This window comes from Oncorhynchus tshawytscha, linkage group LG22 (genome assembly GCF_018296145.1).
Source record: "Oncorhynchus tshawytscha isolate Ot180627B linkage group LG22, Otsh_v2.0, whole genome shotgun sequence".
NCBI lineage: Eukaryota > Metazoa > Chordata > Actinopteri > Salmoniformes > Salmonidae > Oncorhynchus > Oncorhynchus tshawytscha.
This window is the reverse complement of record NC_056450.1, coordinates 32,964,654-33,036,486: the sequence shown is the minus strand read 5'-3', so window position 1 is coordinate 33,036,486 and position 71,833 is coordinate 32,964,654. Positions and strand designations below refer to the sequence as shown.

General features: G+C 44.5%; 2 protein-coding genes across 8 annotated transcripts in view; one reads left to right on the top strand and one right to left on the bottom strand.

The window, feature by feature from the left end:
* Positions 1-24,680, top strand: part of si:ch211-117c9.5 (sodium- and chloride-dependent creatine transporter 1) — a 45,789-nt gene extending 21,109 nt beyond the window's left edge. For 2 of the 3 annotated variants that reach the window (XM_042304096.1, XM_042304094.1), the window contains 9 exons: positions 8,591-8,725; positions 8,812-8,915; positions 14,757-14,902; positions 15,962-16,074; positions 16,633-16,773; positions 20,525-20,627; positions 22,373-22,473; positions 22,673-22,843; positions 23,454-24,680. In XM_042304096.1, coding sequence (XP_042160030.1) covers positions 8,591-8,725; positions 8,812-8,915; positions 14,757-14,902; positions 15,962-16,074; positions 16,633-16,773; positions 20,525-20,627; positions 22,373-22,473; positions 22,673-22,843; positions 23,454-23,585 — 1,146 coding nt within the window. In that variant the 3' untranslated portion in view covers positions 23,586-24,680. The remainder of the gene's footprint in view (positions 1-8,590; positions 8,726-8,811; positions 8,916-14,756; positions 14,903-15,961; positions 16,075-16,632; positions 16,774-20,524; positions 20,628-22,372; positions 22,474-22,672; positions 22,844-23,453) is intronic. The other variant, XM_042304095.1, reaches the window with a different exon arrangement.
* A 12,283-nt stretch (positions 24,681-36,963) lies between these two features.
* On the bottom strand, positions 36,964-57,577 carry LOC112221328 (solute carrier family 26 member 6-like). Of its 5 annotated transcripts, none has more exons than XM_042304089.1 (19): positions 57,312-57,577; positions 51,650-51,789; positions 51,105-51,215; positions 49,231-49,571; positions 48,929-49,081; positions 47,380-47,462; positions 43,250-43,397; positions 42,529-42,642; positions 41,201-41,278; positions 41,035-41,130; positions 40,508-40,614; positions 40,327-40,396; positions 40,120-40,212; positions 39,585-39,695; positions 38,711-38,842; positions 38,404-38,604; positions 37,624-37,678; positions 37,385-37,530; positions 36,964-37,253 (listed from the first exon to the last, which is right to left on the bottom strand). In XM_042304089.1, exons 1-19 carry the CDS (start codon positions 57,449-57,451, stop codon positions 37,227-37,229), a joined length of 2,346 nt encoding a protein of 781 aa, XP_042160023.1. In that variant the 5' UTR covers positions 57,452-57,577; the 3' UTR covers positions 36,964-37,226. The 5 variants fall into 5 exon arrangements, with proteins under 5 accessions (XP_042160023.1, XP_042160024.1, XP_042160025.1 ...); XM_042304090.1 differs by having other exon boundaries at positions 39,597-39,695; XM_042304091.1 differs by lacking the exon at positions 57,312-57,577 and adding an exon at positions 52,361-52,508.
* Between the last annotated feature and the right edge of the window lie 14,256 nt (positions 57,578-71,833).

Below are 71,833 nucleotides of genomic sequence, written 5' to 3'. Positions count from 1 at the left end.
ATTACCTCACACTCCCCTACTGTATTACCTCGCACTCCCCTACTGTATTACCTCACACTCCCCTACTGTATTACCTCACACTCCCCTACTGTATTACCTCACACTCCCCTACTGTATTACCTCACACTCCCCCTACTGTATTACCTCACACTCCCCGTACTGTATTACCTCACACTCCCCCTACTGTATTACCTCACACATACCCATTGACTTTTTCCCCATTTTGTTATGTTACAGCCTTTTTCCAGAATGGATTAAAAACTACACACAATATCCCATAATGACAAAGCAAACGTATTAAAAATGTAAAACAGAAATATCTCATTTACATCAGTATTCAGATGCTTTACTCAGTACATTGTTGAAGCACTTTTGGCAGTGATTACCGCCTCAAGTGACACTACAAGCTTGGCACACCTGTATTTGGGGAGTTTCTCCCATTTTTCTCTGCAGATCCTCTCAAGCTCTGTCAGGTTGAATAAGGAGCGTCGCACAGCTATTTTCAGGTCTCTCCAGAGATGTTCAATCGGGTTCAAGTCCGGACTTTGGCTGAGCCACTCAAGGAAATTCATAGACTTGTCCCGAAGCCACCCCTGCGTTGTCTTGGCTGTGTGCTTAGGGTCTTTGTCCTGTTGGACTGTGAACCTTCTTCCCCAGTCTGAGGTCCTGAGCGCTCTGAAGCATGATGCTGCCACCACCAGGCTTCACCTTAAGGATGGTGCCAGGTTTCCTCGAGACATGACGCTTGGCATTCAGGCTAAAGAGTTCAATCTTGGTTTCATCAGACCAGATAATCTTGTTTCTCATGGTCTGAGAGTCCTTTAGGTGCCTTTTGGCAAACTCCAAGCAGGCTGTCATGTGCCTTTTACTGAGGAGTGGCTTCCGCCTGGCCACTCTACCATAAAGGCCTGATTGGTGGAGTGCTGAAGAGATGGTTGTACTTCTGAAAGGTTCTCCCATCTCCACAGAGGAACTCTGGAGCTCTGTCAGAGTGACCATCGGGTTCTTGGTCACCTCCCTGACCAAGGGCCTTCTCCCCCCAATTTCTCAGTTTGGACGGGCGGCCAGCTTTAGGAAGAGTCTTGGTGATTAGAAACTTCTTCCATTAAAAAATGATGGAGGCCACTGTGTTCTTGGGGACCTTCAATGCTGCAGAATTTTTTGTACACTTCCCTAGATCGGTACCTCGACACAATCCTGTCTCGGAGCTCTACGGACAATTCCTTCGACCTCATGGCTTGGTTTTTGCCTCTGACATGCACTGTCAACTGCAAACACCTTATGTAGAAAGGTGTTTGCCTTTCTAAATCATGTTCAGTCAATTGAATATACCACAGGTGGACTCCAATCATGTTGTAGAAACATCTCAAGGATGATCAATGGAAACAGGATGCAGCTGGGCTCAATTTCGAGTCTCATAGCAAAGGGTCTGAATACTTATGTAAATAAGGTATTTCTGTTTTTTACTTTTAATACATTTGCAAGAATATCAAAAAATCTGTTTGCTTTGTCATTGTCACGCCCTGGTCTTAGTATTTGTGTTTTCTTTCTTTATTTGGCCAGGCCAGGGTCTGACATGGGTTTATTTTGTGTTGTGTTTATGTATGGGGGTTTTTCGTAGGTTTTGGGATTGTGGCTTAGTGGGGTTTTCTAGCATAGTCTATGGTTGCCTGAGGCGGTTCTCAATCAGAGGCAGGTGATTCTCGTTGTCTCTGATTGGGAACCATATTTAGGCAGCCATATTCTTTGAGTGTTTCGTGGGTGATTGTTCCTGTCTCTGTGTTTATTGTCACCAGATAGGCTGTATAGGTTTTCACGTCCCGTTTCTTGTTTTTGTATTATCGTGTTTCATCTTTATTAAAGATGTATCGTATTAACCATGCTGCATTTTGGTCCGACTCTCCTTCGACGGAAGAAAACCGTAACAGTCATTATGGGGTATTGATAAGTGAAGATTGATAAAGACAATGTTTTATTTAATCCATAACAAAATCAAAAATATGCGAAATGTGGAAAAAGTCAATGGGTCTGAATGCATTGTATACACAAAGCAAACATTTTAATTCCTAATTATCAACTATATGTGAATCGTAATAATCTAGCTATCCAGCTAGTTAAAAGGGCATAAATTACCTAAAACTAATGTTATTCAAGGTAGATATCAATTTTTGGTGGGTCGCTAGCTACCAATTATTTGTGGCTAGCTAGCTAGCTGGCGAGTTAGCCCTATATGACTTAATAAGGTATTTCTGTTTTTCCCATTCACTGAACCCTCTTCCAGCCAGGACAAGATGTACGTTCTTCGTGGATAGCTAGCTAGCTAACAATTCGTTATGGCTATCTATCTAGCTAACAGTAGTAGCAAGCCAGTTAGCCCTATTAACTTACTATGGGCTTGCGATCTACGCACACTACAGTGGGTATTGTAGGCAGGTAAATATGCCGAAATTACCACAGGCAACGTATCAGATGTAAATGGGCAACATTTCATTCCGACATTGGAGTTTATTTTCTCCCGATTCAGCTCAAATAGTAATAGCCGCCATTGATTTCAATAAATGTGCAAGTACTTTCTATAAATACTTTCCATTGAAGCTTGCATCAATGCATGCTTCAAAATATTGAAAAACACCAACAGTCTCAACTTGAAGCAGCTTTGAAACAAATATCTAGTAGGAGAGGCTGTGTTTGGGAATAATGTGCATGTGTGTAGGCGGGTTTGTTTCTGTTGTTTTATGTATCTTTACATATAATTGTGTGTCTATGTAGGTATGCAAACGTGCTTATGTGTTCCACAGAAATAGCCAAAGCTCACAGAGCAGGGTGCAAAAAAGGAGGGTAATTGAGCCGGCCACTTAAGCCGATTAGTAACTTTCCCCTCTGTGTGCATTTGAGGGGCGGGTAAGGGGGTACCTGCAGATCAAGGCAAATATGTTCCTTTTTTCCCCCAACTTTATTAAATACGGTTAGGAGGCTCTAACACAAGATTAGCAAAGGATACCGGGAAGTTGCTTTCTCAGCAAAATCCCAAATCTGCGTATGTGCTTCAGGGAAGAGAACAGAGCTGTGAAGTAGAACAGAGCCATGGATTTTTCGCCATATATCCTGGGAGGTATTATTTGACTGTGTGTACATGTTGGTGTTCATGTTGTGTTCCTAATGTTGTGTCAGATGAATCTGTGTGTGGTTTTGGATGCGTGTGTGTGTGTTCATGTGGTGTTGCTGTGGATTGACTCTGACCCTCAGATCTTCTTCTCCTATGCTATTGTTACCTATGTCGCCACCCCTGGAAAAACTGTGTTCTCTGTTTTGTTGGTTTTGTTGGAGTGTTTGGCGCCGACAGAGATGGACGCCTCGCTTCGCGTTCTTAGGAAATTATGCAGTAGTTTATTTTTTACGTATTATTTCTTACACTGTTACCCCAGGAAATCTTAAGTTTTATTACATACAGCTGGGAGGAACTCTTGGATATAAGAGCAACGTCAACTTACCAACATTACGACCAGGAATACGACTTTCCCAAAGCGGATCCTCTGTTTGGACCACCACCCAGGACAGTGGATCTGTTCCCAGTAGGCGACCCAAAATGACGGAGCGGTCTTCTGGTCAGGCTCCATAGACGGGCACACCGCCCACCGCTCCCAAGTATACTACTCGCCAATATCCAGTCTCTTAACAACAAGGTAGATGAAATTCGAGCAAGGGTTGCCTTCCAGAGAGACATCAGAGATTGTAACATTCTCTGTTTCACGGAAACATGGCTCACTCGGGATATGTTATCAGAGTCGGTACAGCCACCCGGTTTCTTCACACATCGCTCCGACAGAAACAAACACCTCTCTGGTAAGAAGAAGGGCGGGGGTGTATGCCTTATGATTAACGAGTCATGGTGTGATTATAACAACATACAGGAACTCAAGTCCTTTTGTTCACCTGACCTAGAATTCCTTACAATCAAATGCCGACCGCATTACCTACCAAGAGAATTCTCTTCGATTATAATCACAACCGTGTATATCCCCCCCCCCCCAAGCAGACACCTCGACGGCCCTGAAAGAACTTCATTGGACTCTATGTAAACTGGAAACCACATATATCCTTAGGCTGCATTTATTGTAGCTGGGTATTTTAACAAGGTTAATCTGAAAACAAGGCTCCCTAAATTTTATCAGCATATTGAATGTGCGACCCGGCTGGCAGCATTCTGTATCATTGCTACTCTAATTTCCACGACGCATACAAAGACCCCCCCCGCCCTCCTTTTGGCAAATCTGACCACAACTCCATTTTGTTGCTCCCAGCCTATAGACAGAAACTTAAACAGGAAACACCCGTGCTCAGGTCTGTTCAACGCTGGTCCGACCAATCTGATTCCACGCTTCAAGATTGCTTTGATCACGTGGACTAGGATATATTCCGCATAGCATCGGACAATAACATTGATGTATACGCTGATTCGGTGACGGAGTTTATTAACAAGTGCATCGGGGATGTGGTACCCACGGTGACTTACTAAATCCTTCCCCAACCATAAACCGTGGATTGATGGCAGCATTTGTGCAAAACTGAAAGCGCGAACCACTGCTTTTAATCATGGCAAGGCAACCGGAAACATGACCAAATACAAGCAGTATAGCTATTTCCTCCGCAAGGCAATCAAACAAGCTAAGCGTCAGTATAGAGACAAAGTAGAGTCGCAATTCAACGGCTCAGACACGAGACGTATGTGGCAGGGTCTACAGTCAATCACGGACTACAAAAAGAAAACCAGCCCGTCGCCCGTCGCCCGTCGCGGACACCAATGTCTTGCTCCCAGACAAACTAAACAACTTTTTTGCTCGCTTTGAGGACAATACAGTGCCACTGACACGGCCCGCTACCAAAACCTGCGGGCTCTCCTTCACCGCAGCCAACATGAGTAAAACATTTAAACATGTTAACCCTCGCAAGGCTGCTGGCCCAAACAGCATCCCTAGCCGCGTCCTCAGAGCATGCGCAGACCAGCTGGCTTTTATGTTTACGGACATATTCAATCAATCCCTATCCCAGTCTGCAGTTCCCACATGCTTCAAGAGGGCCACCATTGTTCCTATTCCCAAGAAAGCTAAGGTAACTGAGCTAAACGACTATCGCCCCGTAGCACTCACTTCCGTCATCATGAAGTGCTTCGGGAGACTAGTCAAGGACCATATCACCTCCACCCTACCTGACACCCTAGACCCACTCCAATTTGCTTACAGCCCCAATAGGTCCACAGACACAATCGCAACCACACTGCACACTGCCCTAACCCATCTGGACAAGAGGAATACCTATATAAGAATGCTGTTCATCAATTACAGCTCAGCATTTAACACCATAGTACCCTCCAAACCCATCATTAAGCTCAAGACCCTGGGTCTTGACCCCGCCCTGTGCAACTGGGTCCTCGACTTCCTGACGGGCCACCCCGCTGATCCTCAACACTGGGGCCCCACAAGGGTGTGTTCTCAGCCCTCTCCTGTACTCCCTGTTCACCCATGACTTTGTGGCCATGCACGCCTCCAACTCAATCATCAAGTTTGCAGACGACACTACAGTGGTAGGCTTGATTACCAACAACGACAAGACGACCTACATGGAGGAGGTGAGGCCCCTCAGAGTGTGGTGTCAGGAAAATAACCTCACATTCAACGCCAACAAAACAAAGGAGATGATCGTGGACTTCAGGAAACGGGACAGTAGTGGAGAAGGTGGAAAGTTTTAAGTTCCTCAGGGTACACATATCACGGACAAACTGAATTTTAAAATAAATAAATTATTTTACCTTTATTTAACTAGGCAAGTCAGTTAAGAACAAATTCTTATTTTCAATGACAGCCTAGGAACAGTGGGTTAACTGCCTGTTCAGGTGCAGAACGACAGATTTGTACCTTGTCAGCTCAGGGATTCGAACTTGGGTAACGTTTCGGGTACTAGTCCAACGCTCCACCCACACAGACAGCGTGGTGAAGAAGGCGCAACAGCGACTCTTCAACCTCAGGAGGCTGAAGAAATTTGGCTTGTCACCAAAAACACTCACAAACTTTTACAGATGCACATTCGAGAGCTTCCTGTCGGGCTGTATCACCGTCTGGTACGGCAACTGCTCCGCCCACAACCGTAAGGCTCTCCAGAGGGTAGTGAGGTCTGCACAACGCATCACCGGAGGCAAACTACCTGCCCTCCAGGACACCTACACCACCCGATGTCACAGGAAGGCCATAAAAATCATCAAGGACAACAACCACCCGAGCCACTGCCTGTTCACCCCGCAATCATCCAGAAGGCTAGGTCACTACAGGTGCACCAAAGCAGGGACCGAGAGACTGAAAAACAGCTTCTATCTCAAGGTCATCAGACTGTTAAGCAGCCATCACTAACATTGAGTGGCTTCCTCCAACATACAGACTCAATCTCTAGCCACTTTTATAAATCACATTTGGATGTAATAAATGTATCACTTGTCACTTAAACAATGCCACTTTATATAATGTTTACATATCCTACATTACTCATCTCATATGTATATACTGTACTCTATACCATCTACTGCATCTTGTCTATGCTGTTCGGCCATCGCTCATCCATATATTTATATGTACGTATTATTCATCATTCCTTTACACTTATGTGTGTATAAGGTAGTTGTGAAATTCTTAGATTATTTGTTAGATATTACTGCATGGTCGGAACTAGAAGCATAAGCATTTCGCTACACTCGCATTAACATCTGCTAACCATGTGAATGTGACCAATAAAACTTGATTTGATTTGATTTAAATGAAATTATGAAATAATGAATGGCTGTTGTGAATTCTTTAACAGTGCTTTCGGAAAGTATTCAGATTCCTTTTTACACAGTTCGTTACGTTACAGCCTTATTCTCAAATGGATTAAATACAAAAAAATCCTCATCAATCTACGCACAATACCCCATAGTGACAAAGTGAAAAAAACTGGGTTTTTTTTTAATTCTTGCAAGTCTATGAAAATAAACATATATCTTACTTACATAAGTATTCAGACCCTTTGCTATGGGACTCAAAATTGAGCTCAGGTGCATCCTGTTTCCATTGATCATCCTTGAGATTGTTCTACAACTAGATTGGAGTCCACCTGTGGTATATTCAATTGATTGCACATGATTTGGAAAGGCAGACATCTGTCTATATGGTCCCACAGTTGACAGTGCATGTCAGAGCAAAACCATGATGTCAAAGGAATTGTTCGTAGAGCTCCGAAACAAGATTGTGTCAAGGCACAGGTCTGGGGAAGGGTACCAAAACATTTCTGCAGCATTGAAGATCCCCAAGAACACAGTGGCCTCCATCATTCTGATATGGAAGAAGTTTGGAACCACCAAGAATCTGCTTAGAGCTGGCCGCCCAGCTCTAAGAAGAGAGTAGACTGGGGTGAAGACTGGGGTGGGGTGAAGACTGGGGTGAAGACTGGGGTGAAGGTTCACCTTCCAACAGGACAAGGACCCTAAGCACACAGCCAAGAAAACACAGGAGTGGCTTTGGGTCAAGTATTTGAATCTCATTGAGTGGCCCAGCCAGAGCCCGGACTTGAACTCGATCAAACATCTCTGGAGAGACCTGAAAATAGCTGTGCAGTGATGCTCCCCATCCAACTTGACAGAGCTTGAGAGGATCTGCAGAGAAGAATGGGAGAAACTCACCAAATACAGGTGTGCCAAGCTTGTAGCTTCTTACCCAAGAAGACTTGAGGCTGTAATCGCTGCCAAAGGTGCTTCAACAAAGTACTGAGTAAAGGGTCTGAATACTTATGTAAATGGGGTATTTTGTGTTGATTGATGAGAAAAAAAGTATAATTATATCAATTTTTTAATAAGGCTGTAACATAACAAAATGTGGAAAAAGTCAAGGGGTCTGAATTCTTTCCGAATGCACTATAGACGTTCACACACTTGTTTGAGGACGTTACGTCATGTCATCACACCCACCAGTGTGGAGACCCTACTCTAGCTCTTATTACCATCTTTTATGCCTAAGTTGGTTTTAGGTGGTTTGAAACAACCAATTGATATACTATAAGGTCTGTAAGTCAAGTAATAAACTAGTGTGGGAGGAAACACTATAGCTGTCAGTTCACATCTCTGTTCCCTTCCCTGTAGGTAGTGTACTTCACAGCTCTGTTCCCTTCCCTGTAGGTAGTGTACTTCACATCTCTGTTTCCTTCCCTGTAGGTAGTGTACTTCACATCTCTGTTTCCTTCCCTGTAGGTAGTGTACTTCACAGCTCTGTTTCCTTCCCTGTAGGTAGTGTACTTCACATCTCTGTTTCCTTCCCTGTAGGTAGTGTACTTCACATCTCTGTTTCCTTCCCTGTAGGTAGTGTACTTCACATCTCTGTTTCCTTCCCTGTAGGTAGTGTACTTCACAGCTCTGTTTCCTTCCCTGTAGGTAGTGTACTTCACATCTCTGTTTCCTTCCCTGTAGGTAGTGTACTTCACATCTCTGTTCCCTTCCCTGTAGGTAGTGTACTTCACATCTCTGTTTCCTTCCCTGTAGGTAGTGTACTTCACATCTCTGTTTCCTTCCCTGTAGGTAGTGTACTTCACAGCTCTGTTTCCTTACCTGGTCCTGGTGGTTCTGTTGGCCCATGGTGTAACCTTACCTGGAGCGCTGGATGGGATTGTGTACTATCTGAAACCAGACTGGTCCAAACTCTGGGAAGCCCAGGTATGGTGTGTACAGTACAGACAGCATGTGTTGCACAGGGATATGCAAGGATTGTTTTAACATAAATATTCATGTTATGTTCCTAGGTGTGGATCGATGCTGGCACTCAGATCTTCTTCTCCTATGCCATTGGTCTGGGTGCTTTAACTGCCCTTGGCAGCTACAACCGCTTCCACAACAACTGCTACCAGTAAGTATGACAAAAAAGCACAGTTAGACCATAAAACCCATCAACCACTGCTACCAAACATGACCACAAATTGGATCCCCCCCAAAAAAACTGCAGGGATAATTAGTTATTGGTTATGCATCTTTATTCTTAGTTGGATAAAATGTAAGAGAGAGAAAAAGCATTGTCTTGAACGTCCATTATTCTCCCAAGAGTGTCTGAGTATAACATCTAATAATCCGAGTGAGTCAGCTCCCTCACTAGTCCCACTGCTGCAGCAGCTCTGGGTTGACTGGCTGAGTGTTTAGCATAGACTGACTCAGAAATGTAAACAAACCCAACTTCCTAAAATGGCAGTTTTCTGGACGTTGCCAATAATATGGACGCTTTTTAATAGATACCAAGTCTCGATACTAATGTTAGGCCTTAGCGGGAATTTATGGAATGTCCATTTAGGAGTAGCCTTTCAATGACTTTTTTCTATTCTTTTTTGTTTACCTTAGTTAGAAATGTACATGCAGTGTACATGCAGTCTCAGTTATGACGGTATTCATATTAGCTAGTCATGGTCCTCTGATGTAGACTATATGATAACCATAAACTGTAAATGAGGGTAAACAGGGTATGAGAGGGTTTGAGTTTTGATTTGGTTTATAGGTCTAGTAGGTGACGGAGCTGATGAATGGAGCTGTTAAAACAATGCTTCATCGTCAGGGACCAATCAGAACATTCACTTCCTGTCCACAAATCAGCACGTCCACCTCCTGTCCTCACAGTTTTATAGGATCTCATTAACTTGTTTCTCAATGGTTGTCTTGAATTAACACTTCACGCTTCATCCATGTATCACTGTTGTGCTATCTGTCCACAAATCACTCTCAACGTACAGTAGCCATGAACTATTATCTGGACCTCTGATGATGATGATTCCAAATGCATCCTGATTAGGGATGTTACGGTGACCGTATTACCACTACACCGGCGGTCACGAAGGTCATGAAGGCAGTCAAAAACCATGTGACCGTTAAGTCACGGTAATTAGGCTTCTCCAAGCTCTGATGCAGGTCGTTAGTAGTCTACCAAACTTGCTAACTGCCTGGTACTCAGCACTCTATTGTCCCTCTAATCACTCTGACATCAATGTAAATGTATTTGAAAACCTAATCAAGCACTTCATGAGAGCCCATGAGCTCATGTTGCGCAACATTTCAATAGGCTATGCAATTCCGCAAGAAAACAGAGTGATGGCCTCTACTAAAAAGAGGAGGGTCCCATCAGCTTTCAATAGGCTAGTCCTACTATATTTATTTCTCAACTTTCCTAATATTAAGCACATTGCTTATATTTGCAACAGGAGTATAGCCTACCTAGCTGGCATGAAAATAAACCAGGGGGAAAAGCATCCTCCTTTCTTTTCTTCTTAATGTGTTTGAGCCAATCAGTTTTGTGCTGACAAGATAGGGTTGGTATACAGAAGATAGCCCTATGTGGTAAAAGACCAAGTCCATATTATGGCAAGAACAGCTCAAATAAGTAAAGAGAAACGACAGTCCATCATTACTTTAAGACATGAAGGTCAGTCAATCCAGAAAATGTCAAGAACTTAGAAATTTAAAAAAAAAAAAAAGTTTTTTAAAACATCAAGCGCTATGAAGAACATGGATCTCATGAGCCTCGCCACAGGAAAGAAAGACCCAGAGTTACCTCTTCTGCAGAGGATAAGTTCATTAGAGTTACCAGTCTCAGAAATTGCAGCCCAAATAAATGCTTCGCAGAGTTCAAGTAACACATCTCAACATCAACTGTTCAGAGAAGACTGTGTGAATCAGGCCTTCATGGTAAATTGCTGCAAAGAAACTACTACTAAAGGACACCAATAGGAAGAAGAGACTTGCTTGGGCCAAGAAACATGAGCAATGGACATTAGACCGATGGGAATTGGTCCTTTGGTCTGATGAGTCCAAATTTGAGATTTTTGGTTCCAACCGCCGTGTATTTGTGAGATGCAGAGGAGGTGAGCAGATGATCTTCGCATGTGTGATTCCCACCGTGAAGCATAGAGGAGGAGGTGTGATGGTGTGGGGGTGCTTTGCTGGTGACACTGTCAGTGATTTATTTAGAATTCAATGCACACCAGTATGGCTAAAGGGTAGCTACTTTGAAGAATCTAAAATATAAATACACTTTTTTTGGTTACTACATGATTCCATATGAGTTATTTCATAGTTTTGATGTCTTCACTATTATTCTACAATGTAGAAAAGAGTAAAAAATAAAGAAAAACCCTTGAATGAGTAGGTGTGTCCAAACCTTTGACTGGCACTGTATATTATTTAGTATATGTAAAGACAATATTAAATCAAGAATAGTCTGATGGGTGACAATATTAGCCTATCACTTGTGAATTATATATTATCACTTGTGAATAATGCCCAGAATAAGAAACAATGCCCTTTTTTGTGACTTTTTCTAGTCATAGTCACATACCGCATGTAGCCTAGCCCATGGGCCTATGTTTTAATAAGGTTTGTATCACAACTAATGTGGCCTAATAACGTCTTAATATTGAGAACAATAATCCGCTTTACAAGGGGTGTAGAGCATAACTGACATACATAAGCAGCATGTGAGTTTCAATTTTGGGGAAAATTATTTTCACCATAAAAATGCACCTTTTATAATAAAACCATTACATGCATAATTGCATTTATGGTCACTTTTGATTATGGTGTTTTCTGCTAATGGAACATTCACGCTTATAGCCTACTACGATGTGCGCATTGCTGCGCTTATAATGTGAAGAAATACCCTAATAGTTTATCAACATTTTAAGCTAAAAATTCTGATCTGTTGCGTCAACCACATTCCGTAAAAATGTTTTTGGGGATGCTAGTGGTTGTATTAATTTGGGATCTATCGCATCCCACAACTGTCCCAGACTGTGTTTGGAATATTTATTTCTCACTCAGAATAGAATAGGTCAACTTTTGTTCTATGGGAGATAGTAGATTGACATAGGCTAGTGCTTTTGCTGATCGTTAAGCCTACTCATCTTGTTGGCTGATGAAAAGTACAAGTGGACAGTTCTTCCAATATCTTCAATAAGCACCTCTGAATTGGATAAGGACACAAGCAGTTGCGTCACCGATGTGCCTGTCTTCACTTGTAGCCTGTGAGAAAGACCCGATCACGTGATAGAGTACGCAGCACTCAGGGAGGAGGGCACAACGGCCATTTTTTTAGGGTGCATTACGGACACACAAAGGGGATGCCGCTGTGAAATTCTAGGCATTATCTAGTGCTTGTCAAATTGTGAATGAGTGACTGATGTAGTGTGTACAGCCTGCACCAAAAAAAGCAAAGCAGAGCTCATGTCTTTCAAGGGACTTTTTTCAAATAATCATTAGAGTCTCATCATGCAGCCTTACAATGTATTAAAAATCAAAACATATAGCCCAACGTTTGTAGAACAACTAAACTAATAACTTTAAATTAATATAGAAATACCTATTTCTTTGTTAACCGCTCAACACAGAATAGCCGCATGTGCTCACTCCCTCGAATCGCTTGAAGAACATATCCTTTATGTTTTATTCACCTTTGTTCAATTGTATTCTTCATAATTTAAAATAATGCCACGGAATTCTAAGCAAATCTTGTCTGCTTAATGAACTAGTGTAGCCCACAGCCATTTGGCATAGCCAGATCAGGACCTGACATAAGGACAACTCCGAGTATGCTATTCTGTTCTTCTGTAATAGACTACATTTTCTTCATATCATGCTTCTTTAGACCTGTGTAAAATAAATAATGCATTTATTGTGAAGGTGTAGGCTATATTACATGGATTTATTAGACTTTTTAAAATGTAGATGTTCCAAAGGCCTGCATCAGTAGCTTGTAGGCTATGTGTGGAAGCCTGAAGATGCTAAATGTGTTTATGTTAATTAACGGTCAATTACCGTGAGACCGACAGTTATTTGCTTGACAATCACCGGCTGACAAATATTTGTTACCGCCACAGCCCTTATCCGGATGCTGACTGTTTGGACTGTTGTTGCATGAAGCAACAGCAATGCTACAAAGCTCAAGTATGCAGGTCATGTTGTTGTGTACACACTCCTCGTATAGCTGGCTCTTAATAAGGGCACAATGGGGCTTATTGGTGGGACAGAGTTGGCAGTATGACTCAGCGTTATCTACAGGGAGGCTAATCCATCTCAGGGAGGATGGGACAGGGAAGGTAGGGATTTTTCTACCCACGTTAAAAAATACAACAGTTTACTATGGAATACTATGGAGTACATACTATAGAATTCTGTAGTATACTGTAGAATACTATACTAGACGTGTATTACTTACTATAGAATGTTGTAGAATACTACAGTAAATAGTACTGTAATAAAATGTTTGCAAAAACAACACTTTTTTAACTATAGTAAATACTGCAGTTCCTCATTTGCATATACCCTGCTTATTCCCCTCCCCCATATCCCAATTTGTGCTATACATCAGTGAGAAACCTACATGCCAAGTATAGACCATAGTGTGTTCAGTACAGGTTATAGAAAAGAGCAGTAGCTCTGAACTATCTGTTCAGACCCCAGTCCTACCTGCAGGTTATGGAAAATCTGCTATTTTAGTATTTCTCCAATAGGTTTCCTCAAGGAGAAAGCCTCCACTTCTATGTCAAAGATAATTAAACTAAAATACTACAGTAATTTTTGTAAGAACACTACAGTAAATGCTACAGTATTTTACAGTCCGCAACAACACTATAGTAAATACTACGGTATACTACAAGCCGCAAAAACACTACATTAATTACTATAGTATATACCATAGTTTTCTTTCACTACAGTATTTATACTATAGATACCTGTAAATACTTCAGTATACTACAGTAAATACTACAGTAAAGTCTACAAAAACACGACAATGAATACTATAGTGTATAAATAAGTAGCAGTATTTTTTTACATGGGTTTTACAGAGTTGCCCCTCTATCCTCATTCACGGTCTAGCCTAATGTTTCACAGGATAGCAATATGGAGTAAATGGAAGTAGAAGTAGTTGGAAGTGTAGCTGTTATTGCCTACGCCTGTCCAATCCTGTCAGATCTGCGTCATAGCAGCGTCATTTGAATCAATAAGAACAGTGATAACAACGCATTGATCTGTACAGTATCACTTCTAACTGTCCTGGATGGATGTTGTTTCTATCACTCCCCTTTCAGCCCTCCAGCCATCCTAGTCTTTTAAAGTAGCTCATTTGCTCGCGTGGCTTTAGAGTCGATATCCAAATTACACCGACAACACAGCAGCTATGAGAGAAAAGCCTACTGATCCTCATGTCTATTTCTCTTTTTCTCTCCTTCGTCCTTCATTCTATTTTAGCCTCCAGCTTTCGTTCCATACTTCTCTTTTCTAGTCTCACTCGTCTTCTCACTATTACACATTCACTATTATTACATGTTTCACTTTCTCTTTATGTTGTTGCCTACTTAATCATATGTCTGTCTGTCTGTCTGTCTGTCTGTCTGTCTGTCTGTCTGTCTGTCTGTCTGTCTGTCTGTCTGTCTGTCTGTCTCTGTCTGTCTGTCTGTCTGTCTGTCTGTCTGTCTGTCTGTCTGTCTGTCTGTCTGTCTGTCTGTCTGTCTGTCTGTCTGTCTGTCTGTCTGTCTGTCTGTCTGTCTGTCTGTGTAGGCTATATTACATGGATGTATTCGACTTTTTAAAATGTAGATGTTCCAAAGGCCTGCATCAGTAGCTTGTCTGTGTGTGTGTGTGTGTGTGTGTGTGTGTGTGTGTGTGTGTGTGTGTATGTGTGTGTTTGCTTGATATCAATACCACGTCTTTAAAGTCTCTCTCTCTCTCTCTGCAGAGATGCGTTTGTTCTAGCCATGATCAACAGTGGGACCAGTTTCTTTGCAGGGTTTGTGGTGTTCTCAGTGCTGGGCTTCATGGCTGCAGAGCAGGGGGTCGACATCAGCAAGGTGGCTGAGAGTGGTAAGGATAGAGATCCCTAAAACACTACTACCCCTGTACCTCATCCAGGTGGCTGGTGGATGCCCACATTTTTCCAGACACAAAAACATTTAACAGACACATTTTTTTCAGATTTGTTTTTAATTATGAAGATAAATCACAGAAAACACATGCACACTCAAATATACACTACCATTCAAAAGTTTGGGGCCACTTAGAAATGCACTGTTCTGTGACAGTAGTAGTACACAGCGTTCTACAAGATCTTCAGTTTCTTGGCAATTTCTCGCATGGAATAGCCTTAATTTATCAGAACAAGAATAGACTGATGAGTTTCAGAAGAAAGTTATTTGTTTCTGGCCATTTTGAGCCTGTAATGGAACTCACAAATGCTGATGCTCCAGATACACAACTAGTCTAAAGAAGGCCAGTTTTATTGCTTCTTTAAACAGAACAACAGTTTTCAGCTGTGCTAACATAATTGCAAAATGGTTTTATAATGATCAATTAGCCTTTTAAAATGATAAACTTGTATTAGCTAACACAACATGCCATTGGAACACAGGAGTGATGGTTGCTGATAATAGGCCTCTGTACGCCTATGTAGATATTCCATTAAAAATCTGTAGCTGTTTCCAGCTACAATAGTCATTTACAACATTAACAATGTCTACACTGTATTTCTGTTCAATTTAATGTTATTTTAATGGACTTTTTATTTTATTTTTAAACAAGGACATTTCTAAGTGACCCCTAACTTTTGAATGGTAGTATATATATATATATATTTTACACGTTGGCTTTGAATTGAAAAGAAAAAGCTGTTCCCAAATACTCTGTGGCCACCCACCAATGTGACTTCAAAGAATAGACACTCTACCAGCCAATGGTGTTAATTCCCCACCGTGATTCATCCCTATATCTTCATCCTCACTTTGACCTCATCGCACTCACCCTGACCCCTTCCTTATCCCTTTCAGCTTGTGCCCTGATAAAACATCTTCCCTTCCCGTCTATCCACTCTTCCCCATCTGGTGTTGTGAAAGTGCTGACTAACTCTGCCTCTCTGTCTCTCTCCAGGTCCAGGCCTGGCCTTCATAGCCTATCCCAAGGCTGTTACTCTGATGCCTATGGCTCCAGTCTGGGCAGCGCTCTTCTTCTTCATGCTGTTGGTACTGGGCCTGGATAGCCAGGTATTGGACAATACACACACACACACACACACAGAGGGATTCTGACAGTTAATGTCTGCAGTTCTATGACACATACTGTGCGTTCACACACATAGCCACTTACCACTCACAGTGGGGACATTTGAACTTGTCGAGTTGTATATCAAAGTAGTCCATCTTTGTTAGTCCCAGGGCCTGCAGCCATTGTTCCACAAGCACAGAGGCAGTCAATGAGCCTCTGTCTGCCTCACAGAGAGCATCTGTCCACTCTCTGTTCATACACTGCTCCTCTCTCTATCTCTCTCTCTCTAACTCACCTCTCTGTTCATACACTGCTCCTCTCTATCTCTCTTTCTCCATCTCTCCTCTCTCTATCTATCTCTCTCCTCTCTTTCTCCATCTCTCCTCTCTCTATCTCTCCCCCCCATGACCATTCAAGGATGCAAACAGTGCTGCTATAGAAGTAACTGTTAGAGTATCAGAAAATAAAATATTATCCGATATATTATAATCATGATTATGACATGACAGCATATCAAAGTATGGTAGCAGAATATCAGAGTAATCTCTCTTTCTCAGTTTGTTGGGGTGGAGGGCTTTGTCACGGGGGTCATGGACATGCTACCGCCCAAATCTATGGCGGGCTCGCTGCGTCGTGAGGTTGTCGTGGCGATATGCTGCATCACCTGCTTTTTCATCGACCTCTCCATGGTAACAGAGGTAAGAGGGTCAGGAGAAGGGAAGGGAGGGAAAGGATAAATGAGAAAAAAGAGAACAGGGATGAAAAGAGGTCAGAAGGGACTTATTTAGTAGTTCATATTACATCACTGTTACAAGACAACATGAACTCACATTCTTTCCTTTTCTGTCTTTTCACCCCACTGTTCTCTCTCTCTCCCTTCCCCTCTATCTCTCTCTATCTCTCTCGCTCTCTCCCCCCTCCCCTGTGTCTCTCTCTGTTCTCTTTCTCCCCTCTCGCTCTCTCTTTCTCTGTACTCTCTCCCCTCCTGCTCTCTCTCTCTCTGTACTCTCTCTTCCCCCTCCTGTCTCTCTCTCTGTACTCTCTCTTCCCCCTCCTCTCTCTCTCTCTGTACTCTCTCTTCCCCCTCCTCTCTCTCTCTCTTCCCCCCTCCTCTCTCTCTGTACTCTCTCTTCCCCCTCCTCTCTCTCTCTCTTTCCCCTCCTCTCTCTCTCTCTTCCTCCTCTCTCTCTCTCTGTACTCTCTCTTTCCCATCCTCTCGCTATCTCCCCACTCCCTCTACGCTTTCTCCCCCTCTTGTCTCTCTTGCTCTCTCTTCCCCTCTCTATACGCTCTCTCTCTCCACCTATCTCTACCATCTCTCTACTACCTCTCTCCTCTCTCTCTCTCTCTCTTCCCTCTTCTCTCTCTCTCCCCCCCCCTATCTCTACTATCTCTCTACTACCTCTCTCTTTCTCATTCTCCTATCTCTCTCTCCCTCTCTCATTCTACTCTCCCCCTCCTCTCTCTCCCTACTCCTCTCTCTCTGTCTCTCTCTACCCCCACATTCTCCCTCTCTCTCTCCCCCCCTCTCTCTCCCCACTCCTCTCTCTCTCTGTCTCTCTCTCCCCCCCTCCTCTCTCTCTCTCTACCCCCACATTCTCCCTCTCTCTCTCCACCTCCTCTCTCTCCCTCCTCTCTCTGTCTCCCTCCTCTCTCTGTCTCTATCCTCCTCTCTCTCTCCCCACTCCTCTCTCTCTCACTCTCTCTACCCCCACATTCTCCCTATCTCTCTCTCTCCCTCCTCTCTCTCTCCCACCTCTCTCTGTCTCCCTCCTCTCTCTCTCTCGCTCTCTCTCTCCCCCTCCTCTCTCTGTCTCCCTCTCTCTCTCTCCCTCCTCCCTCTCTCTCCTCACTCCCCTCTCTCTCTCTCTCTACCCCCACATTCTCCCTTTCTCTCTCTCTCCCTCCCCTCTCTCTCTCCCTCCTCTCTCTGTCTCCCTCCTCTCTCTGTCTCTCTCTCCCCTCCTCTCTCTCTCCCCCCTCCTCTCTCTCTCTCCCTCTCTACCACCCTATTCTTCCTCTCTCTCCCCCTCCTCTCTCTCTCTCTCTCCTCCTCTCTCTCTCCCCCTCCTCTCTCTCTCTCCCTCCTCTCTCTCTCTCCCTCCTCTCTCTCTCCCCCTCCTCTCTCTCTCTCCCCACTCCTCTCTCTCTACCCCCACATTCTCCCTCTCTCTCTCCCCCTCCTCTCTCTCTCCCCCTCCTCTCTCTCTCTCCCCCTCTCCTCTCTCTCTCCCCACTCCTCTCTCTCTCTCTCTACCCCTCTCCTCTCTCTCTCTCTCTCTCCCCACTCCTCTCTCTCTCTCTCTCTCTACCCCTCCTCTCTCTCTCTCTCTCCCCCACTCCTCTCTCTCTCTCTCCCCACTCCTCTCTCTCTCTCTACCCCTCCTCTCTCTCTCCCCCCTCCTCTCTCTCTCTCCCTCCTCTCTCTCTCTCCCTCCTCCCTCTCTCTCCCTCACTCCCCTCTCTCTCTCTCTCTACCCCCACATTCTCCCTTTCTCTCTCTCTCCCTCCCCTCTCTCTCTCCCTCCTCTCTCTGTCTCCCTCCTCTCTCTGTCTCTCTCTCCCCCTCCTCTCTCTCTCCCCCACTCCTCTCTCTCTCTCCCTCTCTACCGCCCTATTCTTCCTCTCTCTCCCCCCTCCTCTCTCTCTCTCTCTCTCTCTCCTCCTCTCTCTCTCCCCCTCCTCTCTCTCTCCCTCCTCTCTCTCTCCCCCTCCTCTCTCTCTCTCCCCACTCCTCTCTCTCTACCCCCACATTCTCCCTCTCTCTCTCCCCCTCCCTCTCTCTCTCCCCCTCCTCTCTCTCTCCCCCTCCTCTCTCTCTCCCCCTCCTCTCTCTCTCTCTCTCTCTCTCTCTACCCCTCCTCTCTCTCTCTCTCTCTCTCCCCCACTCCTCTCTCTCTCTCTCTACCCCTCCTCTCTCTCTCTCTCTCCCCACTCCTCTCTCTCTCTCCCCACTCCTCTCTCTCTCTCTACCCCTCCTCTCTCTCTCCCCCTCCTCTCTCTCTCTCCCTCCTCTCTCTGTCTCCCTCCTCTCTCTGTCTCTCTCTCCCCCTCCTCTCTCTCTCTCCCCACTCCTCTCTCTCTCACTCTCTCTACCCCCACATTCTCCCTCTCTCTCTCCTCCTCCTCTCTCTCTCTCCCTCCTCTCTCTGTCTCCCTTCTCTCTCTCGCTCTCTCTCTCCCCCTCCTCTCTTTCTCTCTCCCTCCTCTCTCTGTCTCCCTCCTCTCTCTCTCTCTCCCCTCCTCCCTCTCTCTCCCAACTTCTCTCTCTCTCTACCCCCACATTCTCCCTTTCTCTCTCTCTCCCTTCTCTCTCTCTCTCTCCGTCCTCTCTCTGTCTCCCTGATCTCTCTGTCTCTCTCCCCCTCCTCTCTCTCTCCCCACTCCTCTCTCTCTCTCTCTCTACCACCACATTCTCCCTCTCTCTCTCTCCCCTCCTCTCTCTCTCTCTCTCCCTCCTCTCTCTCCTCTCTCTCTCTCTCTGTCTCCCTCCTCTCTCTCTCCCCCTCCTCTCTCTCTCTCCCCACTCCTCTCTCTCTCTACCCCCACATTCTCCCTCTCTTTCTCCCCCTCCTCTCTCTCTCCCCCCTCCTCTCTCTCTCCCCCCCTCCTCTCTCTCGCTCTACCCCTCCTCTCTCTCTCTCCCTCCTCTCTCTCTCTCCCTCCTCTCTCTCTCTCCCCACTCCTCTCTCTCTCCCCCCACTCCTCTCTCTCTCTCCCCACTCCTCTCTCTCTCTCCCTCCTCTCTCTCTCTCCCTCCTCTCTCTCCCCACTCCTCTCTCTCTCCCCCCCTCCTCCTCTCTCTCTCTCCCCACTCCTCTCTCTCTCTCTCTCTCCCCCTCCTCTCTCTCTCTCTCTCTCCCCCACTCCTCTCTCTCTCTCTACCCCTCCTCTCTCTCTCTCTCTCTCCCCCCACTCCTCTCTCTCTCTCTCCCCACTCCTCTCTCTCTCTCTCCCCCCTCCTCTCTCTCTCCCCTTCCTCTCTCTCCCCCTCCACTCTCTCTCTCCCCACTCCTGTCTCTCTCTCTCTCTCTCTCTCTCTACCCCTCCTCTCTCTCTCTCTCTCTCTCTCCCCACTCCTCTCTCTCTCTCTACCCCTCCTCTCTCTCTCCCCCTCCTCTCTCTCTCCCCACTCCTCTTTCTCTCTCTCTCTACCCCTCCTCTCTCTCTCTCTCCCCCCTCCTCTCTCTCTCTCTCTCTCTCTCTACCCCTCCTCTCTCTCTCCCCACTCTCTCTCTCTCTCTCTCTCTCTCTCTCTACCCCTCCTCTGTCTCTCCCCACTCCTCTCTCTCTCTCTCTCTCTCTCTCTACCCCTCCTCTCTCTCTTTCCCCACTCCTCTCTCTCTCTCTCTCTCTCCCCCTCCTCTCTCTCTCTCTCTCTCTCTCTCTCTACCCCTCCTCTCTCTCTCCCTCCTCTCTCTCTCTCCCTCCTCTCTCTGTCTCTCTCAGGGAGGGATGTATGTGTTCCAGCTGTTTGACTACTACTCTGCCAGTGGGATCACACTGCTCTGGCAGGCCTTCTGGGAGTGTGTGGTGGTGGCCTGGGTCTATGGTAAGGTGTGTGTGTGTGTTTGTTGTATGAGTGCCATCTCTGGGTTACTACTGGGATTGCATTGATTATTGGAGACATGGTAATTGTGGTGAGAGAGATGGATGTGCTGTACATTTTTGTGTGATTTATGTGTGTGTGTGTCTGTCTGTCTTGGCTACCACACAAATCTTATACAGAGAGACACAGTAGAGGAAATGAAATATGTGTCATGGGCTCTAAAGCCAACAAAAGCCCAGTGTTAAGAATATATTGTCAGTGAGATCTGGGAAGTCTAGCCTGTTTGTGTCTGCGTCAGTTATCTTGTCCATGTCTTGTCAGACATCATGCGGTGACACAGAACACACAGACTGTTTGGCAGGGAAGTGACATGCAGAAAACAATTTGGCACCTAATGAACTCTGAGACCTACTCACAACCATGTTATCTCTCCCCTCATGATTGGCCACTTCTATCTCTTCCTTCCTTATTTCTCTCTCTCTCTCTCTCTCTCTCTCTCTGTCTCTCTCCCTCTGTCTCTGTCTCTCTCTCTGTCTCTCTCTGTCTTTCTCTCTGTCTCCCTCCCTCTCTCACCCTGCCCTGTGTCTCTCTCTCTCTGTCTCTCTCTGTCTCTCTCTCTGTCTCTCTCCCTCTTTCTCTCTCTCTCTCTGTCTCTCTCCCTCTTTCTCTCTCTCTCCCTCTTTCTCTCTCTCTCTGTCTCTGTCTCTCTCTCTCTGTCTCTCTCTCTGTCTCTCTCGGTCTCTCTCTCTCTGTCTGTCTCTCTCTCTCTCTCTCTCTCTCTCTCTCTCTGTCTCTCTCTCTCTCTCTCTGTCTCTCTCTCTCTCTCTGTCTCTCTCTGTCTCTCTCTGTGTCTCTCTCTCTGTCTGTCTGTCTGTCTGTCTGTCTGTCTGTCTGTCTGTCTGTCTGTCTGTCTGTCTGTCTGTCTGTCTCTCTCTCTCTCTCTCTGTCTCTCTCTGTCTCTCTCTGTCTCTCTCTCTCTCTGTCTCTCTCTCTGTCTCTCTCCCTCTTTCTCTCTCTGTCTCTCTCTCTGTCTCTCTCTCTGTCTCTCTCTGTCTCTCTCTCTCTCTCTCTCTGTCTCTCTCTGTCTCTCTCTGTCTCTCTCTCTCTCTCTATTCCCGTGTCTCTCTGTCTCTGCCCCCGTCTCTCAATTCAACTCCAGGGCTTTATTGTCATGGGAAACATATGTTAACATTTCCAAAGCTAGTGAAGTAGATAAAAACAAATACACATGAACAACAATAAAACATGAACAGTAAACATTACACTCACAGAAGTTCCAAAAGAATAAAGACATTACAAATGTGATATTATGTCTATATACAGTGTTGTAACGATGTACAAAGGGGAAAATGAATCAACATAAATATGGGTTGTATTTACAATGGTGTTTGTTCTTCACTGGTTGACCTTTTCCTGTGGCAACAAGTCACACATTTTGCTACTGTGATGGCACACTGTGGTATTTCACCCAGTAGATATGGGAGTTTATCAAAATTGGGTTTGTTTTCGAATTCTTTGTGGGTCTGTGTAATCTGAGGGAAATATGTGTCTCTAATATGGTCATACATTTGGCAGGAGGTTAGGAACAGCTGCTCAGTTTCCACCTCATTTTGTGGGCAGTGAGCACATAGCCTGGTTTCTCTTGAGAGCCAGGTCTGCCTACAGTGACTTTTCTCAATTGCAAGTCTGTACATAGTCAAAGCTTTCCTTAAGTTTGGGTCAGTCACAGTGGTCTCTTTCTCTCTCAGGTGCAGATCGTTTCATGGATGATGTGGCTCGTATGATTGGCTACCGGCCGATGCCCTACATGAAGTGGTGCTGGTCCTACATCACGCCCCTTGTTTGTGTGGTGAGTTAGGCTGTTAAAGCACACACCTCCAGAGCTAGGAAACTGTGGCCTACAGTCATGTAGATTTAGCATAGTTCAGGGTATTTGGAATACCAGAGCATTTGTGCTGTGCTTCACTGATCAATGTAATTATGGCTTTGGGATTAAATCTTTTTAAATTGCCTGTGTTGTTAACTAGTGTGTGTGTGTGTGTGTGTAGGGAGTGTTCCTGTTCCACGTGGTGAACTACAAGCCCCTGACCTATAACTCAGTGTATACCTACCCCTTGTGGGGGGAGGCGCTGGGCTGGTGTCTGGCCCTCTCCTCAATGCTCTGCATCCCCATCACTGTCCTCTACAAACTACTGCGCTGCAAAGGATCCTTCACAGAGGTGTGTGTGTGTGTGTGTGTGTGTGTGTGTGTGTGTGTGTGTGTGTGTGTGTGTGTGTGTGTGTGTGTGTGTGTGTGTGTGTGTGTGTGTGTGTGTGTGTGTGTGTGTGAGAGACTGGCCTCACACTTCTATGCTGAGGGGTGAGCATACTGTTTGTGTGTCTGAGTAGGAACTGTGTTTCCCTGGTGACGGACCCCTACCTGCATTGCCTCTGTGTGTGTCTGAGTAGGAACTGTGTTTCCCTGGTGACGGACCCCCTACCTGCGTTGCCTCTGTGTGTGTCTGAGTAGGAACTGTGTTTCCCTGGTGACGGACCCCCTACCTGCGTTGACTCTGTGTGTGTCTGACTGAGCTGACTAAACTGTAACATGCTACTATGAATATCACTGTCTGGCTCATGGTGGTGAATGTGTCACATCATCAAGCAGACTGCTGAGTTGAAACTGTTTCCCACGTTAGCTCTACCCTGCCCTGTTAAAATGTCTCTGTGACTCTTGGTAGGCTATCACACTATCACTGTCTCCGTGCTAGACTCATTTCATTCAGTGATATTTACCCTTCTCTTTCTCTCTCACTCTGTCTCTCTCCCTCCCTGTCTCCCCCTCTGTAGCGTTGGCAGCACCTGACCACTCCGGTGTGGGGTCGACATCACATGGAGTACTTGGCTCCTGAGTCTGAGGCCAAACTGCTGCCCCCTAATGGCCAGACCAAAAACACTTTGCTGTTTGAGAGTGTCATCTGACCATCTGAGCCCCACAGAATCCACCCCCTCGTTTCACACTCAGAACCCTACGTCCCAAACACACACTCACACAAACACACATAGATACATACACACACCCTGCCTTGGCCCATCCATAAATGCACAGGAAGGCCACTCTGAAGCCGATCAAACACACACACTGAACAGCCCTGGACCAATGGACCAAAGAAAAGATGGGACAAGAGCTCAAATACACAATCAATACAGGCTGACATTCTTTCTGTTTTCCTCTACCTCTCTCTCTCTCTCAAGGGCTCTGAGTCTCTGTGCCTCAGTGCTGTCCTTTCCTGCCTCGTCCTGTGATTGTGTTGTGATGTCGAATGCAGCTGCGATATTTGCCCCCCCATCCCATCCCACCTCCACTGTGCCTCTCCCTTTCTCCTCTCTTGTCTGTGTGTGTCCCTCTCCTCCATGTGTAATGGATTCTGTGGGGCGGTTCAGTGCTGCTGACCCAGTCTGTAGTAACCCAACATACCCTGTTGATGGTGCTGAATGAGTATTACTGATCCCAAGCTGGCAAACACTTATCTGTCTACTGTAGATCTGACTGTGTGTGTGTGTGTGTGTGTGTGTGTGTGTGTGTGTGTGTGTGTGTGTGTGTGTGTGTGTGTGTGTGTGTGTGTGTGTGTGTGTGTGTGTGTGTGTGTGTGTGTGCGTGCGTGCGTGCGTGCGTGCGTGTGTGTGTGTGTGTGTGTGTGCGTGCGTGTGTGTGACTAAAGGAGAGAGGTACTGCGCTCTATGTTATCTGTGTCCGTCTTTGACTCTGAGCTCAACCTGTCACCTGACCACTATTTTCTATCCTCCCTCATCATTCAAACTGTTAAGAAACTTCCCTCTGTAAATTAGAAAAACAGCTAAGCATCACAACTTCCAGTGTAACTAACTAACTTACTAACTTAAGTGTCTTGAGTATTGTGTGAGTCTGTGAATCAGTGTTAATATTGGGGAGGGGATTGTAATCAGCATTTCCACCTTGTGAGAGAGAGAGAAGCATACTGATTTAGAAAGAGAGAGAGGGAGGGAGAGAGAGAGAAGCATACTGATTTAGAAAGAGGGAGAGGGAGGGAGGGAAAGAGAAGCCTACTGATTTAGAGAGAGGGAGGGGGAGAGAGAGAAGCCTACCAATGGAGAAAGAGGGAGGGGGAGGGAGAGAGAAGCCTACCAATGGAGAAAGAGGGAGAGGGAGGGAGAGAGAAGCCTACCAATGGAGAAAGAGAGCAAGGGAGGGGGAGGGAGAGAGAAGCCTACCAATGGAGAAAGAGAGGGAGGGAGAGAAGCCTACCAATGGAGAAAGAAAGGGAGGTAGAGAAGCCTACCAATGGAGAAAGAGAGGGAGGGAGAGAGAAGCCTACCAATGGAGAGGGAGGGAGAGAGAGAGACGCCTACCAATGGAGAAAGAGGGAGGGGGAGGGAGAGAGAAGCCTACCAATGGAGAAAGAGAGAGAGTGGGAGGGAGAGAGAAGTCTACCAATGGAGAAAGAGAGAGAGAGAGAGAGCAATGTGTCTTAATGCCAAGCCAAGAGAGAAGCAATAAAAGCCAAGATGGAAACTTTATTTTTTATTCTCTTTATTTGCATAGACACTACCAATATTATTCATACAAATACATGTATTAACAGATACTCTCAAAGCTCAATCACCTCTGACGGTTGCTATAGAGAGAGTGACACATTCATAGCCTGGTCTCAGATTTGTGCTTGAACCAACTACATATCATGTATAGTCAGGAGAGCTGTTTAAAGCACATAGAGATCAGATTTGGGACCAGGCTAACATTCATACTGTCCAACAGGTAACAGGGTTTTGCGTTATAGACAGTCAGTCTCACTCCTACAAAACAGGTATTGATTAGAAACATGCTTAATTGATGATAAAAACATTATCTTGGAGAGAATGAAGAGTGCTGCTGTGCTTTAGATGTGTACTCAATCATTCAAGTGCAAAACATGAAACAAATACATAACACATACACAATAGATCTGGTCACTTGTGAGCTGTGTATTCAGGAACAACAATTGTTTACTTTAAGATATTAGAGTGTGTAGTCTTATCAATGCTAGAAACTTGTCAAAATACATATTGTATTCAAAGTAGAATAACGTATCAGGTAATACACAATTTAGCTTAAAAATCTTTATGAAAAAGGTACGTAGTCAAATGTTCTAAATATCCATTAATATTGATTTTCTTTACATCCTCGTTAGAAAAATACAAAGAGATTGGCTCTGTAACAGTGTTCACAATAGATGAAAACTATGCTCTCCCTTTGGCATTGATTTGACCCTGAAATATGTGATTATTCATAGATCTGGGACAAGGCTACGTGATGCATGCATCATGCAGTCCCCATGATGTCTGAGGGCATAACAGAGTGAATAGATGTTTTTCACTCCCTTGAGTAGGCTATAGGAAAGTAGGCTGTCTTTAAATGTGTAGTCCTGCGGAACCCTACCACTTTTCTCAGTGCATTTCATATACAAGGTTATGTAGCGGAAGTCTCCCCCCGTCTCCCCCCGTAAGAAAATGGCTTGAATCTAGCCCTAAGGCTACCACTCTGAGAAAATGGCTCGAATCTAGCCCTAAGGCTACCACTCTGAGAAAATGGCTTGAATCTAGCCCTAAGGCTACCACTCTGAGAAAATGGCTTGAATCTAGCCCTAAGGCTACCACTCTGAGAAAATGGCTTGAATCTAGCCCTAAGGCTACCACTCTGAGAAAATGGCTTGAATCTAGCCCTAAGGCTACCACTCTGAGAAGCCTATATGCAAACATCTTGTGGCACAGAAAAAAAGGAAAATGGACAGCAGATGATCTATTGACTAAATTCCTCTTGCGACTACACTATATCTGACTTGGTAAATAACTTTATTTTGAGTTCATGTGGACCAAGTGACTCAGACTTGAGCACTTGGACCAGGACTCGAGCACTGGGACTCAGACTTCAGGCATAGGGTCTATTGACTCGACCATTGGGGCCTCAGACTCAAGCACAGGGGGGGACTCGATTCGGACTCAAGGTTTAGTGACTCACTACATCACTGGGCAAAACAGTGTCCTTGTAGCTCCTGTTCAGTCATTGGCCCCCGGCCCGTTCTACTTCTGGACATCAGTGTGACTGAGGCGTCTGGAATGTTGATAACAATGGAAATGAAGCGGCCGAGGGACGGAGGTACAACCCATAATAGTTTGCCAATACTTTGCAGCACCATCTGGTTATTGTGATACACTTTCTCACTCTCCTCTGAGATTGTGTCTGTTTTTTATCTATGTAATGTGCAATGTCTATGTAGGCTGAATTAGGAATTTACATGCCCTGATAATTCTTATAATATTATTCTTATATATGTTTGTCGTACTTCTGCGGTTGGGAAGAGAATATGATCTCATCCATAAAAAGGTTGTGTCTACACTTGACACTTACATGCGATTTCTATGATCGATACAATGATCGCATTGAAAAGACGGATCTAGACGCACACAAGGTCTGTGTTCAGATCTGGCTGATCTCTTCAGAGGTGGTCAGGGATGCATTGTGTGTGGATATCTTCTGTTTGGACGCAATCAGGCTACCGAAAGCGCATATAGTTGGCGACGTCATCAGCACTCCTCCCACAAGTCTTCAGAAAATATGTGTTTTGGTAACGAAATATGTTTCGGAAGAAAGATCAAATCAAATCATGATTTGATTTGATTTGAAGAAAGATGTTCCTAGCGTGTGAGGAACGTGTTTGCTGGCCTCATAAATGCTAGCCAGCAAGCCAATGTTTTGTTTGTCTGTAGAGTTAAGCAAAACCTTTAGCGTTGCTTGCTAGCTTGCTGGCTAGCTAGAGGTTAGCTGGTTAGGTAGCTACAGTAGTTAGCTACTGCCATCAGTTGTTGTGTTATCATATTTTGTCTATTCCACCATTTGTAGAATGCATACTGGCATTGAATATGGCGCGAGAAAAGGGAATCCGGACACATTGTAGACAAGGTAGACACATTTAATCAAGGTGAGGCTCTTCAGATGAGGAAGGGGAGGACCATCCTCCTCATTGAATTTCTTAAAATAAGGAATTGTAAAACATTAAAAAACTAGACTAAATATATTCACATCATCAAATAATTTATTAATACACACTGTTTTGCAATAAAGGTCTACAGTAGCCTCAACAGCACTCTGTAGGGTAGCACCATGGTGTAGCCGGAGGACAGATAGTTTCCGTCCTCCTCTTGGTACATTGACATCAATGCAAAACCTAGAACGCTCTTTGTTCTCACCCCTTCCATAGACTTACACAGTAATTATGTCAACTTCTGGAGGACGTCTTCCAACCTATCAGAGCTCTTGCAGCATGAACTGACATGTTGTCCACCCAATCAAAGGATCAGAGAATGAATTTAGTACTGAAAGCATAAGCTACATTTAGCTAGCACTACATTGCATAAAATGACTCAAAGAGAGAGAAAGACAAAAGTTGGAACAGTTTTCAACAAATTAATTTCTTAAAAAATGAAGGACAAGCGAGAGAGAGAGTGTCATTTTTTTCAATTTCACTTACTTAGTTAGCAAATGCAGCTCACTAGTTTAGTTACTCAAACACCTGGCTCAAACAGAGGGATGCTATGTTAGCTAGCTGGCTATGACAATCCAACATTGGAACTCTTCCAAGTCAAGGTAAGCTTTTGGTTTTATTAAATAATTGCCACCGGGGCCCGGCGGTCTAACTGCTTACTGACTATACACTGTAACGTTACTGATTGTAGCAGGTTTACTAACGCGTTAGTTCTATTAGCTATGTTGACAATAGCTTTATTTTAGCTGATATGGGAACAACGATGTAGGCTGTGTGTAGAGGTTATGACATGGTTTGGCTTGGAAAGGTTTATTGCCTGGTCACATACAGCTGATGTGTTCTTTGAAGTCCACAAACGAAGGGAAAAGGTGAGAGGAGGGGAGAGTGCATAGAGGCTAGAATGAATACAACATGGCTGCTATGATCAGGGGTGTATTCATTCCGCCGATTCTGTTTAAAAATGTTTCATAAATGGAAGCAACAAAAACGGGATTGAAAACACCTGAATTTGTCCAATAGAAACTCGTTTGCAATTGTTGTACTAATGATTATACCCTAGATAAGCTAGATGCAGGCAAGAGTGTGCAAGGCGCTATTGAATGTGTCACTGTGTATTTTCACATTTTTCTCTCGACCTGTGTGCACCTACATTGTACATTTTTAATTCAGAGGCTAGGGTGTAGGGACATTTTGAGTATAATCTAGTAGCCTAAACCTATCGATGTGACCTTGAACTAGATGAATGGAATATGAATGACAGTCATCCAACATTCTGTAATAGAAATAAGGCCATGCTCATGAAAAAAATAAATGTCCGCCCTCATCATAAACGCCACTGACCACCACTGGTGTAGATGCATGACGCGTTCGGAATTCCATGATCAGAACTCTATGATCAGAATACTTCAACTGCATGAACCGTCAAGTTTAGGCATGGCAAGTTGAATAATGGCCCACTGTTTTCGTCATTTTGACATATGGACTAAGACTACACTAAATCAACAACAACAAAAAACACTGATTTACAGTGCATACTAGAGGTATGGACTCGAGTCACACACTTGATAGAAAATAAAATGACTTGATTTGGAGCCTCAAGACTTGGGATTCCACTTTGACTTGAGATTGATGATTTGAAATGATCTGGCCAGGTTTTGTAATGTTTTGTCAGTCATTTTGGAGCACAGTCTCCGTGGATTACTCTCCATGCAACCAGAGACAGTATCACACTTGCAAGAAAACAGATTTGCTGGTGAAACAATCACTCAACCCTCTGATTGAACCAGCGAACTGTCATTCAACAAAGGTCGGGTGAGGGTTTCCACTAGATAGCACAGCCGCAAAGTCTAAATTGGCTAAAGGCCTATGGTAAAAAATAATACAAAAATAAATATGCTTTATGGTCTTAATTTACATTTAGGCATATGGTTAAGGTTAGATTCTAAATCAGATTTTAAGATGATAAATTATAGAAATAGGCGGGGTTTATGACTTTGTGGCTGTGTTAACAGGGGGTGAGCTAGTGCAGTGAGAAGGTTTTCGTGAGGTTGAAATTCAACCTGAAGAATATGCGTTTTCATACATATTTGAATGTGATATTTATACCTTTGCTTATTCGACCAGGTCACTGACATAGACCTACAGCATTACACCAAATTCTTGTTTAAAAAACGAATCTGTGTCAGAACCGAAATGTTGTGCGTTTTGACTGTTGACCAATGACCAGTCAGCTGCAAAGGCAGGGGCACATGTCCAGATTAGTGACCGGAAATGTTCTAAAGTCAAATTGTAGGGAGAGGATTTCCATAAATAAACAGGCCTATGCAGCTCCAAAAATAGTTTGGTAATCAGAAATATTGTTAACTTTAACTGTTAACTTTGCATTGGGGCAACAATTACTAGCATAGGTCTACTGGTCTTTTGGTATGGCCAACTTGCTTGAAATGTATTATTTACTTCTGAAGCTTGCATTTGGAATTTGTTTTTAAAATTCATTATTACAACATCAAGATGTGTTGTGTAGACAAAATAATGAAAAGGGATGTCTGGTAGCCTCAATAAATAGAGAAAGATTTTTTTCACTTGATTTTTTCACTTGAAAAAACTTGTGACTCGACTCGACCCATTCTACTTGGGACTCGACTTGAGATTGAGACCTTGTGACTAAAATAATAGTGACTTGGTATATTAATGAATAGGATGGATGAGGGAGGTGACTAGACTACACGTCTCTCTCCAAGGGATGATAGAGCCAATCCCTGTGAGGTTGGGGACAGATTTGGGAGTTTTATTTCTGGAGCTATTTTGTGTTCAGTTATTAAACATAACATGAAGGAGAAACTGCCTTGGTCCAACTGACAACACAAACACCCACACCTCGGCTCAACTAACAAATGCCTCTCACACAGCGACTCTCAGTTCTGTCCTCACAATCACCTCTCACTCCCTTTCTACTCCCTCTCCATGCCTATAAATACAGATTCCTAATAGTCCAGTGTTACATTCTCCCACTCCTACAGCTCTATGAAACCTCTCTCCTGTCTCCCCCTGTTTCTCTTTTCTCTCTCACGCCACTCCTCTCCTTTATATCTATCTTTCTGTCTCTCACCCTCAAAGAGAGAGAGGGCTGAAGTGACGTCTTGCTGGCATACTCATTACAAGATGTCATAAAAAATCCTGTTGCCGCAGCAACGGCACCATTTATTACCATGGAAACCGACCTTCATGTCGTGGTGGTGCATTCTCCTTCGGCAAGAGAGGGAAGAGGCAAGGCGAACCAATGGGAAGCCAGGGAGCAGATGGCGGAGGGTCGTCACTAGTTAACACAGTCGCAAGTCATTATTATGGCTAAACCCCACCTATTTCTACAATTAATCTTGATCTGATTTTAAACCTAACCTTAACCACACTGCTTATGTTATGCCTAACCCTAACCTTAAATTAAGACCAAAAACCTTCAAGGGGGGATATTCTGCGTTCATGTGGCATCTGAGTTATTGGATTATCGGAAATTCCTAGTTCCCACTGGGAAGTTTCACTTGAAGGACCCTCGAAGTCAGAAACACAATTTGGAAACTTTGTGGCCGAATAGTGACATTTCACCACTGGCCTTTGCAACCAAACAACAAATCAGTTTGTTACAACTTTATCAATATTGATAATGTAGCTACAGTAGTTTGACCATTGTCAATTTTAAGCAAAATAGCTCACTTTATTATTAACGATGTTAGCTAGCTTATCCTATTTCCCTTTGATTGATTGTGTTTTTTCGATCCCCAAACAATACAGTTTGCAGGTCCATCTGCAGATATTATGACATAACAACCATTGCTGGACTGACGGAGCTGCTGATGGACAGTAGAAAAGAGAGAATCTATTGGTTCTGTTTATTTGAGGCAGAGATGCTTAGAGCTGACTGTTCAATGCTCCGTTTATTGAGGATTCAATTTTGTAGCGATCATTTTCTATGATAGCTTAAATTGAAAGAAAATGTATTGTGATATGTCCATAGTTGTTTTGTATATAAGTTCATATGTCATGTTATTGGGACATCAAAATTGGCCTATATAGAAATGTTTCTTACAGAAAAAATATGAAAAGCATTGGATATACATAACCATGGCAGCAATTGAAAAGGAACGGTTTGGGGAAATGATTAAACCAAAGGTGAGGACACAACAGTTCATCTGACACAAGACTGAATCCAAACATTATACTATTGATATTATGTGCATTTTACATTTACTGTACTTTGACGCATTTATTGATAAAGAAAAATGGAAAATACTCTGCATACATTCAGAAACATGATACGAATATTCCTGGTGCAACATAAGACATATTTTTTCTCCAAGCGTTTGATTGAGAGGACTAACTGGCCTCTTCCACACGGTTTCTAAGTCATTTAAAATCATTTTGGTGCACATAGAAAGGAGGCTTAAGTGCATTCAGGTCCGTGTGCCACGGCTCATGGTTATCACCCTCTTCCATAGACTTACAAAGTAATTATGACGATTTCCGGAGGACGTCCTGCAACCTATCAGAGCTCTTGGAGCATGAACTGACACCCAAATCAAAGGATCATAGAATGAAACGCATAATCTGCAGCTAGCTAGCACTGCAGTGCATAAAATGTGGTGAGTAGTTGACTCAGAGACAGAAAGACAATAGTTGAACAGTTTTGAACAAATTAATTTCTTTAAAAATTAAGGAGAAGCAGCAGAGAGCGAGAGCTAGCTATAGGCTTATTTAGTTTTATTTTTTAAACTAACTTTCACATACTTAGCTAGCTAATGCAGCTAGCTAGTTTAGCCTACTCACACCCGGCTCAAACAGAGAGGAATGCTATTTATGTTAGCTAGTGCCAGTGCTCCCATACATTGGCTAACCGGGCTATCTGCATTGTGTCCACCACCCGCCAACCCCTCTTTTACGCTACTGCTACTCTCTGTTCATCATATATGCATAGTCACTTTAACCATATCTACATGTACATACTACCTCATTCAGCCTGACTAACCGGTGTCTGTATGTAGCCTCGCTACTTTTATAGCCTCAATACTGTATATAGCCTGTCTTTTTACTGTTGTTTTATTTCTTTACTTACCTATTGTTCACCTAACACCTTTGTTGCACTATTGGTTAGAGCATGTTGTATTCGGCGCACGTGACAAATAAACGTTGATTTGATTTAGCTGGCAAAGAATATCCACTCTTCCAAGTCATGGAAGTTATTCATTTATTGTCACCTGGGCCCGCTGGTGTAACTGCTAAACTGCTTACTGTACTGCATGATTCTAGCAGGTTTACTAACACGTTAGTTCTAGTAGCTATGTTGACTATGATGTTAGCTAATATGGTGACAACGATATAGGCTGTGTGTAGCGGTTAGTGGTTATGGTATAAAGGTTTGGCTTGGTTACAGACAACTGTTGTGTTGTGCACTGAAGTCCACAAGCAAAGAGAAAAGGTGAGATGAAGAAAGCCCGTAGATGCGAGAAGGAATTATTCAATGAGCAAAATTATCATGCGGTTTGTATGTGGCTGCTATGAAAGTGAACTGTGTTTGTGTGTGATCAGGGGTGTATTCATTCAGCCGATTCTGTTGCTTCCATTTCATAACCTCTACAAGATCGGTGGGTCCCCCACGGGACGGTTGAGCTAACGTAGGCTAATGTGATTAGCATGAGGTTGTAAGTAAAAAAGAACATTTCCCAGAACATAGACATATCTGAAATTGGCAGAAAGCTTGAATTCTTGCTAATCTAATGGCGCTGTCCAATTTACAGTAGCTATTACAGTGAAAGAATACCATGCTATTGTTTGAAGAGAGTGCACCGTTATGAACTTGTTATTAATAAACCAATTAGGCACGTTTCGGCAGTCTTGCTTCAACATTTTGAACAGAAATGCAATGGTTCATTGGATCAGTCTAAACCTTTGCCCGTACACTGATGCCATCTAGTGGCCAAAATCTAAACTGCACCCGGGCTGGAATAATACAGTATGGTCTTTCTTTTACATTTCAAAGATGATGGTACAAAAAAAATATGTTTTTCTTTGTATTATCTTTTACCAGATCTAATATGTTATATTCTCCTACATTAATTTAACATTTCTACAAACTTCAATGTGTTTTCCTTTCAAATGGTATCAAGAATATTCATATCCTTGCTTCAGGTTCTGAGCTACAGGCAGGTAGATTTGGGTATGTCATTTTAGGCAAAAATGTAAGAAAAAAGGGGGCGGATCCAGAACAAGACAGGGATAGACCTACTTGAATTTGTCCAATAGAAACTCTTGTTTTGCTTGCAAAACAGAAAATGTTGCTACTGTTTGGACTTAACAGCACTATCAACAAGGCATGTCCTACAGACCCTAGTTTTGTCGCACCTGGTCTACTCTTCAGTTGTCTGGTCAGGGGCCACAGGGGCACTTAGGAAAGTTACAATTGGCTCAGAACAGGGCAGCACGGTTGGCCCTTAAATGTACATGGAGAGGTAACGTTTATAGTATATGCATATCAATATCCCATGGCTCAAAGTGGAGGAGGGATTGACTTCCTCACTACTTGTTTTTGTAAGAAGTGTTGACAAGCGGAATAAACCGAGCTGTCTGTTAAAACTACTAAACTACTACAAGACATGCCACTAGAGGTCTCCTCACAATCCCCAAATTCAGAACAGACTATGGGATGCGCACAGTACTACATAGAGCCATGACTACATGGAACTCTATTCCACATCAGGTAACTGATGCAAGCAGTAAAATAAATAACATTTAAACTGATAAAAGTACAGCTTATGGAACAGAGGGTACTGAGAAGCGTTGGGGAGAACAGGCTCGTGGTAATGGCTGGAGTGGAATTGGTGGAATGCCTCAAATACATCAACACATGGTTTCCATGGTTTCCATGTGTTTAATGCCATTCCATTTACTCCGTTCCAGCCATTATAATGAGCCGTCCTCCACTCAGCAGCCTCCAATGCTGTGAAGAGACACACACACAGGTACAGACACACGCATATGCACACACTCTACACACAGGTACATTGTAATATTGTTATATGCTGGTATTATACATTTTGCATTGTAGATATGTAGTGGTGTAATAATGTTATATGATGTACTGTGTGATGTAAGTGCCTTAATGTGTATGGACCCCAGGAAGAGTAGCTGCTGCCTTGGCAGTAACTAATGGCGATCCCTAATAAATACAAATGATATATACATCACAGGAAGTTGGTGGCACCTTAATTGGGGAGAACGGAATCATGGTGATGACTGGAACGGAGTTTGTGAAATGGTATCAAGTACATCCAACACATGGTTTCCATGGTTTCCAGGTGTTTGATGCCGTTCCATCTGTTCCGTTCCCGCCATTATTATGAGTCGTTCTCAGCCTCCTGTGATGTATTTCAGCAAAAAGGCATGAGGGGGTGGTATATGGCCAATATACCATGGCTAAGGGCTGTTCTTAGACACGACGCATCGTGGAATGCCTGGACACTGCCCTTAGCCGTGTTATATTGGCCAGGGTAGGCCATCATTGTAAATAACAATTTGTTTTTAACTGCCTAGTTAAATAAAGGTTTAAAAAATTGCCTTGATGACAGCTTTGCACACTCTTGGTATTCTCTCAACCAAATGGTACGCTCCGGTACCGCTTGCCGTGTGGTAGCAGAGAAAACATGCGGTAGCAGTCAAATCGTTTCAGTATCCTGAGGGGAAATAGGTTTTGTCGTGCCCTCTTCACGACTCTTGGTATGTTTGGACCATGATAGATCATTGGTGATGTGGACACCAAGGAACTTGAAACTCTCGACCCGCTCTACTACAGACCCGTCGATGTTAATGAGGGCCAGTTCGGCCCACCTTTTCCTGTAGTCCACGATCAGCTCCTTTGTCTTGCTCACAATGAGGGAGAGGTTGTTGTCCTGGCACCACACTGCCAGTTCTCTGACCTCCCCCTATAGGCCGTCTCATCGTTGTAGGTGATTAGGCCTACCACTGTTTACCACTGTTCAAACTTAATGATGGTGTTGGAGTCGTGTTTGGCCACGCAGTCGTGGGTGAACAGGGAATACAGGAGGGGACTAAGTACACACCCCTGAGGGGCCCCAGTGTTAAGGATCAGCGTGGCAGACGTGTTGTTGCCTGCTCTTACCACCTGGGGGCGGCTCGTCAGGAAGTCCAGGATCCAGTTGCAGAGGGAGGTGTTTAGTCCCAGAGTCCTTAGCTTAGTGATCAGCTTTGTGGGTACTAGGGTGCTGAACGCTGAGTAGGGGTTTCTTTGCAGCAATTTGACCATGAAGGCCTGATTCACACAGTCTTCTCTGAACAGTTGATGTTGAGATGTGTCTGTTACTTTAACTCTGTGAAGCATTTATTTGGGCTGCAATTTCTGAGACTGGTAATTCTAATGAACTTATCCTCTGCAGCAGAGGTAACTCTGGGCCTTTTTTTCCTGTGGTGAGGCTCATGAGATCCAGGTTCTTCATAGCGCTTGATGGTTTTTGCGACTGCACTTGAAGAAACTTTAAAAGTTCTTGAAGTTTTCCAGATTGACTGAACTTCATGTCTTAAACTAATGATGGACTGTCGTTTCTCTTTGCTTATTTGAGCTGTTCTTGCCATAATATGGATGTTGTCTTTTACCTAATAGGGCTATCTTCTGTCTACCAACCCTACCTTGTCACAACACAACGGATTGGCTCAAATGCATTAAGAAGTTAAGAAATTCCGCAAATGAACTTTTAGCAAGGCACACCTGTTAATTGAAATGCATTCCAGTTTGTGCAAAGCTGTCATCAAGGCAAAGGGTGGCTACTTTGAAGAATCTGAAATATAAAATATATTTAGATTTTTTTTAACACTTTTTTGTTTACTACATGATTAAAAATGTTTTATTTCATAGTTTTGATGTCTCCACTATTACTCTACAATGTAGAACATAGTAACAATAAAGAAAAACCCTGGAATGAGGAGGTGTGTCCAAACCTTTGACTGGTACTGTATATGTATTTAAGTAGTAAAAGTGAAGTATTTGATCCCATATTCATAGCCTGCAATGACTACATCAAGCTTGTGACTCTACACACTTGTTGGATGCATTTGCTGTTTGTTTTGGTTGTGTTTCAGATTATTTTGTGCCCAATACAAATTAATGGTAAATAAAGTATTGTGTTATTTAGAAGTCACTTTTATTGTAAATAAGATTAGAGTATGTTTCTAAACACTTCTACATTAATGTGGATGCTACCATGACTACGGATAATCCTGAATGAATTGGGAATAATGACGAGTGAGAAATTTACAGACGCACAAATATCATACCCCCCAAGACATGCTAACCTCTCACTATTACAATAACAGGGGTGGCATTTATGGTATTATGATATATGTGCTGTGTTGAAGATTGTGGACTCAAGAGAACTTGAATCATCAGGGTACATTGATACTTCATTTCCAACACCATAATGCTATCAATATTGCATAATTTAAAATGAGTAACCACTATTTCTTATTTTCCATAAAGAATTGTGACCAATGTGACCCATGTTGGTTACATCTTGGTAGTGCAGGCCATGTCCTAGTAGAGAAGGAGATAATGTCAGAACGTAAGATCAGAATCAATTCATTGATATAATCATAAGAATGCAGCTGATTTTGGAGGACAGTTCCACAACCAGCCAAATGTCCTTGAGGGCTTGGTCTACTCACCAGTCCACACTCGTAGATGGGAACGTCTGAGGCCCCTTGCACCTGGAGGCTGTGTAGCACGGCGTCGTGGACCGTAGTGAACAGACGGCTCTTAGGGATGGACTCAGAGAAGAAGCTTGCTCTGGATAACTGCTCCACCACACAAACTGGAGGAAAGACAAACCAGGTTAGACAACACACACAAAGACCACACACGCTAGACCAGAGAGAGACCAGCATGAATTAGCACAGACACTCACCTTGGCATCCAGCTAAATAGATATCAATGTCAATCTCTCTATAGTCTCGGAATATCTGCAATAAAGAGAGAAAATAGTGAGAGAGATGGAAAGAGAGTAAGAGAAAGGTCAAATAAGAAGGCCGTGTTTTTCTACGAGACTGTTTGTGTTGCACCAGTTTGGATTCATCTGGTTTTTCTCTTCATCCCTCTCTCTCCACCACTCTCCCCCTCTCTCTCCACCACTCTCCCCCTCTCTCTCCCCCTCTCTCTCCACCACTCTCTCCCTCTCTCTCTCTCCCCCTCTCTCTCTCCACCACTCTCCCCCTCTCTCTCTCTCTCTCCACCACTCTCCCCCTCTCTACCACTCTCCCCCTCTCTCTCCACCACTCTCCCCCTCTCTCTCCACCACTCTCTCCACCACTCTCCCTCTCTCCATCACTCTCTTTTTCACTCTCTACATCTCTATAAGTGCCTCTTCCCCGACATACAAAACAATCTAATTTAGACCTGCCTACTCACAGAACACAAGACCTTTGTTTGATTCAAGCACAAGGCCACTCAGGAGTATGACAGCGAACAATGTTACATAAGGAGACTGGATACAAAGAAACTACAAATACATTTCTGAAAACATGAACCTCTCCTTCCTTTTTTCTCCTTCTCTCTCTCCCTTTCTCTTTCACTGTCTTCTCCATCCCATCTGTGATCAACCCTCCCTCTCTGTCTTTCCTCCTGTCTCCCTTTCATCCGTCCCCATCCTTCAAAAACACACACACTCCTCCCACACACACAAACATACGTTATTCAGCATTATCACAGTGACGGTGTCTACAAAGCTGGCTGTGGAGAGATCCAGGATGATGGTATGTGTGTCGGAGCTCCTCCCTCTCGTCTCTTCTCCTACGGTACTGGACGTCTGGGTTATGGCATCATCGCCATGACTACCAGTCTCAGAGCCCAGGTCCAACCCGGTCCATTGCTGCTCGTAGGCCCAGTTCACCTTAGATTGACAGAGAGACTGTATGTTACTCTGCTCTGGAGTGAATTGAGGTTTTGCTTGAATCTAGAGTGTTTCCTGTAGAATTAGAGTACATTATGCTACAGACCTGTCCATTAGTGGGTCTGTCAGTCAGGGCGATGTCTGTCCTGTTTTCCTTCAGGTCAGGGGAGCCCTTCTCTACATCCACCTTGTCCTCTGGGTGGACTGTACCATTGGGTAGGTGTCCATTCACACCATTCTGGGAAGGGAAGGGGAGAGACATCCATTGAAATAATGTCACTTGATAATAGTATAAAACCATTTTTGTGTACAGTGTGTGTGTGTGTGTGTCGGACTGTATGTATATGTGATGTGTGTGTGTGTGTGTGTATAGGACTGTATGTATATGTGATGTGTGTGTGTGTGTATAGGACTGTATGTATATGTGATGTGTGTGTGTGTGTGTGTATAGGACTGTATGTATATGTGATGTGTGTGTGTGTATATGACTGTATGTATGTGTGATGTGTGTGTGTGTGTGTATATGACTGTATGTATGTGTGATGTGTGTGTATAGGACTGTATGTATATGTGATGTGTGTGTGTGTATATGACTGTATGTATGTGTGATGTGTGTGTGTGTATATATGACTGTATGTATATGTGATGTGTGTGTGTATAGGACTGTATGTATATGTTATGTGTGTGTGTGTGTGTGTGTGTATAGGACTGTAGGTATGTGTGTGTGTGTGTGTATAGGACTGTGTGTGATGTGTGTGTGTGTGTGTGTGTGTGTAGGACTGTATGTATATGTGATGTGTGTGTGTGTGTGTGTGTGTGTGTGTATAGGACTGTAGGTATGTGTGTGTGTATAGGACTGTATGTATATGTGATGTGTGTGTGTGTGTGTGTGTGTGTGGACTGTATGTATATGTGTGTGTAGGACTGTAGGTATGTGTGTGTGTATAGGACTGTATGTATATGTGATGTGTGTGTAGAACCTGTTTTTTTGCCTCCTTTTTAGCTTTCTTTTCTTCTTTCTTGTCTTTCCTCTTTTGTTTAGCATCTCTTTTCTTCTTTCTCGTCAGCAGCTTCCCAACGTCAACACCGCTCTGTGTGAGGAAATGAATACCGCTCTGTGTGAGGAAATGAATACCGCTCTGTGTGAGGAAATGAATACCGCTCTGTGTGAGGAAATGAATACCGCTCTGTGTGAGGAAATGAATACCGCTCTGTGTGAGGAAATAAATACCGCTCTGTGTGAGGAAATGAATACCGCTCTGTGTGAGGAAATGAATACCGCTCTGTGTGAGGAAATGAATACCGCTCTGTGTGAGGAAATGAATACCGCTCTGTGTGAGGAAATGAATACCGCTCTGTGTGAGGAAATAAATACCGCTCTGTGTGAGGAAATGAATACCGCTCTGTGTGAGGAAATAAATACCGCTCTGTGTGAGGAAATGAAAGAGCGGTTGAGAGAGAGTAAATAAAAAAGGGCAGATTGAGAGAAACACACAAACACACAACACACACTACCTTCTTCTGCAGTGCGTCCAGGTATAACTCAGCGTTGGTATAGTACACTGTGGTGGAGGAACGGAAGATAGTGATACCTGGGATCTCTTTTGCCTGCGGGACAAACCAACAAACAAACGGGGGGTCCAATAGACAGTCATCTAAAAGCTGCTATAAACTCCATTGTTCACTACCCCCCCCAGTATGTATTGAGGTCCTCCGTCTCACCTCTTCGTATGTGTCTGTGTCCAGGTAGAGCTCAGTCCCAGGAACCTGCCCCAGAATAGAGTACCGTGGCCTGGGAGAGAAAGAGAACGGGAATGTTATGCACTTTGAGAAGAAAGTGGGACACAGTACAGTTTAGAAAGTAAACCTCTCTCCCTTCTACATCAAACAAACACAGACTCACAGCTGTGTTCTGAAGATGACAGTGAGCAGAGAGAAGGCGATGGATGCAGCCAGGCCCAGGTCCAGGTTCAGCAGGATAGTGCACACCAGCGTTACCAACCAGACCAGCTAGGGGGCGACAGAGACACATGTAATCAATAGGGGGAATACACAGCAACCAGGAGCCTCATTTATAAACGGTGCTTGTGCACAAAATATGCCCCAACACATTTATAAAAACTGAACTTGACGTGAGAATGTGCTTATCCTCACGCTAACTTCAGACCAACTTCTAGTGGTTGAAGTATTTGAAGTAATACATTGCAAGAAGGCAAAAGTACCCTAGTGGCCTTGTGCCAATGGGGGATATACACTGAGTGTACAAAACATTAGAAACCATATAATACTGAGTTGTACACCCCCCCACAGATATTTAGTGTTACATTTACGGTAAAAGGTTATAAATGAGGCCCCAGGGGTTCTATGTTCAGTCATATACGTCAAGTTAGGATACAGGTCATAGATATGAAGTTTATGTGTTGCTCTCACCAGGTCCACTGTGTTGCTCTTCCAGAGTGCAGGAATGTCTAGGTACTGCTTAAACATGCCTTTCAGGTTTACAAACACTATGCAGGACAGGACAGCCTAGGACACACACACACACCAGATCAGATCAGTGGTGTTGTGTGTTTGGGGGGGGTTGAGAGATAAATACCTTGGGTAGCTCCCCAAACAGTGACCCCAGTTGCAGGACGGTGATCAGCACAATCACTGAAGAAACCACCCCGGCAACCTGACACAATACACAAACACACATCAGTCAGTGTGTATGCCTGGCCTGCAGAAATATTAGCAGGTGGACTTACAGTGCATTCGGAAAGTATTCAGACCCCTTGACCTTTTCCATGTTTTGTTACAGCCTTATTCTAAAACTGATTTAATTGCCCCCCCCCCATCAATCTACACACAAACCCCATAATGACAAAGCAAAAACGTTATTTTCTTTAGATTTTTGCAAATTTATGAAAAACAAAACAAAATATCACATTTACGTAAGTATTCAGACCCTTTACTCAATACTTTGTTGAAGCACCTTTGGCAGTGATTACAGCCTTGATTATTCTTGGGTTTGACGCTACAAGCTTGGCACACCTGTATTTTCTCTCATTCTTCTCTACAGATCATCTCAAACTCTGTCAGGTTGGTTGGGGAGCATCGCTGCACAGCTATTTTCAGGTCTCTCCAGAGATGTTTGATTGGGTTCAAGTCCGGGCTCTAGCTGGGCCACTCAAGGACATTGACTTGTCCCGAAGCCACTCCTGCGTTGTCTTGGCTGTGTGCATCGGGTCGTTGTCCTGTTGGAGGGTGAACCTCCAGTCTGAGGTCCTGAGCGCTCTGGATCAGGTTTCCATCAAGGATCTCTCTGTGCTTTGCTCTGTTCATCTTTCCCTCGAAGAACATCCCCACAGCATGATGCTGCCACCACCATGCTTCACCGTAGGGATGGTGCCAGGTTTCCTCCAGACGTGACGCTTGGTATTCAGGCTAAAGAGTTCAATCTTGGTTTAATCAGAGCAGAGAATCTTATTTCTCATAGTCTGAGAGTCCTTTAGTTGCCTTTTGGCAAACTCCAAGCAGGCTCTCATGTACCTTTTCCTGTGGAGTGGCTTCCGTCTGTTTTTGTCTCTGACATGCACTGTCAACTGTGGGACCTTATATAGACAGGTGTGTGCCTTTCCAAATCATGTCCAATCAATTGAATTCCAATCAAGATGTAGAAACATCTCAAGGCTGATCAATGGAAACAGGATGCACCTGAGCTCAATTTCGAGTCTCATAGCAAAGGTTCTGAATAAGTATGTAAATAAAGTATTTCAGTTCTTTACATTTATTTATACATTTGCAAACATTTCTAAAAACCTGTTTTTAGAAATGTAGATTGACGAGGAAAACATTTAATTTAATCAACTTAAGAATAAGGCTGTAACGTAACAAAATGTAGAAAAAGTCAAGGGGTCTGAATACTTTCTGAATGCACGTTACCTGTGTCCTGCCCCCAGTGCTCTCCTGGATGAGGCTACGGGACATAGAAGAGGTGACAGAGTAGCATTGGAAGAATCCTCCCACTGTGTTACTGAGACCCAGAGCCACCAGCTCCTAGAGAGAGAGAGAGAGAGAGAGAGAGAGAGAGAGAGAGAGAGAGAGAGAGATATGCAGATGCCAGAGAATGCACTAATGACCATCATTTGACCACCACATGTAAATAGGTCCTAGCGCATGTTCAGACTATACTGAGTCCCAGCTGCTCCACAGCCCCCATTGTATTGTTAACTGCAACTGGTGTAGTTCTCATCCATACAGATGTGGGATCTTAATTTGATCGCTCTTTTGTTGATAAAAATGTTCCTGGCAAACAGGGAATGCAAACTTGTAGTGTATTTAAGGTTTAAAAAGCTTCTATAGTTTTAAATATCCTCTATAAAATTTCAGACTTGATTTGACATAACATAAAATGTATTAACTCCTATAAAAAATATCCATTAATTATAATCTGCATAATAATTCACATTTCCTGTTGCTGCAGGATTATTTTCCTGCTGTAGCAAACTGGCTTAAACTAAGATCCTACATCTGTGCTTGACTGAGCAGAGCGTGTCGGCCATTAAACATTCAGGACCAGAGAGCTGTCTCTCTCCTTCAGAGCAGAACAACCTCAAGCATACCCTTGCCTACCTGCATAACTGTGTGCGTGTGTGTGTCCCACCTGGTTGCTGTCCACCTTGTAGCCGTGTTTCAGGCCGAAGGTTTTTCCCAAGGAGATGTTTATGGCATAACCCACTATGGCCACAGCAAACGCATCACCAACCACCGTACCCCACAGACTGACGTCAGGTAGACTGGGAGACTTCAGCCTAGGGATGAAGAAGAAGAGGAGGGAAAGGTCAAATAGAGAGGAGGAGGGACAGAGGGAGAAGGAGGACAGATGGAGAGGGGGAGAGGGAAGAGAGAGGTGAAAGGGGGAGAGGAGAGGTGAAAGGGGGAGATGGAAGAGAGAGAAGAGGGGGAGAGGGAGGAGAGAGAGGAGAGGGAGAGAGGAAGGAGAGGGAGAAAGGGAGGAGAGGATTGAGGAGAGGGAGAGGAAGGAGGGAGGAGAGGGGGAAAGAGGATAGAGGAGAAGGAGGAGAGAGGACAGGGGAGAGGGAGAACAGGGGAGAGAGAGGAGAGGGAGGAGAGAGAAGAGGGGGAAAGAGGAGAGAGGAGAGGAAGAGAGGGAGGAGAGGTGGGACAAAGGGGAGAGGGAGGAGAGAGTTGAGGGGAAGTGCCCCTGTACAGACCCCTTCCTCCATTACTGCCCCTGTCCAGACCCCTTCCTCCATTACTGCCCCTGCTCAGACCCCTTCATCCATTACTGCCCCTGTCCAGACCCCTTCCCCATTACTGCCCCTCCAGACCCCTTCCTCCATTACTGCCCCTGTCCAGACCCCTTCCTCCATTACTGCCCCTGTCCAGACCCCTTCCTCCATTACTGCCCCTGTCCAGACCCCTTCCTCCATTACTGCCCCTGTCCAGACCCCTTCCTCCATTACTGCCCCTGTCCAGACCCATTCCTCCATTACTGCCCCTGTCCAGACCCCTTCCTGCATTACTGCCCCTTCTCAGACCCCTTCCTCCATTACTGCCCCTGTCCAGACCCCTTCCTCCATTACTGCCCCTGTCCAGACCCCTTCCTCCATTACTGCCCCTGTCCAGACCCCTTCCTCCATTACTGCCCCTGTCCAGACCCCTTCCTCCATTACTGCCCCTGTCCAGACCCCTTCCTCCATTACTGCCCCTGTCCAGACCCCTTCCTCCATTACTGCCCCTGTCCAGACCCCTTCCTCCATTACTGCCCCTGTCCAGACCCCTTCCTCCATTACTGCCCCTGTCCAGACCCCTTCCTCCATTACTGCCCCATTACTGCCCGGACCCCTTCCTCCATTACTGCCCCTGCTCCTCCAGACCCCTTCCTCCATTACTGCCCCTGTCCAGACCCCTTCCTCCATTACTGCCCCTGTCCCTTCCTCCAGACCCCTTCCTCCATTACTGCCCCTGTCCAGACCCCTTCCTCCATTACTGCCCCTGTCCAGACCCCTTCCTCCATTACTGCCCCTGTCCAGACCCCTTCCTCCATCCATTACTGCCCCTGTCCAGACCCCTTCCTCCATTACTGCCCCTGTCCAGACCCCTTCCTCCATTACTGCCCCTGTCCAGACCCCTTCCTCCATTACTGCCCCTGTCCAGACCCCTTCCTCCATTACTGCCCCTGTCCAGACCCCTTCCTCCATTACTGCCCCTGTCCAGACCCCTTCCTCCATTACTGCCCCTGCTCAGACCCCTTCCTCCATTACTGCCCCTGTCCAGACCCCTTCCTCCATTATCCCCAACAAATCCTCTTGATTCCTGCCGCTGATGGTCCTCTAGGTCCTTCAACAGTGGTAACAGGTGTCGTGACAAATGTACACACACTCAATGACCCATATACAATGAATAATATTCTAGAGTTAATCATTAGGATGCCCCGGACCACATATTAGAGGTCATACAGTGCAGGTGCCTGGTCTTTCAAACACTGGCTGTGTAAACAGCGACGAGGGTGCTGTCTGTTGAGGCAGGACGGTAGAAAACTACCTTCATTAGTCAGCATCCAAAGATTATGTAGAGATGATTAGCCAAACAAATAATCATTTGAAGGTATTTCATTCCATAACAATGCACAGGTATTGTGATAATGACTCAAATGAACCTAATTGATAGACGGTAAACCAAGTGATGATGTACTTGTAGGCTACTGGAGGTAAAGCATCGTTATAAAGAAAAGGGTTTTACATTTGAAAGAATGAAATTATCAATTTAAAGTAAATCGTTGACAACTTGATCAAGTTGAATACCGATAAGATGCCTACAACAGCTGACCTGGATCAATAGAATTATCAGCTGCTTGGCTTTGGTCTTTGGCAGTCCAGCAATCTGAAGACCAAATCAGCTAGTACGCATTACCCTAAATGTCCCCAAAAGGCTAGGTCCGGCTCTGACTGTATGTGTGGGTATGGATGTGGGTGGGTACACAGCCCCATGAGCCTTTGCGGTCCCTCATGATGAGTTCAGCCCCCACCCTATCAAAGTTGTCCATCCCTGCTCTAGGATGACTCCTTCTCAATGAGCTAAAGTACCTTCACAAAGTATTCATACCCCTTGACTTATTCCACATTTTGTTGTGTTACAGCATGAATTCAACATTTATTAAATATATTTTTTTCGCACCCATCTACACACAATACCCCATAATGACAAAGTGAAAACATGTTTTTAGAGATTTTTGCCAAAAAATAATAGTAAAGTACAGAAATATCAAGAAAAATATCAACACAACATGCAATCATTTCAAAGATTTTACTGAGTTACAGTTCATATAAGGAAATCAGTCTATTTAAATATTCTCCAAGGCCCTAATCTATGGATTTCACATGACTGGGCAGTGGTGCTGCCCAGGGTAAGCCTTGGAGGGCAGTCAGGCCCAGCCACTGGGGATCCAGGCCCAGCCACTGGGGATCCAGGCCCAGCCACTGGGGAGCCAGGCCCAGCCACTGGGGATCCAGGCCCAGCCACTGGGGAGCCAGGCCCAGCCACTGGGGAGCCAGGCCCAGCCACTGGGGAGCCAGGCCCAGCCACTGGGGATCCAGGCCCAGCCATTGGGGAGCCAGGCCCAGCCACTGGGGAGCCAGGCCCAGCCACTGGGGATCCAGGCCCAGCCACTGGGGAGCTAGGCCCAGCCACTGGGGATCCAGGCCCAGTAACTGGGGAGCCAGGCCCAGCCACTGGGGAGCCAGGCCCAGCCACTGGGGAGCCAGGCCCAGCCACTGGGGATCCAGGCCCAGCCACTGGGGATCCAGGCCCAGCCACTGGGGAGCCAGGCCAAGACAATCAGAATGAGTTTTTCCCCACAAAAGGGCTTTATTACAGACAGAAATACTCCTCAGCATGGGGATATTTTATTTCAGCTCATGAAACATGGCACCAACACTTTACCTGTTGTTGCGTTTACATTTTTGTTCAGTGTACTTAAGTATTCATATGCCTGAGTCAATACTTTGTAGATGCACCTTTGGTATCGATTACAGCTGTGTGTAACATTTGCCCATTATTCTTTAAAAATTCTTCAAGCTCTGTCAAATTGGTTGTTGATCATTGCTAGACAACCATTTTCAGGTCTTGCCATAGATTTTAAAGTAGATTTGAGTCAAAACTGTAATTCGGCCACATTCACTGTCTTCTTGTTTTGCAACTCCAGTGTAGATTTGGCCTTGTGTTTTAGGTTATTGTCCTGCTGAAGGGTGAATTCATCTCCCAGTGTCTGGTGGAAAGCAGACTGAACCAGGTTTTCCTCTAGGATTTTGCCTGTGCATATTTCCATTCCATTTATTTTTTATGCTGAAATACCCATAACATGATGCAACTTAATATGTGACTCGTTACGCACATGTTTACTCCTGAACTTATTTAGGCTGGCCATAACTAAGGGGTCGAACACTTATTGACTCAAGACATTTCAGCTTTTTAAAATTGTATTAATTTGAAAACAATTTGAAAAACATAATTCCACTTTGACATTACGGGGTATTGTGTGTAGGCCACATACAAAGATATCTAAATTGAATCCATTTGAAATTGTAGGTTATGTTTGATGTCACCCTCCGATACTTTCTTACCTTGCCCCTCCTTATGTTGTTCTGAGTGTAACCTTGACCAGGAGAGCACTCTGCCCCAACAGACCAGGTCACAGTCAACAACCTATAGCTACTGACACACACACACACACACACACACACACACACACACACACACATAAACACTCACCCTCTGGGGATCTCTCCAACCACGGCCACGTCGTATTGGCTGTTCAGGTTACCGTAGTAGGAGATGAGTGTTGCTGCTACGATCTGTAACACACACACACACATATAGGTTGCCATGCTCACAACAACAAAGCATCTGCTGTTGTTTGCACGTGTAGGAACTTGTATGCATGCATGTGTGTAATTGTGAGTAAATCATTATCGCAGACCCTGTGTGGGTTTGGAATTCAAGCAGAAACACAGGCCAATCATTGAACAGAGCTCATCACTTGTGAACATTTTATTGGATCAATGAGAAACCAAGCACTACCATGAACTGGAGGAAAACACACTGACTGGGTAGAATATTAACCCTTTGAGATGTACCAAGAGCTTCCAACTGATTCTAATTGATGATATCACAACAAAAATCTGGATCATTAAACTGAGAATAAGATAAACTTCCTCTCAAAATGTTTAACAGGATGAGAAGACACTGTGTTCTGTTACGCTCCTTATAGATATCAGCCATGATGACAGGATGCCCTCTAGTGGCTTTCATTACAACACACATGTTCAAGGGACCAAAACAGAGAGAGAGAAAGAGGAGGAAAAGACTTGGCAGGAGGAAGGAAAAGACTGGACAGGAGGAAGGAAAAGACTGGACAGGAGGAAGGAAAAGACTTGGCAGGAGGAAGGAAAAGACTGGACAGGAGGAAGGAAAAGACTTGACAGGAGGAAGGAAAAGACTTGGCAGGAGGATAGAAAAGACTGGACAGGAGGAAGGAAAAGACTTGGCAGGAGGATGGAAAAGACTTGGCAGGAGGATGGAAAAGACTTGGCAGGAGGATGGAAAAGACTTGGCAGGAGGAAGGAAAAGACTTGGCAGGAGGAAGGAAAAGACTTGGCAGGAGGATGGAAAAGACTTGGCAGGAGGAAGGAAAAGACTTGGCAGGAGGAAGGAAAAGACTGGACAGGAGGAAGGAAAAGATTGGACAGGAGGAAGGAAAAGACTGGACAGGAGGAAGGAAAAGACTTGGCAGGAGGAAGGAAAAGACTTGGCAGGAGGAAGGAAAAGACTTGACAGGAGGAAGGAAAAGACTGGACAGGAGGAAGGAAAAGATTGGACAGGAGGAAGGAAAAGACTGGACAGGAGGAAGGAAAAGACTTGGCAGGAGGAAGGAAAAGACTTGGCAGGAGGAAGGAAAAGACTTGACAGGAGGATAGAAAAGACTGGACAGGAGGAAGGAAAAGACTGGACAGGAGGAAGGAAAAGACTTGGCAGGAGGAAGGAAAAGACTTGGCAGGAGGAAGGAAAAGACTTGGCAGGAGGAAGGAAAAGACTTGGCAGGAGGAAGGAAAAGACTTGGCAGGAGGATAGAAAAGACTGGACAGGAGGAAGGAAAAGACTTGGCAGGAGGAAGGAAAAGACTTGTATGTAATGTTGTCTCTGACGCAGCCTTCTACTTGTAATGATCTAATAAACTAAATCAATCAATCAATGAATCAGTCAATCAATCAATGATTGTGTGACTAATGACACAGAGAGCGGTTAGGTATGGAGGACTTACCACTATGAGTTCTATGGGAATAGGCAGAGGTAGTTTCTTCTCATAACAGGAGTTGAGTTCTTTGACCACTATGAGGACCACCAAGGCCACTAGACTAACCACCAGGGTCCCAATGTTAGTCTCTGGCAGATGTCTACAGATGTCTATTAGGATCTAGAGAGAGAGAGAGAGAGAGAGATGGACAGTCAGACTGTTATTGCCTGCATCCACTAGGTGGAAAACTTGTACAACTTTGTCACATCTGTCTGTGTCGGTGTGTGTGTGTCTGTGTGCTTGAGTGTGGATGTGTTGTGTGTACTCACATAGACCTGAGACAGTGGTCCGGAGAAGCGTGCAGGGTGGATACCAAAGATGTATTTGAGTTGTGAGATGACCACGTGTGTAGCTGCTCCTGTTGTGTAGCCACGTACCAGGGGCTCCGAAAGGTACGTCACCACGAAACCAAACCGCACCATGCCCAACAGGACCTGAAAGAGCCCACTCAGTACAGTGGTGCTGGCTGCTATCTGAACTCTGTAGGCGTCACGGGCTGTCACATCCAGAACGCCTGTCCCGTTGGTTCCATTCAGGAATGTGAAGTCACTGTCTGGGGCCAGCCTCTCTGTCACACTGCCTATCATGATGCTGATCACAGCAAACGTTCCTGAGGAAAAACACCACCTTAGTGAAACTCATTATTCCTCTGACCGATGATATTAAAACATTCACTCTCTCAAGTCTTTCTCCCTCTCTCTCTTTCTCCTCCTTTCTCTCATTCTCCTCCTTTCTCCTCTCTCTTTCTCCTCCTCTGTCTCCTCCTCTCTCTGTCTCCTCCTCTCTCTGTCCCCACCTCTGGCTTCTCCTCTCTCTTTCTCCTCATCTCTCTGTCTCTGTTAAGGGAATTTTTATCAATAATGACTAATTATGTATACATTTCAATCAGGACTGACTAATCAGAATACTATTATGTTGCTGTATATGTATGAATTTTCTTTATAATCCTAGTACTGAATATAATGTGTGTAAATATAATCAAGAATTAGAACAATGACTGTCTGTTCCTTGGTAGAAATGAATGAACTTATAGCCAGACTGGCTAGAATGCTTATCTACACAGGCAGACCTTGGCTCCGTTCATAAATGATCTTAATAGGGAGAGACGATGTGAGAACCATACAGCCATTGTACTGGAGCGGAGATGAGACGGGCTAGTACTAAAACTAATGACGTCATTTTCAGTTTATAACCTGTGGTAAAATGTATCATGGGCAGTACTCTCGAGAATAAAAGCTGCTGATTGACTTTAAGACTGGTCTCTGTGCATTTTATACAAATAAGAGTCATACAGATTCTTATGAATTGACAGAGTGTTTAATTTTAATTGGGTATTAAAACAGAGGAATATTATTCCTGTAACAGTCTCCCTCTCTCTTTCTCCTCCTCTCTCTTTCCCTCTTTCCCTCTTTCTCTTTCTCCCTTCTCTCTTTCTCTTCCTCTCTCTTTCCCCTCCTCTATCTGTCTCCTCCTCTCTCTTTCCCTCTCTCTCTTTCCCTTTTCCCCTCATCTCTCTGTCTCCTCCTCTCTCTTTCCCTCTCTCTCTGTCTCCTCCTCCCCTGTCTCCTCCTCTCTCTTTCCCTCTCTCTCTTTCCCTCTCTCTCTTTCCCCATCTCTCTGTCTCCTCCTCTCTCTATCCCTCTCTCTCTTTCCCCTCCTCTCCCTGTCTCCTCCTCTCTGTCCCTCTCTCTCTTTCTCCTCCTCTCTCTTTCCTTCTCTCTCTGTCTCCTCCTCCCTCTTTCTCATCCTCTCTTTCTCCTCCTCTCTCATCCTCTGTCTCCTCCTCTCTCTTTCCCTCTCACTCTTTCCCTCTCTCTCTTTCCCCATCTCTCTGTCTCCTCCTCTCTCTTTCCCTCTCTCTCTTTCTCCTCAGTTTTCTCATCCTCTCTCTTTCCCCTCCTCTCCCTGTCTCCTCCTCTCTCTATCCCTCTCTCTCTTTCTCCTCCTCTCTGTTTCCTCCTCTCTCTGTCTCCTCCTCTTTCCCCTCCTCTCCCTGTCTCCTCCTCTCTCTTTCCCTATCTCTCTTTCTCCTCCTCTCTCTTTCCTTCTCTCTCTGTCTCCTCTTCTCTCTTCCCCTCTCTCTCTGTCTCCTCCTCTCTCTTTCCCCCTCTCTCTGTCTCCTCCTCTCTCCACTCTGTCTTACCTATGGAGATGTGTCTGGAGGTGCCAAGGATGCAGTAGACCAGTACAGGGTAGAAGGAGGTGTAGAGACCAAACACTGGAGGCACAGAGGCCAGGAGAGCATAGGCCATACCTAGGCAAATGTTACAGGAAGGTCTTCATAGTCTTCACAAAATAGATAGTTATCATATATTCTCAAATAGGTCATGTAACTTTTAGGAATTTAACAGCCCAAAGAGATTAAACAATAACTTGAGATCAATTTATGTAAATCAGGCTTTTCCATACCTCAAACATTGGCATCAATCAATCAAATATATTTATGTAGTCCTTTTCCATTAGCAGGAGATTTGGGAGATTTCCATGTGAGTTACACGTATTGCTGATTTCAAGGTATGATCGGGTCATGTGATCCGGCCCTGTTATTCGACCCTGTGATCTGGCCCTGTGACTGGACCATGTGACTGGACCATGTGATCGGGCCCTGTGATCACACCCTGTGATCGGACCCTGTTATTGGGCCCTGTGTGCATGTGTGTTTGGTCAGACAGTAGATGTAGCACAGACCCTGAGGCAGGTGCATGATGCCAACGCTGATGCCAGAGATGAGGTCTCCCAGGCCGTTGTCTCTCACTGAGTAACGTGGCAACCATGACAGGACAGGCAAAGTGCTCAGCACAGAGCGCTTCAGCTTGGGCATGGAACACCTGACACCAGGGCGGAGTGCATCATGGAGAGTTGGAGAAAAGAGGAATACAGTTTTGTTATCCATTTGTGACAACTGAAATGTGTCTGCTGAGTTTAACAGTTGGTGGAAAGGGCATTGGTATGCAACTCTTCTCCTGGAGCGCCACAGTGTGTGCAGGGTCTTGTTCTAGCCCAGCTCCAACACATATGATTTAACTAACCAGGAGACTTAAAGCTAGGCTGGAACAAAAACCTGCACACACCGTGTCCCTCCAGGACCGGGGTTTACAGAGAAACCATGACAACTATCTGTACGGTTCTGTTTAAGTGAAAACAAAAGAGGTGTAATCTGTGTTTGGAATGTTCATCTGGATTATGTAGCTAAAGCGTTCTTGGCTTTGTCTTGTGTTTTTAATGAGTTCATTTTTTCTGACTTGATATATTAATATTTGGTGGCAGTGCAGTGTCATACTCTGTTATAGGTTAATATTTGGTGGAAGTGCAGTGTGATACTCTCTGATAGGTTAATATTTGGTGGCAGTGTAGTGTCATACTCTGTGATAGTGTTCCGCACTGTCACCAAATATTAACCTATGTTTCAGTTTCAAGAGGCCATCGGGGCTCAGGTCCAGAGGAAGATTAACTTTTCTCTTCAAGCCTCAATAGGTCACACGGCCTGGACCAGTCTGGATACAGTGCCTTGCAAAAGTATTCACCCCCTTGGCGTTTTTCCTATTTTGTTTCATTACAACCTGTAATTGAAATAGATTTTTATTTGGATTCCATCTAATGGACATACACAAAATACTCCAAATTGGTGAAGTGGAAAAAATAACTTGTTTCAAAAAATGATAAAAAAGGGAAAAGTGTTGCGTACGTATGTACTCACCCCCTCTGCTATGAAGCCCCTAAATAAGATCTGGTGCAACCAATTACCTTCAGAAGTCACATTATTACTTAAATAAAGTCCACCTGCAATCTAAGTGTCACATGATCTCAGTATATGTACACCTGTTCTGAAAGGCCCAGAGTCTGCAACACCACCAAGCAAGTAGCACCACCAAGCAAGCGGCACCAGGAAGACCAAGGAGCTCTCCAAACAGGTTGTGGAGAAGTACAGATCAGGGTTTGGTAATAAAAAAATATCAGAAACTTTGAACATCCCATGGAGCACCATTAAATCCATTATTAAAAAACAGAAAGAATATGGCATCACAACAAACCTGCCAAGAGAGGGCCACCCACCAAAACTCACAGACCAGGCAAGGAGGGCATTAACCAGCGAGGCAACAATGAGACCAAAGATAATGCTGAAGGAGTGGCAAAGCTCCACAGTGGAGGTTGGAGTATCTGTCCATAGGACGACATTAAGCCATACACTCCACAGAGCTGGGCTTTACGGAAGAGTGGCCAGAAAAAAAGCCATTGCTTAATACCTATCTATGCTAGGTGAGACGGTAGTGTCCCACCTGACCAACATCCAGTGAAAGTGCAGGGCTCCAAATTCAAACTACAGAATTGTAAATATTTAACATTCTTGTAAATACACATGCAATATGTCAAAATAAAGCTTAACTTCTTGTTAATCCAGCCGCGGTGTCAGATTTCAAAATGGCTTTACAGCGAAAGCAAACCATGTGATTATCTGAGGACAGCACCCCACCACACAAATGCATAACAATAATTTTCAACCAGGCAGGTGGCGACGAAAGTCAGAAATAACGATATAATTCATGCCTTACCTTTGAAGATCTTCTTCTGTTGGCACTCCAATATGTCCCAGAAACATCACAAATGGTCCTTTTGTTCGATAAACTTCTTTTTATATCCTCAAAATGTCCATTTATTTGCCGAGTTTGATTCAGAAAAACACCGGTTCCAACTCGCCCAACATGACTACAAATTATCTAATAAGTTACCTGTAAACATTGTCCAAACATTTCAAACAACGTTCCTAATCCATCCTTAGGTATCCTAAAAGGTAAATAATCAATCAAATTTAAGACGGAATATACTGTGTTCAATAGCAGATAAAATCAAAGTGGAGCGAGCTCCAGGTCGCGCGCCCCAAACAAAAGAGTCCACTAGGCTTGACTCTCATTCTGAATAGCCGTACTTCTTCATTTCTCAAAGGAAAAACATCAACCAATTTCTACATTCTGTTGACATCTAGTGGAAGCCATAGGAACTGCAAGCAAGTGCCTCATAAATCTAGTTTGCCATAGAAAACCAATTGAAAACACAGTGAACTCAAAAAGATTTTCCTGGATGGTTTGTCCTCAGGGTTTTGCCAGCCAAGTAAGTTATGTTATACTCAGACATAATTTTTAACAGTTTTAGAAACTTTAGAGTGTTTTCGATCCAAATCTACAAATTATATGCATATCCTAGCTTCTGGGTCTGAATAGCAGGTGGTTTACTGTGGGCATGCTTTTCATCCGGGTGTCAAAATACTGCCCCCTATCCCAAAGAAATTTAAAGAAAAAAATAAGCAAACACATTTGGTGTTCACAAAAAGGCATGTGGGGACTCCCCAAACATGTGGAAGAAGGTACTGTGTTTTTTGGCCATCAAGGAAAATGCTATGTCTGGCGCAAACCCAACACCTCTCATCACCCCCACAATGAAGCATAGTGGTGGCAGCATCAGGCTGTGTTTCATCAGCAGGGACTGGGAAACTGGTCAGAATGGAAGGAATTTTTAATTTATCCATTATTTTTTACCAGGTAAGTTGACTGAGAACACATTCTCATTTGCAGCAATGACCTGGGGAATAGTTACAGGGGAGAGGAGGGGGGATTAATGAGCCAATTGTAAACTGGGGATTATTAGGTGACAGTGATGGTTTAAGGGCCAGATTGGGAATTTAGCCAGGACACCAGGGTTAACACCCCTACGATAAGTGCCATGGGATCTTTAAGGACCTCAGAGAGTCAGGACACCTGTTTAACGTCCCATCCGAAAGACAGCACGCTACACAGGGCAGTGTCCCCAATCACTGCCCTGGGGCATTGGGATATTTCTTTAGACCAGAGGAAAGAGTGCCTCCTACTGGCCCTCCCATCCAGGAACTGACCAGGACCAACCCTGCTTAGCTTCAGAAGCAAGCCAGCAGTGGTGTGCAGGGTGGTATGCTGCTGGCAATGATGTTTGGCGCTAAATACAGGGAATTTCTTGAGGGAAACCTCTTTCAGTCTTTCAGAGATTTGAGACTGGGACGGAGGTTCACCTTCCAGCAAGACAATGACCCTAAGCATACTGCAAAAGCAAGGGGAAACATTTAAATGTCTTGGAATGGCCTAGTCAAAGCCCAGACCTCAATCCAATTGAGAATCTGCGGTATGACTTAAAGTTTGCTGTACACAAGCGGAACCCATCCAACTTGAAGGAGCTGGAGCAGTTTTGCCTTGAAGAATGGGCAGAAACCCCAGTGGCTTGATGTGCCAAGCTTATAGAGACATACCCAAAGAGTCTTGCAGCTGTCATTGCTGCAAAGAGGGGGGGGGGGAATGGTTATGCACGCTCTAGTTTTCTGCTTTTCTGTCTTATTTCTTGATGGTTTCACAATAACAAATATTTTGCATCTTCAAAGTGGAAGGCATGTTGTTTAAAATAAAATGATACAACCCCCCCCAAAAATCTATTTAATTTCAGGTTTTAAGGCAACAAAATAGGATAAATGCCAAGGGGGTGAAAACTGTCTGTCTGAATAAGTCAACGCCACTGTAAGTCACACCAAACTGTCTGGCCTGGACCAAACTGTCTGCCTTTCATAACCCAGATAAAAAAGACTACAGTTTACTATAGAATACTATAGTACTTACTATATAATGATATAGTATTCTGTTACTATAGAATTATATAGTATTTTGTAGCAAACCTGTATACTGTAGAATTCTATACTGCACACTGTCGTATCCCTTGATCGTGTAGTGCGAACTATATAATTGTGTAGTATACTGTGGATTACTACTGTATACTACACACTGTAGTGTATCCCTTGATCATGTAGTGCTTACTATATAATTTTGTAATATACTGTAGAATACTGTACTACACACTGTGGTATCCCTTAACCATGTAGTGCTTACTATAAAATGTTGTAGTATACTGTAGAATACTATATTAAATACTACAATATTATCTGCCAAAAACACTGTAGTAAATACTACGGTAATGTCCAATAAAACATAGTTTAAAAAAAACTATACTAATACTACATTATTCAATTTGCATATGCTCCACCCATACCCATCCCCCATATCCAAATTTGTGCCACCCATAAGTAAGAAACCTACATGCCAATTATAGACCATATATTGTGTTCCCTTACAGATGATAGAAAACAGCAGAAGTGTTGAACTATTTGTTCAGTCTCCAGTCCTACCTTCAGTTTATGGAGTATTTGCTCATAGTCTATCTTATATGTCAAAGATAATAGAACAAAAAACACTAGTAAATACTACAGTAATACCTGCAATAACACTACAGTAATTACTATAGTATTTATACTGTAATACACTGTACTACAGTCAAGTCCACAAAACCATATAGTGAACACTACATTAACATCTGTAAAAACACTACAGTGAATACTACAGTAAAGTCTGTAAAACAGTACAGTGAATACTATAGTATACTAGTTTGTCCTCAAAAACACTACAGTGAATACTATAGTATACTACAGTCTGTGAAAATACTACAGCACATTACAGCAAAAAACACTACAGTGAATACTATAGTATACTTCCGCAAAAGCACTACAGTGAAAACTATAGTATACTTCCGCAAAAACACTACAGTGAAAACTATAGTATATAAATATAGTAATACTACAGTATTTAGACCATAGTATACTGTAGTATTTTTCATATGGACAGCTGTCCTGTCTTATCTTTCTGCACCTTTATCTGTTCTCTTCTTTCTCTCTCTGTGCCTCTCATTATCCTTCTCTCTTATCCTCTATCTGTTTTCTCTCTAATATTCTCCTTCTCTGTCCGCTACAGACTGTCCCTCTCTGTCCGCTACAGACTGTCCCTCTCTGTCCGCTGCAGACTGTCCCTCTCTGTCCGCTACAGACTGTCCCTCTCTGTCCGCTACAGACTGTCCCTCTCTGTCCGCTACAGACGGTCCCTCTCTGTCCGCTACAGACTGTCCCTCTCGTTCATTCTACTTCTAGCTTACCTCTCCCTGCGTCAGTGGGATTGCATAATGAAAGATCATCCATTGCAACCATATAAAGGAGCACATCACACATTCAAACACGTAACACACACACACACACGCTCATCTACGTGCCTTACTCAACTGTCCTCAAATAACCTGGGCAGTAAATTGTAAACTGAAATCAACACAGACACATCCAAAATAGCTTTTGTCAATGCATGTTATTCATCTGCAGAATTAGTCAGCAAATAGTGAAACTGATGCCTGTTCCTGCTCCCCACGTGCACTATTCTCCCTCCTCCCCCTCTCCCATCCCTCCCTCCTCCCCCTCTCCCATCCCTCCTGCTCCCTCTCCTTCTCTTTGACCATATCTTACCTGAGGGAATCTTTCACCCTGTCCTTCAGGGGAGGTGTGGTGGAGGGTGTCCGTCTTCGGGCCACCTGGTCAAGGCAAAGCTCGTCCAAAACATCCCTCTCCACGTAAAACTTCCCAGCTCTCTGTTCTTCAACACCCATGGTTGTCTGCCTGTCTGTCTTCCAACACTGAGTGTCTTTGTGTTGATTGCTTTGTGTCTGTCTGTCTGTCTGTCTGTCTGTCTGTCTGTCTGTCTGTCTGTCTGTCTGTCTGTCTGTCTGTCTGTCTGTCTGTCTGTCTGTCTGTCTGTCTGTCTGTCTGTCTGTCTGTCTGTCTGTCTGTCTGTCTGTCTGTCTGTCTGTCTGGACTAGTCTGAAACACTGTGCAGGTCTCTCCAAAACATTACTTAGAAAAAAACACTGTTGGTCCAAAAAGTTAAAAATCTATTAGTCTTAAAAGAGAAAAACCTCTTGGTCCAAAAACAACAGTTGTCTGCCAATTACCAACAACTGTCCAACACCCTGATAAGAGTTACAAAAGCATGAAATAAGAAGTCCCACGCTCCTGGCTGTGTCTCAGTTTGTATCCAGTTTAGCAGAGTGTGGGAGTGACAGTCCTCTCCTGCCCTTATGAGGGAACACTTCACCCCCAAGCCAGTAGTGTGTGTGGTCTAACTTTACTATCCTTCGGGTTCCAGAAGTCCTCACAGGGACAGTAAAACAAGGACAATTCTAACAAGTGGTGACATTTTGTAGATAAAGACTATTTTAGGCTTAGGGTCAGGTTTAGGGTTAGAATTAGGTTTGGGTTAGAATTAGGGTTAGGAGTTACATTTAGGGTTAGGGTTACAATTAGGTTTGGGTTAGAATAAGGGTTAGGAGTTAGGGTTAGGTTTAGTTTTAGTGTTAGGGGTTTGGAGTTAAGATAAGGGTTAAGGGTTAGGGTTAGGTTTAGGGTTAAGGGTTAGGGGAAAAAAGGACTTTGAATGGGAGTAAATGTTTTGGTCCCCACTTGGATTGTAAAACCAATGTGTGTGTGTGTATGTTTCTCTCTCTCAGTGTGTGTGTGTGTGTGTGTGTGTGTGTGTGTGTGTGTGTGTGTGTGTGTGTGTGTGTGTGTGTGTGTGTGTGTGTGTGTGTGTGTGTGTGTGTGTGTGTGTGTGTGTGTGGTCGGCAATGAAAGTACGGTGAAAGTGTTTACTCAGGCCAGTCACCCAGCTGTACTTTTTCCCTAGGTCATTCATCCTGGGCTGAGTTGACATCTCTACCTCCTCATGCACACATAAACACACACACGTGTTTTTCAATTGTTTTCCTGAGTATTATGTCCTGTTTTCACGTGCCATCCTTCAGAGTTCTTTGTAGTTCTAAATGGTTTTTCTAAATAGTTTTTAACTGTAGGAATTGTTTTACCCATCAATCAATAAATCAATCAGTAAAGTCTCTTCCCTCACACCCACAAAACACACTTGTAATCTGATTTAGTAGGAACAGTATTTGCAGCAGCTACTCTTCCTGGGGTCCACAAAAAAACATCAAGCATGACAAGTAACAAAGCACTGATACACTGATAGACAACGACAGTCACACTCATTTTAAATACAAAATATACGAACAATTTGACAACAAAACATTATACAAACAATACAACAACAAAAATTGTGTGTGTGAGGGTGTGTCCCCTCACAGTACCTCGCTTGTTTTTTAATCAGTTTTTTTTTCAAGGTAATTTTGCTGTTTGCTTGACTAACTTGAGATGGAAGGGAGTTCAATGTGATCATGGCTCTGTATAAAACTGTCCGTTCCCGTGAATTCATTTTGGACTTAGTATTGCAATATACTGCAAGTTTTATTGGTAGTGATTGTCTTGTCTTGGCTCAGACAGACTGTACTACAAGGTTTAGACAGACTGAAGTCCAGATTTAGGAGGAAGATGTTCTACTCTGACTCCACACCTTCCTCCAGAGTTTCATATCCTACTGCGCAACACATCATAACTCACCACCTCTGATAGAAATAAATACTGTCCAAAATATCGTACAAATTAGGATTTGTTTTCGGCTGTTAAATACCTCTCGGGTTAGTTTAAACATGTGTTCGTAGTTAATGTTTACACAAGTAAGCTGGCAAACTCGTTGAAGCCCCTTTATCAAGTACCTCTCCAAACGTGCTATTGGAGTGTATTTCCCACCAAACAAAGAGATCTTCTGTTGAATCTGACAATTAATCTTAATGGTTGTACAGTCATCTCAAATAAAACTGTGAAGGACCTCGGCGTTATTCTGGACCCTGATCTCTCTTTTGAAGAACATATCAAGACCATTTCAAGGACAGTTTTTTTCCATCTACGTAACATTGCAAAAATCAGAAACTTTCTATCCAAAAATGATGCTGTAATGGTCTTCTGGGGAAAGAGAGGCGGACCAAAACGCAGCGTGGTGGTTATTCATGGTACTTTAATAAAGACACTATACATGAATAAACTAACAAAACAAGAAATGTGCAAAACCAACACAGCCCTATCTGGTACAAACACAGAGACAGGAACAATCACCCACAAAACCCAACACAAAACAGGCTACCTAAATATGGTTCCCAATCAGAGACAATGACTAACACCTGCCTCTGATTGAGAACCATATCAGGCCAAACATAGAAATAGACAAACCAGACACACAACATAGAATGCCCACCCAGCTCACGTCCTGACCAACACTAAAACAAGGAAAACACACACGAACGATGGTCAGAACGTGACAGATGCAGAAAAATTTATCCATGCTTTTGTCACTTCTAGGTTAGACTACTGCAATGCTCTACTTTCCGGCTACCCGGATAAAGCACTTAATAAACTTCAGTTAGTACTAAATACGGCTGCTAGAATCCGGACTAGAACCAAAAAAATTGATCATATTACTCCAGTGCTAGCCTCCCTACACTGGCTTCCTGTCAAAGCAAGGGCTGATTTCAAGGTTTTACTGCTAACCTACAAAGCATTACATGGGCTTGCTCCTACATATCTCTCTGATTTGGTCCTGCCGTACATACCTACACGTACGCTACGGTCACAAGACGCAGGCCTCCTAATTGTCCCTAGAATTTCTAAGCAAACAGCTGGAGGCAGGGCTTTCTCCTATAGAGCTCCATTTTTATGGAACGGTCTGCCTACCCATGTGAGAGACGTAGACTCGGTCTCAACCTTTAAGTCTTTACTGAAGACTCATCTCTTCAGTGGGTCATATGATTGTAGTCTGGCCCAGGAGTGGGAAGGTGAACGGAAAGGCTCTGGAGCAACGAACCGCCCTTGCTGTCTCTGCCTGGCCGGTTCCCCTCTTTCCACTGGGATTCTCTGCCTCTAACCCTATTACAGGGGCTGAGTCACTGGCTTACTGGGGCTCTCTCATACCGTCCCTGGGAGGGGTGCGTCACCTGAGTGGGTTGAGTCACTGATGTGATCATCCTGTCTGGGTTGGCGCCCCCCCCTTGGGTTGTGCCGTGGCGGAGATCTTTGTGGGCTATACTCAGCCTTGTGTCAGGATGGTAAATTGGTGGTTTAAGATATCCCTCTAGTGGTGTGGGGGCTGTGCTTTGGCAAAGTGGGTGGGGTTATATCCTTCCTGTTTGGCCCTGTCTGGGGTGTCCTCGGATGGGGCCACAGTGTCTCCTGACCCCTCCTGTCTCAGCCTCCAGTATTTATGCTGCAGTAGTTTATGTGTCAGGGGGCTAGGGTCAGTTTGTTATATCTGGAGTACTTCTCCTGTCCTATTCGGTGTCCTGTGTGAATTTAAGTGTGCTCTCTCTAATTCTCTCTTTCTCTCTTTCTTTCTTTCGGAGGACCTGAGCCCTAGGACCATGCCTCAGGACTACCTGACAAGATGACTCCTTGCTGCCCCAGTCCACCTGGCCGTGCTGCTGCTCCAGTTTCAACTGTTCTGCCTTATTATTATTGGACCATGCTGGTCATTTATGAACATTTGAACATCTTGGCCATGTTCTGTTATAATCTCCACCCGGCACAGCCAGAAGAGGACTGGCCACCCCACATAGCCTGGTTCCTCTCTAGGTTTCTTCCTAGGTTTTGGCCTTTCTAGGGAGTTTTTCCTAGCCACCGTGCTTCTACACCTGCATTGCTTGCTGTTTGGGGTTTTAGGCTGGGTTTCTCAAATCAAATCCAATTTTATTTGTCACATACACATGGTTAGCAGATGTTAATGCGAGTGTAGCGAAATGCTTGTGCTTCTAGTTCCGACAATGCAGTAATAACCAACAAGTAATCTAACTAACAATTCCAAAACTACTGTCTTATACACAGTGTAAGGGGATAAAGAATATGTACATAAGGATATATGAATGAGTGATGGTACAGAGCAGCATAGGCAAGATACAGTAGCTGATATCGAGTACAGTATATACATATGAGATGAGTATGTAAACAAAGTGGCATAGTTAAAGTGGCTAGTGATACATGTATTACATAAGGATGCAGTCGATGATATAGAGTACAGTATATACGTATGCATATGAGATGAATAATGTAGGGTATGTAAACATTATATAAGGTAGCATTGTTTAAAGTGGCTAGTGATATATTTACATCATTTCCCATCAATTCCCATTATTAAAGTGGCTGGAGTTGAGTCAGTGTCATTGACAGTGTGTTGGCAGCAGCCACTCAATGTTAGTGGTGGCTGTTTAACAGTCTGATGGCCTTGAGATAGAAGCTGTTTTTCAGTCTCTCGGTCCCAGCTTTGATGCACCTGTACTGACCTCGCCTTCTGGATGATAGCGGGGTGAACAGGCAGTGGCTCAGGTGGTTGATGTCCTTGATGATCTTTATGGCCTTCCTGTAACATCGGGTGGTGTAGGTGTCCTGGAGGGCAGGTAGTTTGCCCCCGGTGATGCGTTGTGCAGACCTCACTACCCTCTGGAGAGCCTTACGGTTGAGGGCGGAGCAGTTGCCGTACCAGGCGGTGATACAGCCCGCCAGGATGCTCTCGATTGTGCATCTGTAGAAGTTTGTGAGTGCTTTTGGTGACAAGCCGAATTTCTTCAGCCTCCTGAGGTTGAAGAGGCGCTGCTGCGCCTTCTTCACGATGCTGTCTGTGTGAGTGTACCAATTCAGTTTGTCTGTGATGTGTAGGCCGAGGAACTTAAAACTTGCTACCCTCTCCACTACTGTTCCATCGATGTGGATAGGGGGGTGTTCCCTCTGCTGTTTCCTGAAGTCCACAATCATCTCCTTAGTTTTGTTGACGTTGAGTGTGAGGTTATTTTCCTGACACCACACTCCGAGGGCCCTCACCTCCTCCCTGTAGGCTGTCTCGTCGTTGTTGGTAATCAAGCCTTTCTCTGTTGTGTCGTCCGCAAACTTGATGATTGAGTTGGAGGCGTGCGTGGCCACGCAGTCGTGGGTGAACAGGGAGTACAGGAGAGGGCTCAGAACGCACCCTTGTGGGGCCCCAGTGTTGAGGATCAGCGGGGAGGAGATGTTGTTGCCTACCCTCACCACCTGGGAGCGGCCCGTCAGGAAGTCCAGTACCCAGTTGCACAGGGCGGGGTTGAGACCCAGGGTCTCGAGCTTGATGACGAGCTTGGAGGGTACTATGGATGCCGAGCTGTAGTCGATGAACAGCATTCTCACATAGGTATTCCTCTTGTCCAGATGGGTTAGGGCAGTGTGCAGTGTGGTTGAGATTGCATCGTCTGTGGACCTATTTGGGCGGTAAGCAAATTGGAGTGGGTCTAGGGTGTCAGGTAGGGTGGAGGTGATATGGTCCTTGACTAGTCTCTCAAAGCACTTCATGATGACGGATGTGAGTGCTACGGGGCGGTAGTCGTTTAGCTCAGTTACCTTAGCTTTCTTGGGAACAGGAACAATGGTGGCCCTCTTGAAGCATGTGGGAACAGCAGACTGGTATAGGGATTGATTGAATATGTCCGTAAACACACCGGCCAGCTGGTCTGCGCATGCTCTGAGGGCGCGGCTGGGGATGCCGTCTGGGCCTGCAGCCTTGCGAGGGTTAACACGTTTAAATGTCTTACTCACCTCGGCTGCAGTGAAGGAGAGACCGCATGTTTTCATTGCAGGCCGTGTCAGTGGCACTGTATTGTCCTCAAAGCGGGCAAAAAGGTTATTTAGTCTGCCTGGGAGCAAGACATCCTGGTCCGTGACTGGGCTGGATTTCTTCCTGTAGTCCGTGATTGACTGTAGACCCTGCCACATGCCTCTTGTGTCTGAGCCGTTGAATTGAGATTCTACTTTGTCTCTGTACTGACGCTTAGCTTGTTTAATAGCCTTGCGGAGGGAATAGCTGCACTGTTTGTATTCAGTCATGTTACCAGACACCCTGATTAAAAGCAGTGGTTCGCGCTTTCAGTTTCACACGAATGCTGCCATCAATCCATGGTTTCTGGTTAGAGAATGTTTTAATTGTTGCTATGGGAGAGACATCTTCAACGCACGTTCTAATGAACTCGCACACCGAATCAGCATATTCTTCAATGTTGTTATCTGACGCAATACGAAACATCTCCCAGTCCACGTGATGGAAGCAGTCTTGGAGTGTGGAGTCAGCTTGGTCAGACCAGCGTTGAACAGACCTCAGCGTGGGAGCTTCTTTTTTTAGTTTCTGTCTGTAGGCAGGGATCAACAAAATGGAGTCGTGGTCAGCTTTTCCAAAAGGGGGCGGGGCAGGGCCTTATATGCGTCGCGGAAGTTAGAGTAACAATGATCCAAGGTCTTTCCACCCCTGGTTGCGCAATCGATATGCTGATAAAATTTAGGGAGTCTTGTTTTCAGATTAGCCTTGTTAAAATCCCCAGCTACAATGAATGCAGCCTCCGGATAAATCGTTTCCAGTTTGCAGAGAGTTAAATAAAGTTCGTTCAGAGCCATCAATGTGTCTGCTTGGGGGGATATATACGGCTGTGATTATAATCGAAGAGAATTCTCTTGGTAGATAATGCGGTCTACATTTGATTGTGAGGAGTTCTAAATCAGGTGAACAGAAGGATTTGAGTTCCTGTATGTTTCTTTCATCACACCATGTCACGTTAGTCATAAGGCATACGCCCCCGCCCCTCTTCTTACCAGAAAGATGTTTGTTTCTGTCGGCGCGATGCGTGGAGAAACCCGTTGGCTGCACCGCCTCGGATAGCGTCTCTCCAGTGAGCCATGTTTCCGTGAAACAAAGAACGTTACAGTCTCTGATGTCCCTCTGGAATGCTACCCTTGCTCGGATTTCATCAACCTTGTTGTCAAGAGACTGGACATTGGCAAGAAGAATGCTAGGGAGTGGTGCACGGTGTGCCCGTCTCCGGAGTCTGACCAGAAGACAGCCTCGTTTCCCTCTTTTTCGGGGTCGTTTTTTTGGGTCGCTGCATGGAATCCACTCCGTTGTCCTGTTTGTAAGGCAGAACACAGGATCCGCGTCGCGAAAAACATATTCCTGGTCGTACTGATGGTGAGTTGACGCTGATCTTATATTCAGTAGTTCTTCTCGACTGTATGTAATGAAACCTAAGATGACCTGGGGTACTAATGTAAGAAATAACACGTAAAAAAAAACAAAAAACTGCATAGTTTCCTAGGAATGCGAAGCGAGGCGGCCATCTCTGTCGGCGCCGGAAGTAGCCCATGTTGGGGTCCCTTCTGTACAGCACTTTGAGATATCAGCTGATGTACCAAGGGCTACAGTGCCTTGCGAAAGTATTCGGCCCCCTTGAACTTTGCGACCTTTTGCCACATTTCAGGCTTCAAACATAAAGATATAAAACTGTATTTTTTTGTGAAGAATCAACAACAAGTGGGACACAATCATGAAGTGGAACGACATTTATTGGATATTACAAACTTTTTTAACAAATCAAAAACTGAAAAATTGGGCGTGCAAAATTATTCAGCCCCCTTAAGTTAATACTTTGTAGCGCCACCTTTTGCTGCGATTACAGCTGTAAGTCGCTTGGGGTATGTCTCTATCAGTTTTGCACATCGAGAGACTGACATTTTTTCCCATTCCTCCTTGCAAAACAGCTTCGAGCTCAGTGAGGTTGGATGGAGAGCATTTGTGAACAGCAGTTTTCAGTTCTTTCCACAGATTCTCGATTGGATTCAGGTCTGGACTTTGACTTGGCCATTCTAACACCTGGATATGTTTATTTTTGAACCATTCCATTGTAGATTTTGCTTTATGTTTTGGATCATTGTCTTGTTGGAAGACAAATCTCCGTCCCAGTCTCAGGTCTTTTGCAGACTCCATCAGGTTTTCTTCCAGAATGGTCCTGTATTTGGCTCCATCCATCTTCCCATCAATTTTAACCATCTTCCCTGTCCCTGCTGAAGAAAAGCAGGCCCAAACCATGATGCTGCCACCATGTTTGACAGTGGGGATGGTGTGTTCAGGGTGATGGGCTGTGTTGCTTTTACGCCAAACATAACGTTTTGCATTGTTGCCAAAAAGTTCAATTTTGGTTTCATCTGACCAGAGCACCTTCTTCCACATGTTTGGTGTGTCTCCCAAGTGGCTTGTGGCAAACTTTAAACAACACTTTTTATGGATATCTGTAAGAAATGGCTTTCTTCTTGCCACTCTTCCATAAAGGCCAGATTTGTGCAATATACGACTGATTGTTGTCCTATGGACAGAGTCTCCCACCTCAGCTGTAGATCTCTGCAGTTCATCCAGAGTGATCATGGGCCTCTTGGCTGCATCTCTGATCAGTCTTCTCCTTGTATGAGCTGAAAGTTTAGAGGGACGGCCAGGTCTTGGTAGATTTGCAGTGGTCTGATACTCCTTCCATTTCAATATTATCGCTTGCACAGTGCTCCTTGGGATGTTTAAAGCTTGGGAAATCTTTTTGTATTCAAATCCGGCTTTAAACTTCTTCACAACAGTATCTCGGACCTGCCTGGTGTGTTCCTTGTTCTTCATGATGCTCTCTGCGCTTTTAACGGACCTCTGAGACTATCACAGTGCAGGTGCATTTATACGGAGACTTGATTACACACAGGTGGATTGTATTTATCATCATTAGTCATTTAGGTCAACATTGGATCATTCAGAGATCCTCACTGAACTTCTGGAGAGAGTTTGCTACACTGAAAGTAAAGGGGCTGAATAATTTTGCACGCCCAATTTTTCAGTTTTTGATTTGTTAAAAAAGTTTGAAATATCCAATAAATGTTGTTCCACTTCATGATTGTGTCCCACTTGTTGTTGATTCTTCACAAAAAAATACAGTTTTATATCTTTATGTTTGAAGCCTGAAATGTGGCAAAAGGTCGCAAAGTTCAAGGGGGCCGAATACTTTCGCAAGGCACTGTATATAAATACATTTGATTTGATATTTGCATCTGGATTTGACCATGATGCTTTGTTTGTTTAACCTCTATTGAACGTATAGACAGACATGTTCCTTTGAGGTCTTTTCCAGGATGCAGTCTGTAGTATTTCTATAAGTAACTGATGTTATAAATACCTTCATGATGGATATGAGTAACTGAGGTTATAAATACCTTCATGATGGATATGTGTAACTGAGGTTATAAATACCTTCATGATGGATATGAGTAACTGAGGTTATAAATACCTTCATGATGGATATGTGTAACTGAGGTTATAAATACCTTCATGATGGATATGAGTAACTGAGGTTATAAATACCTTCATGATGGATATGTGTAACTGAGGTTATACATACAGTGGGGCAAAAAAGTATTTAGTCAGCCACCAATTGTGCAAATTCTCCCACTTAAAAAGATGAAACATAGTTATACCAACATCAAACCAGCATCACCTTACACAACAATGTTTATGCATGTGTGCTGTTGGTGAGACTACTTGTTTCACCTCGTTGGCTATCAGGTCGACAAGGCGGTCATGTCTAGCAATGTACAAATCCTTGTATGAACAGCAGCCATGGGAAATGGACTCCATTACATTTGACTCATGTAGAATACAACATGTATCATGGTTTATAGGGTACCAGAGTGCTAGATTATATTATGTTGGTAGAACTTGCAGCCTCACCTTAACAGTAAAGGTGAGAATGTCCTTACCAACGGCAGCATTCTGGTACATGGAATAGGAGACAGAGTGGTCAGCACAGTCCAGAGCAGTGAGTTTCCCCTGCAGGCTCAGGCCAGTCCAGTGCTGCAGTAGCTGGGAGACAGAGTGGACATCCCAGTCCAGAGCAGTGAGTTTCCCCTGCAGGCTCAGGCCAGTCCAGTGCTGCAGTAGCTGGGAGACAGAGTGGTCAGCACAGTCCAGAGCAGTGAGTTTCCCCTGCAGGCTCAGGCCAGTCCAGTGCTGCAGTAGCTGGGAGACAGAGTGGACATCCCAGTCCAGAGCAGTGAGTTTCCCCTGCAGGCTCAGGCCAGTCCAGTGCTGCAGTAGCTGGGAGACAGAGTGGTCAGCACAGTCCAGAGCAGTGAGTTTCCCCTGCAGCCTCAGGCCAGTCCAGTGCTGCAGTAGCTGCATCCGTCTGATACCAAGGAGTGCCCTGGATGTAGGATGAGATGTTCAATCATAGGTGACAGAAGCCTCCACAACAACACAGCGATCTGCCGCAACTGCATCAGAGGAAGTAACTGGCTCAGTTTGAATTTCAGTCCGTGTCCGCCTGAGCTCCACTCCAGTCCTGTTGCACAGGTCGTTGAGGTCCGGCCAGTCTGACCAGACTCCGAAGTCCACAACACGAGTGTCCAATTTTCCTTTGGCCTTCCTCCTGAAGCCCAGGAAGTTGTCCTCAGTGTCCCTGACCAGTGGAACCTTCCTCCTGAAGAACAGGAAATTGTCCTCAGTGTCCCTGACCAGTGGATCCTTCCTCCTGAAGCCCAGGAAGTTGTCATCAGTGTCCCTGACCAGTGGAACATTCCTCCTGAAGCCCAGGAAGTTGTCCTCAGTGTCCCTGACCAGTGGAACATTCCTCCTGAAGCCCAGGAAGTTGTCCTCAGTGTCCCTGACCAGTGGAACCTTCCTCCTGAAGCCCAGGAAGTTGTCCTCAGTGTCCCTGACCAGTGGAACCTTCCTCCTGAAGCCCAGGAAGTTGTCCTCAGTGTCCCTGACCAGTGGAAAATTCCTCCTGAAGCCCAGGAAGTTATCCTCAGTGTCCCTGACCAGTGGAACCTTCCACCTGAAGCCCAGGAAGTTGTCCTCAGTGTCCCTGACCAGTGGAACCTTCCTCCGTAGGTCCAGAAGGACGGAGGCTCTCACATCGTCACTGTTGAGCATGTCCAACAGGTGAGTCAGTCTGGTAGCAGTGTAAATCCACTCAATATTCGGGACTTCTAAACCCCCCTCTCTTTGGCTCAGAAACCGTCACGTGTGGTGTGTGTTTAAGCATAGCCACTTTCTCACCACCTGAACAGTTCTGTTATTCATTTCCCCCAGAACCTTCTGTGGGAGAGGCACATTTGTAAGCAGATGTTGAATCTTTACTAGGACCACCTATCTCACAGCTTCTAGCTTCATGGCCACAGGCTAAGGGGAAATGTCAATCAAATCAAGCCTGGTTGAATACTAATGGACAAGCTTCTCAACTTGTTCCCCCCCTCTCGCCAGCAACATTAAACGTATGTCCAAAAAAGGCCTCCCGAGTGGCTCAGTGGTCTAGAGATTCTGGGTTTGAGTCCAGGCTCTGTCGCAGCCGGCGTCTACCGGGAGACTCATGGGGCTGTCCTTGTCCCATCGCGCATTCGGGACTCCTGTTGTGGGCCGGGCGCAGTGCATGCTGACACGGTCGGCAGGTGTACGGTGACACATTGGTGCGGCTGGTTCCCGGGTTTTGTGGGCATTGTGTCAAGAAGCAGTGCGGCTTGGTTGGGTTGTGTTTCGGAGGATGCACGGCTCTCGACCTTCGCCTCTCCCGAGTCCGTACGGGAGTTGCCGTGATGAAACAAGACTGTAACTACCAATTGGATTCGATGAAATTGGGGAGAAAAAAGGTGTAATTTTTAAAAATGTTTTTTTTAAACTTATGTCCAAGATAACTATATGTTTTGTGATGAGAGTAAACTCTGATTGGTTTATTCGCTGGGGGCTTGTCAGTTTTAGACTTGTACTAGTGGTCACCTCTGCTGTGTCTTTCATACAACACTGCACATTTACTGTCTTTCAGTACCAAAGGCCAAAGACATCTCTAAAGTCCAAAAACACAGTGTCTCACACACACACACACACACACACACACACACACACACACACACTCACACTCACACACATACACACACACTTGGTGTTTATCATGTACCGTCAGTCTTCAGGCTGTCCTGACCTGACCCCTGGCCCTGCATTGGGGCCTCAGTGTTCCTCAGTGTGTTGGCCTCACATTCCAAGTGTGTGTCTGTGTGTGTGTGTGTGTGTGTGTGTGGCAAGACATTGATGTGTGCCAGCACATTTTGTTTCCAAATTAATCTGCCTCGAGTCATGTCCTTTCATATCAAATGTGGGTTTAATTCAGTGAATATATTAGCTAAACACTGTATCTACACTAAAATAGTGTGGGGTATATCAAGAAACAAAATCAAATCCCATTCAGCTGGTTCCTGTCCATTCAAACCAAATGTGTGCATAACTGAATAGGGGTTGGGAAAAGAAGGGAAGCGCCACCTATGTGTGTTATAAAACCTAAAGCAAGAGCCCAGAGTTGTTCCTAGCTTTTCCTGGTCACATGATCAAGAAACATTCTTGTCCCTAATCCAGTGGTGGATCAGGAACAACTCTGGGCTCTTGCTATAGGTTGTATAACACAAATAGGTGGCGCTTCCCTTCTTTTCCAACTCCTATTCAGTTATTCACACATTTCCATCCAGGGGTGGCAAAGACATAGGGGGAGATGAACAAATGCAGAACAAAAATAAGTCAATCAGGCCTTCAACTTACTCTTGAAAGTTGTAATAGTAGAATGCACAAAGTGCAACTTCGAAATGGAGTAGTGCATCAGCAGTTTTCCTCCGGTCATTGCATACCTATTTATTAGGTATTAGGTATTGATCAATAGCCTAAGTCAGCTAACGTTTTTTTAGCTAGGCTTTTTAGCCCATTGATTTTGTTGAGATGTTTGAGTCACATAGATATCACATATAAACCATAGCTACATGTGTAGAATAGCAGGAAATGAGCTTTAACACTGCAACCTGGGTACCCCTGCTCAAGTACTGTATGAAGGCAAGAACATGAGCTACAATATGAACAACAGATGTCAAGGATATAGGACGGGATGTCAAGGATATAGGACGGGAAGCCAAGGATATAGGACGGGATGTCAAGGATATAGGACGGGAAGTCAAGGATATAGGACGGGAAGTCAAGGATATAGGACGGGATGTCAAGGATATAGGACGGGATGTCAAGGATATAGGACGGCATGTCAAGGATATAGGACGGGAAGTCAAGGGGACGGGAAGTCATAGGACGGGAAGTCAAGGATATAGGACGGGATGTCAAGGATATAGGACGGCATGTCAAGGATATAGGACGGGTTGTCAAGGATATAGGATGTCAGGGGACGGGACAGGCTTGGGTACAACTGACATGTTGCACACATTCACACTCAAACTCACACTCACACACACACTCACACACACTCACACTCAAACTCACTCACACTCAAACTCACACTCACACACACACTCACACTCACACTCACACACACACTCACACACACACTCACACACACACTCACACACACACTCACACACACACTCACACTCACACACACACTGACATTCCCTCTGCGCTACTAGTGATGTACTGTAGTTGAGCGTAGCCTGATTATTGTGCCTACCGTGAGAGTTGTTATTTGAGCATTTTTGAACATGTCCACGGATGTTTTTGTTGCGGTGTCATTTGTACTGTCAGAAGGTTTGTCCCGTGGGATAACTATGTAAAAGCACATAAACACAGGTGTACGTTGGTAAACATTAAAACAGATATGTTCACATGTTCTTCTTGGAGTGACAGGTCATTAGCCTTTTAGTTTTTGTTGTTTGCTTCAACATGGTTTACTAGAACACAGATGGAGAGGGGCTCGTCTGAAAGCACCAATAAAACCACTTTACTACAGAGCATGACTGAGTATGTAATGGTGCCTTGCAGACATTGTAGGGCAATGACAGAACAATAAAATATACAGCACAATATACCGCAGGAATAAAGTCATTGCATAATGTTTTCAGACAGCATGTTTTTTCAACACTGTATTATGTAATGCTCTTGACTGAAAACCAAGAAAAAAATAACTGAACTTGATAACGGATTTACAAGGAACAATATCATAGAAGAAATGAGACGCATAGACTGAAATGACATGAAGACGGAAGCTTGTAAAATGCCATAAAGATAAATAGGAGCTTTTCAGTGTATGGGGCTAACAGTCATGTCACAGCATGAAACATTAAAATATCCTCATAAAACAGTTAAATGTAACGTATAAGACAAAGGTTTGTACGGAAGTCACAACTTATTTATCTCAAGATCACAACATAACAAAAGTTGTCTTGTCGAGATCACGAGATAAGCTCTATAAACAGGAGTGGATCAGTAT

Coding starts and splice junctions, on each gene's coding strand:
- LOC112221328 (XM_042304089.1), bottom strand. CDS start 57,451: ATGGGTGTTGAAGAACAGAGAGCTGGGAAGTTTTACGTGGAGAGGGAT. Junction 49,572..51,104: donor CTCCAGACACATCTCCATAG/GTAAGACAGAGT, acceptor GTTTTTCCTCAG/GAACGTTTGCTGTGATCAGC. Junction 41,131..41,200: donor TGTTTGGGGAGCTACCCAAG/GTATTTATCTCT, acceptor TGTGTGTCCTAG/GCTGTCCTGTCCTGCATAGT.